The 70,000-nt window shown below is 47.2% G+C and overlaps 2 protein-coding genes across 2 annotated transcripts in view; both read left to right on the forward strand.

Annotated features, from left to right (window-relative positions):
• Positions 1-2,912: 2,912 nt before the first annotated feature.
• Positions 2,913-40,366, forward strand: LOC109886095 (insulin-like growth factor 1 receptor). The gene is made up of 14 exons (XM_031821763.1): positions 2,913-2,966; positions 3,658-3,825; positions 4,933-5,140; positions 9,314-9,603; positions 15,056-15,189; positions 17,225-17,390; positions 18,945-19,041; positions 19,378-19,448; positions 19,840-20,069; positions 25,920-26,027; positions 29,684-29,849; positions 29,984-30,113; positions 36,822-36,956; positions 39,349-40,366. Exons 2-14 carry the CDS (start codon positions 3,666-3,668, stop codon positions 39,968-39,970), a joined length of 2,517 nt encoding a protein of 838 aa, XP_031677623.1. The 5' UTR covers positions 2,913-2,966; positions 3,658-3,665; the 3' UTR covers positions 39,971-40,366.
• Positions 40,367-54,554: 14,188 nt separating this feature from the next.
• Positions 54,555-70,000, forward strand: part of LOC109887106 (leucine-rich repeat-containing protein 28) — a 28,430-nt gene continuing 12,984 nt past the window's right edge. Inside the window, exons 1-8 of the mRNA XM_031821761.1 lie at positions 54,555-54,939; positions 55,112-55,294; positions 55,378-55,471; positions 56,084-56,124; positions 56,947-56,984; positions 60,465-60,602; positions 65,859-65,860; positions 68,034-68,238. Of these exons, the coding sequence (XP_031677621.1) occupies positions 55,221-55,294; positions 55,378-55,471; positions 56,084-56,124; positions 56,947-56,984; positions 60,465-60,602; positions 65,859-65,860; positions 68,034-68,238 (592 nt within the window). The 5' untranslated portion in view covers positions 54,555-54,939; positions 55,112-55,220. The remainder of the gene's footprint in view (positions 54,940-55,111; positions 55,295-55,377; positions 55,472-56,083; positions 56,125-56,946; positions 56,985-60,464; positions 60,603-65,858; positions 65,861-68,033; positions 68,239-70,000) is intronic.

Consider the following 70,000-nt stretch of genomic DNA (forward strand, 5'->3'; position numbering starts at 1 on the left):
ACTATAGAGACCTCATCTCATTCATACTATACTACAAGGAGGCGTAAGTTACTCTACAGTCAGTCTGTCTGTACTTCCTCTATATCCTAGAACATCATCTAACCCATCAGTTTCTCTACTTCCTCTATATCCTCTAACCCATCAGTCTCTCTACTTCCTCTATATCCTCTAACCTATCAGTCTCTCTACTTCCTCTATATCCTCTAACCCATCAGTCTCTACTTCCTCTATATCCTCTAACCCATCAGTCTCTCTACTTCCTCTATATCCTCTAACCCATCAGTCTCTCTACTTCCTCTATATCCTCTAACCCATCAGTCTCTCTACTCCTCTATATCCTCTAACCCATCAGTCTCTACTTCCTCTACATCCTCTAACCCATCAGTCTCTACTTCCTCTACATCCTCTAACCCATCAGTCTCTCTACTTCCTCTATATCCTCTAACCCATCAGTCTCTCCACTTCCTCTATATCCTCTAACCATCAGTCTCTACTTCCTCTATATCCTCTAACCCATCAGTCTCTCTACTTCCTCTATATCCTCTAACCCATCAGTCTGTCTGTACTTCCTCTATATCCTCTACCCATCAGTCTACCTACTTCCTCTATATCCTAGAACATTCTCTAACCCATCAGTCTGTCTGTACTTCCTCTATATCCGAGAACATCCTCTAACCCATCACTCTACTTCATCTATATCTAACCCTTACCCATCAGTCTGGCTCTACTTCCTCTATATCCTAGAACATCCCCTAACCCATCAGTCTCTCTTTACTTCCTCTATATCCTAGAACATCCTCTAACCCATCAGTCTGGCTCTACTTCCTCTATATCCTAGAACATCCTCTAACCCATCAGTCTGGCTCTACTTCCTCTATATCCTAGAACATCCCCTAACCCATCAGTCTCTCTTTACTTCCTCTATATCCTAGAACATCCTCTAACCCATCAGTCTGGCTCTACTTCCTCTATATCCCCTAACCCATCAGTCTGTCTGTACTTCCTCTATATCCTAGAACATCCTCTAACCCATCAGTCTGGCTCTACTTCCTCTATATCCCCTAACCATCAGTCTGTCTTTACTTCCTCTATATCCTAGAACATCCCCTAACCCATCAGTCTCTCTTTACTTCCTCTATATCCTAGAACATCCTCTAACCCATCAGTCTGGCTCTACTTCCTCTATATCCCCCTAACCCATCAGTCTGTCTTTACTTCCTCTATATCCTAGAACATCCTCTAACCATCAGTCTGGCTCTACTTCCTCTATATCCCCTAACCCATCAGTCTGTCTGTACTTCTGCTATATCCTCTAACCCATCAGTCTCTCTACTTCCTCTATATCCCCTAACCCATCAGTCTCTCTACTTCCTCTATATCCCCTAACCCATCAGTCTGTCTCTACTTCCTCTATATCCCCTAACCCATCAGTCTCTACTTCCTCTATATCCCCTAACCCATCAGTCTGTCTCTACTTCCGCTATATCCTCTAACACATCAGTGTGTCTCTACTTCCTCTATATCCTCTCACCCATCAGTCTGTCTCTACTTCCTCTATATCACCTAACCCATCAGTCTGTCTGTACTCCTCTATATCCTAGAAACATCCTCTAACCCATCACTTTACTTCCTCTATATCCCCTAACCCATCAGTCTGCCTCTACTTCCTCTATATCCTCTAACCCATCAGTCTGTCTCTACTTCCTCTATATCCCCTAACCCATCAGTCTGTCTTTACTTCCTCTATATCCCCTAACCCATCAGTCTGTCTTTACTTCCTCTATATCCCCTAACCATCAGTCTCTCTCTACTTCCTCTATATCCTCTAACCCTAACCCATCAGTCTCTCTCTACTTCCTCTATATCCTCTAACCCATCAGTCTGCAATCTGCTTCCTCTATATCCTCTATCCTCTAACCCATCAGTCTGCCTCTACTTCCTCTATATCCTCTAACCCATCAGTCTCTCTACTTCCTCTATATCCTCTAACCCATCAGTCTGTCTCTACTTCCTCTATATCCTCTAACCCATCAGTCTCTCTACTTCCTCTATATCCTCTAACCCATCAGTCTGTCTCTACTTCCTCTATATCCTCTAACCCATCAGTCTCTCTACTTCCTCTATATCCTCTAACCCATCAGTCTGTCTCTACTTCCTCTATATCCTAGAACATCCTCTAACCCATCAGTCTGCCTCTACTTCCTCTATATCCCCTAACCCATCAGTCTGTCTTTACTTCCTCTATATCCCCTAACCCATCAGTCTGTCTCTACTTCCTCTATATCCTCTAACCCATCAGTCTGTCTCTACTTCCTCTATATCCCCTAACCCATCACTCTACTTCCTCTATATCCTCTAACCCATCAGTCTGTCTCTACTTCCTCTATATCCCCTAACCCATCAGTCTCTCTACTTCCTCTATATCCTCTAACCCATCAGTCTGTCTCTACTTCCTCTACATCCTCTAACCCATCAGTCTGCCTCTACTTCCTCTATATCCCCTAACCCATCAGTCTCTCTACTTCCTCTATATCCTCTAACCCATCAGTGTCTCTCTACTTCCTCTATATCCTCTAACCCATCAGTCTGTCTGTACTTCCTCTATATCCTCTAACCCATGCGTCTCCCTCTCCTCCAGTGCGTACCAGAACATCACAGAGTTTTGACGGCCAGGACGGTTGTGGCTCCAACAGTTGGAACATGGTGGACGTGGACCTTCCCCAGGAGAAGAATTCTGACCCAGGGGTTCTACTGTCGCCTCTTAAGCCCTGGACCCAGTACGCCATCTACGTCAAGGCCATCACTCTGGTGGCAGAGGATAGACACATCCTGGGAGCCAAGAGTGAAGTAGTCTACATCAGAACCAGCCCCTCAGGTAAAGGACAGGGGTGTAGGGGTTAGGGTGGAGGGGTTAGACATCCTGGGAGCCAAGAGTGAAGTAGTCTACATCAGAACCAGCCCCTCAGGTAAAGGACAGGGGGTTAGGGTGTAGGTGGAGGGGTTAGGGTGGAGGGGTTGGGTGTAGGGGTTAGGGTTTATTGATTAAGAACAGACCTGATGTATAATATGGGGGGTTAGGGTGTAGGGTATAGGGGTTTGGGTGTAGGGGTTAGGGTTTATTGATTAAGAACAGACCTGATGTAGAATATGGGGGGGTTAGGGTGTAGGGGTTAGGGTGTAGGGGTTAGGGGGTAGGGGTTTGGGTGTAGGGGTTAGGGTTTATTGATTAAGAACAGACCTGATGTATAATATGGTGGTGTAGGAGTTAGGGTATAGGGGTTTGGGTATAGGGGTTTGGGTATAGGGGTTTGGGTATAGGGGTTTGGGTGTAGGGGTTTGGGTGTAGGGGTTAGGGTGTAGGGGTTAGGGGTTTGGGTGTAGGGGTTAGGGTTTATTGATTAAGAACAGACCTGATGTATAATATGGGGGGTTAGGGTGTAGGGTATAGGGTTTGGGTGTAGGGGTTAGGGTTTTTTGATTAAGAACAGACCTGATGTATAATATGGGGGGTTAGGGTGTAGGGGTTAGGGTGTAGGGGTTTGGGTGTAGGGGTTTGGGTGTAGGGGTTTGGGTGTAGGGGTTTGGGGTTATAATCTGTTTCCTGTAGAGCCGTCCATGTCCCTGGATGTGAGAACTGTTATAATCTGTTTCCTGTAGAGCCGTCCATGCCCCTGGATGTGAGAACATACTCTAACTCCTCTACCAACCTGGTGGTCCGCTGGTCTCCCCCTGCCTCCCCCAACGGGAACCACACCTATTACCTGGTCCGCTGGCAGCAACAGGCTGAAGACAGAGAGCTATACCAACACAACTACTGCTCTAAAGGTCACTACCCTGACCCCTACACCCTGACCCCTCCACCCTGACCCCTCCACCCTGACCCCTCCACCCTGACCCCTCCACCCTAACCCCTACACCCTGACCTCTCTACCCTGACCCCTCCACCCTGACCCCTCCACCCTGACCCCTCCACCCTGACCCCTCCACCTGACCCCTCCACCCTAACCCCTCCACCCTGACCCATACACCCTAACCCCTCCACCCTGACCCCTACACCCTGACCCTTACACCATAACCCCTCCACCCTGACCCCTCCACCCTGACCCATACACCCTAACCCCTCCACCCTGACCCCTACACCCCTGACCCATACACCCTAACCCCTCCACCCTGACCCCTACACCCTGACCCATACACCATAACCCCTCCACCCTAACCCCTACACCCTGACCCCTCCACCTGACCCATACACCATAACCCCTCCACCCTAACCCCTACACCCTGACCCCTCCACCCTGACCCATACACCCTGACCCCTCCACCCTGACCCCTCCACCCTGACCCCTCCACCCTGACCCCTCCACCCTGACCCATACACCCCTCCACCCTAACCCCTCCACCCTAACCCCTCCACCCTGACCCATACCCCTAACCCCTCCACCCTGACCCCTACACCCTGACCCATACACCATAACCCCTCCACCCTGACCCCTCCACCCTGACCCATACACCCTAACCCCTCCACCCTGACCCATACACCCTAACCCCTCCACCCTGACCCCTACACCCTGACCCATACACCATAACCCCTCCACCCTAACCCCTACACCCTGACCCCTACACCCTGACCCATACACCCTAACCCCTCCACCCTGACCCCTCCACCCTGACCCCTCCACCCTGACCCATATACTCTGACCCATATACTCTGACCCCTCCACCCTAACCCCTCCACCCTGACCCCTCCACCCTGACCCCTCCACCCTGACCCCTCCACCCTGACCCCTCCACCCTGACCCCTCCACCCTGACCCCTCCACCCTGACCCCTCCACCCTGACCCATACACCCTGACCCATATACTCTGACCCCTCCACCCTAACCCCTACACCCTAACCCCTCCACCCTAACCCCTCCTCTCTCTGTCTCCTCAGAACTGAAGATCCCGGTCCGTATAGCTGCTACCGGGTTGACTGACATGGAGGAGGACCTGAAGCCTACTAAACCAGACGTTGGTGGGGGGGACAAGGGGCCGTGCTGTCCCTGTCCTAAATCTGTAGGAGACCTGGAGGCAGAAGCAGCTGACGCTTCATACAGAAAAGTCTTTGAGAACTTCTTACACAACTCTATCTTTACCCCCAGGTAAGCAGATCACAGGCCTTAACACACACACACACCTGGGAGAACGTCTTACACAACTCTATCTTTACCCCCAGGTAAGCAGATCACAGGCCTTAACACACACACACACCTGGGGAGAACGTCTTACACAACTCTATCTTTACCCCCAGGTAACACACACACACACCTGGGGAGAACGTCTTACACAACTCTATCTTTACCCCCAGGTAACACACACACACACCTGGGGAGAACGTCTTACACAACTCTATCTTTACCCCCAGGTAAGCAGATCACAGGCCTTAACACACACACACACCTGGGGAGAACGTCTTACACAACTCTATCTTTACCCCCAGGTAACACACACACACACCTGGGGAGAACGTCTTACACAACTCTATCTTTACCCCCAGGTAAGCAGATCACAGGCCTTAACACACACACACACCTGGGGAGAACGTCTACACAACTCTATCTTTACCCCCAGGTAACACACACACACACCTGGGGAGAACGTCTTACACAACTCTATCTTTACCCCCAGGTAACACACACACACACCTGGGGAGAACGTCTTACACAACTCTATCTTTACCCCCAGGTAACACACACACACACCTGGGGAGAACGTCTTACACAACTCTATCTTTACCCCCAGGTAACACACACACACACACACCTGGGGAGAACGTCTTACCCAACTCTATCTTTACCCCCAGGTAACACACACACACACCTGGGGAGAACGTCTTACACAACTCTATCTTTACCCCAGGTAACACACACACACACCTGGGGAGAACGTCTTACACAACTCTATCTTTACCCCCAGGTAACACACACACACACCTGGGGAGAACGTCTTACCCAACTCTATCTTTACCCCCAGGTAACACACACACACACCTGGGGAGAACGTCTTACACAACTCTATCTTTACCCCCAGGTAACACACACACACACCTGGGGAGAACGTCTTACACAACTCTATCTTTACCCCCAGGTAACACACACACACACCTGGGGAGAACGTCTTACACAACTCTATCTTTACCCCCAGGTAACACACACACACACCTGGGGAGAACGTCTTACACAACTCTATCTTTACCCCCAGGTAACACACACACACACTGGGGAGAACGTCTACACAACTCTATCTTTACCCCCAGGTAACACACACACACACCTGGGGAGAACGTCTTACACAACTCTATCTTTACCCCAGGTAACACACACACACACCTGGGGAGAACGTCTTACACAACTCTATCTTTACCCCCAGGTAACACACACACACACCTGGGGAGAACGTCTTACACAACTCTATCTTTACCCCCAGGTAACACACACACACACCTGGGGAGAACGTCTTACACAACTCTATCTTTACCCCCAGGTAAGCAGATCACAGGCCGTAACACACACACACACCTGGGGAGAACGTCTTACACAACTCTATCTTTACCCCCAGGTAAGCAGATCACAGGCCGTAACACACACCTGGGTAGGATCCAGTAGGACACAACCTAAATCTTCTGAAATGGAAAACAAATATGAGCAGTCTTGTTGAACAAATGGCCATTTATACAGAACAAAAATATAAACGCGACATGTAAAGTGTTGGTCCCAAGTTTCATGAAATAAAAGATCCCAGAAATGCTCCATACGCACAAAAAGCTGATTCTATGCACAAATCTGTTTAAATCCCTGTTAGTGAGTATTTCTCCTTTGCCAAGATAATCCATCTACCTGACAGGTGTGGCATATCAAGAAGCTGATTAAATATCATGATCATTAGGCAGTACGGTTGACTGGCGTGAACCCGGTTACTGAGATTTAACGGGATTATTTTTCCTTGCATAAATAACTCAGAAACCGGTTAATTCTAATAAATTATTGAAATGAACAGCATGGCGTGAAAATTAACTGTTAAATTATATGTGATGACTAAATCTGGTTTCTCTACAGCCTCTGATGATGAATCAATGCTCAGGGTGGGGGACGGACGGCCCGTCTCAGGGTGGGGGACGGACGGCCCGTCTCAGGGTGGGGGACTGACGGCCCGTCTCAGGGTGTTACCATCTGGGTGGTCTGTTGCCATCTGGTACCATCTGGTTGGTCTGTTACCATCTGTTACCATCTGGTTGGTCTGTTACCATCTGGTTGGTCTATTACCATCTGGTACCATCTGGTTGGTCTGTTACCATCTGGTTGGTCTGTTACCATCTGGTTGGTCTGTTACCATCTGGTTGATCTATGATACAGTAATATAAAGACTGAATGCATGTCTAATTTACCATCTGGTTAGTCTAATTTACCCATCTGGTTAGTCTAATTTACCATCTGGTTAGTCTATGATACAGTAATATAAAGACTGAATTCATGTCTAATTTACCATCTGGTTAGTCTAATTTACCCATCTGGTTAGTCTAATTTACCCATCTGGTTAGTCTAATTTACCCATCTGGTTAGTCTAATTAACCCATCTGGTTAGTCTAATTAACCCATCTGGTTAGTCTAATTTACCCATCTGGTTAGTCTAATTTACCCATCTGGTTAGTCTAATTTACCCACCTGGTTAGTCTAATTTACCCATCTGGTTAGTCTAATTTACCCATCTGGTTAGTCTTATTTACCCATCTGGTTAGTCTAATTTACCCATCTGGTTAGTCTAATTTACCCATCTGGTTAGTCTAATTTACCCACCTGGTTAGTCTAATTTACCCATCTGGTTAGTCTAATTTACCCATCTGGTTAGTCTTATTTACCCATCTGGTTAGTCTAATTTACCCATCTGGTTAGTCTAATTTACCCATCTGGTTAGTCTAATTTACCCATCTGGGTAGTCTAATTTACCCATCTGGGTAGTCTAATTTACCCATCTGGGTAGTCTAATTTACCCATCTGGGTAGTCTAATTTACCCATCTGGGTAGTCTAATTTACCAATCTGGGTAGTCTAATTCACCCATCTGGTTAGTCTAATTTACCCATCTGGTTAGTCTAATTTACCCATCTGGTTAGTCTAATTTACCCATCTGGTTAGTCTAATTTACCCATCTCCATCTGGTGAAGTTGCATTTCAATCAAATCATTTCAAAGTTTATTTGTCACGTGTTCCAAATACAAAAGGTGTAGACCTTCCAGTGAAATGCTGACCTTACAGTGATGAGCCGTACACTCTACCCTCTGTAGTGCCTTGCTGTCGGAGGCCGAGCAGTTGCCGTACCAGGCAGTGATGCAACCCGTCAGGATGCTCTCGATGGTGCAGCTGTAAAACCTTTTGAGGATCTGAGGACCCATGCCAAATCTTTTCAGTCTCCTGAGGGGGAATAGGTTTTGTCGTGACCTCTTCACGAATGTTTTGGTGTGTTTGGACCATTCTAGTTTGTTCATGGTCTGACTCTCTCATCGAAATACTGTCCAGGAGATCCGGCCAGCCAGAGTTCTGTCAGGCTGCTCAGAGGATAGGTTTGTCTGTGTCTGTCAGTCTGTTCCCCAGCCAGAGTTCTGTCAGGCTGCTCAGAGGATAGGTTTGTCTGTGTCCGTCTGTCTGTTCCCCAGCCAGAGTTCTGTCAGACTGCTCAGAGGATAGGTTTGTCTGTGTCCGTCTGTCTGTTCCCCAGCCAGAGTTCTGTCAGACTGCTCAGAGGATAGGTTTGTCTGTCCGTCTGTCTGTTCCCCAGCCAGTCAAACAGCCCTGGTCAGCTCTACTGGAACATGTCTATAGGGAAGCACCCTAGTGAGAGAAACGTCAGGATTTACAGAGAGAGCAATGGAAAAAAAGGGAGGGGAGGAAGAGAAGGGATTGAAAATCCCAGTCTGCCACGGCAGCTCCCCGCCAGACACCCTGGATCTGGTGTCGTCTGACTGGATCTGGTGTCGTCTGACTGGATCTGGTGTCGTCTGACTGGATCTGGTGTCGTCTGACTGGAAATGTAGAGGAGTCCATCTGGAATAGTCATGGAACACATGAACAGAGGAGATCCCCTGAAGCAACGACTGGATCAGTGTAATAGAGGGAGGGAGATTCTAACTGAACAATCCTCTCTACTGCTGAAAATCCAAGCCGTGTTTGCCATTGAAAGGATTCCACCACACAGGTTATTTGTTGACTAGTGTATTGTTAGTGTTTGGACGACTGTGATTGTCACTCCCACATCCCTCTGCTCTCTCTCCCTCTCCTCCAGACCTCCAGACCGGCGCCGTCGGGATCTATTTGGCGTGGCTAACCGTACCATCCACCGTGGTGTGACCGCCTACCCTAACGCCACGTCACCTGACCTTTGGGCCAACGCTACAGAGGCAGAGTTAGCGGACAGGGAGTATGACTTCGTAGAGTGGGCAGTCAGCGAGCGGGAGCTGCAGATATCCGGTCTGCAGCCGTTCACGGTTTACCGGATCGACATCCACGCCTGTAACCAACAGGTGAAACGCTGCAGCGCGGCAGAGTTCGTCTTCTCCAGGACCAAACCTGCAGGTTCGTACTGCTCCCTCGTCTCTCTTTCGTTATACAGTAGAGCTTTGGTTGAAACTAAACATTCCCATAGTATGAGTTACTCAGTACTAGTACGAGTTACTCAGCACTGCAGATTTCATCTTGATGCCTGACACTTTTCTTGTTTGCGTGAGGTGAATTCATGTGTGTTATCATGTCATATATTGTCATATATATATATATATCACTACTAGAAGATTTTATGACTGACGCTGATTTAACATATGTTCATTGGAACTGAGGGGTATCCTATGAAGCAGGTTTGAGGGGTATCCTATGAAGCAGGTTTGAGGGGTATCCTATGAAGCAGGTTTGAGGGGTATCCTATGAAGCAGGTTTGAGGGGTATCCTATGAAGCAGGTTTGAGGGGTATCCTATGAAGCAGGTTTGAGGGGTATCCTATGAAGCAGGTTTGAGGGGTATCCTACGAAGCAGGTTTGAGGGGTATCCTACGAAGCAGGTTTGAGGGGTATCCTACGAAGCAGGTTTGAGGGGTATCCTACGAAGCAGGTTTGAGGGGTATCCTACGAAGCAGGTTTGAGGGGTATCCTACGAAGCAGGTTTGAGGGGTATCCTACGAAGCAGGTTTGAGGGGTATCCCACGAAGCAGGTTTGAGGGGTATTTCTATGACAACCAATCATTCAGACCTAACCTGCTCCAGGGCTGGCTAACTCAGGGCTAACTCCACTATCCTGCATTCAGAACTAACCTGCTCCGGGGAAGGCTAACGCAGGGCTAACTCCACTATCCTGCATTCAGAACTAACCTGCTCCAGGGCTGGCTAACTCAGGGCTAACTCCACTATCCTGCATTCAGAACTAACCTGCTCCAGGGCTGGCTAACTCCACTATCCTGCATTCAGAACTAACCTGCTCCAGGGAAGGCTAACTCAGGGCTAACTCCACTATCCTGCATTCAGAACTAACCTGCTCCAGGGAAGGCTAACTCTTGGCAGGAACTAATGGGGATCCATAATAAACCCAGGAAGAGTACCTGCTGCCTTGGCAGGAACTAATGGGGATCCATAATAAACCCCAGGAAGAGTAGCTGCTGCCTTGGCAGGAACTAATGGGGATCCATAATAAACCCCAGGAAGAGTAGCTGCTGCCTTGGCAGGAACTAATGGGGATCCATAATAAATAAACCCCCGGAAGAGTAGCTGCTGCCTTGGCAGGAACTAATGGGGATCCATAATAAACCCCAGGAAGAGTAGCTGTTGCCTTGGCATGAACTAATGGGGATCCATAATAATAAATACAAGACATCATTCTAAGCATGTTCAGAGAGAGAAAGATCCTAGTCTGAAAGACCATGCCCCAAAAGTCCATGGGGTGGAGAGAAAGACCCTCCCATTTAACATTGATACTCTAATTTTCCCTGTACCCATCAGGAGGTTGCTACAACCTGGCCTGTGAATGTAAGTTTACAACGTAGGTACCCAGGTCAAGAGATAAATGAAAGGGATCACGGTGAAAGACTGTGACTAGGTCAAACCAGCCATAGCAGTCATAGCAGCCACACACAAACAGCATGATCACTGTCATAGCAGCCACATACGAACAGCATGATCACTGTCATAGCAGCCACATACAAACAGCATGATCACGGTCATAGCAGCCACACACAAACAGCATGATCACTGTCATAGCAGACACACACAAACAGCATGATCACTGTCATAGCAGCCACGTACAAACAGCATGATCACTGTCACGTAGAGTAGGCCAGATGGCTAAACTGGATAACCTAACCTCTATAAAAATAAAAAAGATGGCGGAACCGCAAAAGTTCTTCTGTGCAAAGGTGTTTATTTACAAGTGATTCCGGAACCGAAAACAACAGTACTGCCATCAACGTCTACCTTATGGGACAGTTTAAAAACAATGCTGCCCCATCCACAGCTCAATCCCAAAAATCCCCCTCTAGAGACTGGAGAGAGGCTCCTTTTGTAGGGCTAGCCCCTCCCCTCAGAACAATTAACCCTAATTAATTAATCAATTAACAATACAAACCTACATTTTCCATGAACTAAACATACTAAAGGATATACATTGCAACACGGTTTTAAACAATATCACAACATAACATTTACAACATTACATCACTACTGACAATATCTTTCAATATGCCCATATGCATTAATTAGCCATTTGGGACAGGCACTATAAAGCCAACCCAATTCCCTTAGCTCGGGTCCTTTTCCAGCATACCCGGAAGCTACAGAGATGGAGAGAGAGGAACAGAACAAACAAACAATGCGCTCATCCACAACATTGATAAGTATAATAATTATTGTATCTCTCAAATATGAACATTGACAAGTGTGAAATGCATGCACCAAGACAGAAGTTAAATTGTGTGTCGACCCACATTGTTAACTTATGGTATAATGGCGCAGGGAGGAGTGATGAATATGTGTGTGCGTTAAAGAACCAAATGCTGCCCGCGGCCAGTGACGGACTTCTACGTCACAATCACTGTCATAGCAGCCACGTACAAACAGCATGATCACTGTCATAGCAGTCACTCTTATAGCAGCCACATACAAACAGCATGACCACTGTCATAGCAGCCACATACAAACAGCATGACCACTGTCATAGCAGCCACATACAAACAGCATGACCACTGTCATAGCAGCCACATACAAACAGCATGACCACTGTCATAGCAGCCACATACAAACAGCATGACCACTGTCATAGCAGCCACATACAAACAGCATGACCACTGTCATAGCAGCCACATACAAACAGCATGACCACTGTCATAGCAGCCACACACAAACAGCATGATCACTTTGTTGTAGAACGAGTGATCACTTTCACTCGTTGTAGAATTCCTTCTCGCATCTACGCGCTCTCCTCTTCAACTTTTCCATTCGCTTGCAGACTTTAGTGCACCACATCAGCTGTCTGTGATCAGGCGAGAAAAAACTTCCAAGCCAAACCTTCATATCATAACCGCTACACACCGCCTACATTGTTGTCACCATATTAGCTACGCCATAGCTAGTCAACATAGCTACGAGAGCTAATGCATTCGTAAAACCGCTACAATCATGCAGTAGTCAGCAAGCAGTTTAGCAGTTACCCCGGCAGGCCCCAGTGGCAATAAATTAATAGAACCAAAAGCAATACCTTGACTTGAAAGAGTTCCACTATTGGAAAACATAGCCAGCTAGCAGGCTAGCCAACAGCGCTGTTGAGGCTACTGTAGACCTTCATTGCAAAACAGTGTTTTTATCAGTTATTTGATGACTTGAATATATTTAGTATAGTTTTATCTAAAAAGGTCAACTTAATTTTTTAAATGTTTCACTATTTCTATTTTCTGACATTCACTGAGGAGGATGGAGTCCGCTTCCTCCTCTGAGGAGCCTCCACTGTTGTGGCGGTCATTGAGTCTGTTGTGGCGGTCATCGAGTCTTGTGGCGGTCATCGAGTCTTGTGGCGGTCATCGAATCTGTCGTGGCGGTCATCGAGTCTTACATGCTGCTGTTCCTCCTCTGTTCTACCCCCCTCTGTTCACAGAGCAGAGGGGGGTAGAACAGAGGAGGAACAGCAGCATGTAAGACTCGATGACCGCCACGACAGATTCGATGACCGCCACAAGACTCGATGACCGCCACAAGACTCGATGACCGCCACAAGACTCGGTGACCGCCACAACAGACTCGGTGACCGCCACAACAGACTCGGTGACCGCCACAACAGACTCGGTGACCGCCACAACAGACTCGGTGACCGCCACAACAGACTCGGTGACCGCCACAACAGACTCGGTGACCGCCACAACAGACTCGGTGACCGCCACATGCTGCTGTTCCTCCTCTGTTCTTCCCCCCTCTGCTCTGTGAACACATGCTGCTGTTCCTCCTCTGTTCTTCCCCCCTCTGCTCTGTGAACACATGCTGCTGTTCCTCCTCTGTTCTTCCCCCCTCTGCTCTGTGAACACATGCTGTTTCCTCCTCTGTTCTTCCCCCCTCTGCTCTGTGAACACATGCTGCTGTTCCTCCTCTGTTCTTCCCCCCTCTGCTCTGTGAACACATGCTGCTGTTCCTCCTCTGTTCTTCCCCCCTCTGCTCTGTGTACACATGCTGCTGTTCCTCCTCTGTTCTTCCCCCCTCTGCTCTGTGAACACATGCTGCTGTTCCTTCTCTGTTCTTCCCCCCTCTGCTCTGTGAACCCATGCTGCTGTTCCTCCTCTGTTCTTCCCCCCTCTGCTCTGTGAACCCATGCTGCTGTTCCTCCTCTGTTCTTCCCCCCTCTGTCTGTGAACACATGCTGCTGTTCCTCCTCTGTTCTTCCCCCCTCTGTCTGTGAACCCATGCTGCTGTTCCTCCTCTGTTCTTCCCCCCTCTGCTCTGTGAACACATGCTGCTGTTCCTCCTCTTTTCTTCCCCCCTCTGCGCTCTGGAAATGTCCCCACATTTGAAACTTACTACACAGTGGAACTTCAGTATGATTTAATACAGTCATGTTATGGATAGGAGTGGGGAAAGAGCTAGGTGATCGTGCAAGACTGCATTAATATGTAATCACAGCAATAGCAGCCTATTTCACACCATAGCTCGCTGAATTTGCAAGGTTACTTTTTACCCATTATTTTATTTTAAATGAAAATGTGGCACTGACTCGCCCGCACATGGATTGGTGTTTCAGCATTGTCTCAATGAAGAGTTGGGCGTTCGACTGGAGCTATCCGGTAGGGGGACGAGCAATATCCACCATCGTAGTACGGATGAAGCCTGAGATGGAATGTGAAGCGAACTGAAGCTGGTAACTTTATTAAAGCCTGAGGAGATTTAGCTTGCTTCATAGTAAACCCCTCAGGAATGTGAAGCGAACTGAAGCTGGTAACTTTATTAAAGCCTGAGGAGATTTAGCTTGCTTCATAGTAAACCCCTCAGGAATGTGAAGCGAACTGAAGCTGGTGAACTGAAGCTGGTAACTTTATTAAAGCCTGAGGAGATTTAGCTTGCTTCATAGTAAACCCCTCATGAATGTGAAGCGAACTGAAGCTGGTAACTTTATTAAAGCCTGAGGAGATTTAGCTTGCTTCATAGTAAACCCCTCAGGAATGTGAAGCGAACTGAAGCTGGTAACTTTCTTAAAGCCTGAGGAGATTTAGCTTGCTTCATAGTAAACCCCTCAGGAATGTGAAGCGAACTGAAGCTGGTAACTTTATTAAAGCCTGAGGAGATTTAGCTTGCTTCATAGTAAACCCCTCAGGAATGTGAAGCGAACTGAAGCTGGTAACTTTATTAAAGCCTGAGGAGATTTAGCTTGCTTCATAGTAAACCCCTCAGGAATGTGAAGTGAACTGAAGCTGGTAACTTTATTAAAGCCTGAGGAGATTTAGCTTGCTTCATAGTAAACCCCTCTGGTGTGGTCCATATGTAACATGTTGTGTCATGTCTCGTACCAACAGAGAAGGCGGATGACATTCCAGGCCCAGTGATCTGGACTGGAGAGGATGATTCTGTGTTCCTCCGCTGGCCTGAACCCTCGTCCCCCAACGCACTCATCCTCATGTATGAGATCAAGTTCAGACTGGGCACTGAGGTAAGACACACACCGCTCCACTGCTCCCTTCCTCAATGGTGGTGAGGATGATGACTGATCGTTGACATTGTAATGGGGGGGTAACCCAGTAATGTTGGTGGCGAGGATGATGACTGATCGTTGACATTGTAATGGGGGGGTAACCCAGTAATGTTGGTGGCGAGGATGATGACTGATCGTTGACATTGTAATGGGGGGGTAACCCAGTAATGTTGGTGGTGAGGATGATGACTGATCGTTGGCATTGTAATGGGGGGGGTAACCCATTAATGTTGGTAGTGAGGATGATGACTGATCGTTGACATTGTATGGGGGGGGGGTAGCCCAGTAATGTTGGTGGTGAGGATGATGACTGATCGTTGGCATTGTAATGGGGGGGGGGTAACCCATTAATGTTGGTGGTGAGGATGATGACTGATCGTTGACATTAATGGGGGGGGGGGGTAACCCAGTAATGTTGGTGGTGAGGATGATGACTGATCGTTGACATTGTAATGGGGGGGGGGGGTAACCCAGTAATGTTGGTGGTGAGGATGATGACTGATCGTTGACATTGTAATGGGGGGGGGGTAACCCAGTAATGTTGGTGGTGAGGATGATGACTGATCGTTGACATTGTAATGGGGGGGGGGTAACCCAGTAATGTTGGTGGTGAGGATGATGACTGATCGTTGACATTGTAATGGGGGGGGGGGGGGTAACCCAGTAATGTTGGTGGTGAGGATGATGACTGATCATTGTATGGGGGGGGGGGGTAGCCCAGTAATGTTGGTGGTGAGGATGATGACTGATCGTTGACATTGTAATGGGGGGGGGGGGTAACCCAGTAATGTTGGTGGTGAGGATGATGACTGATCATTGTATGGGGGGGGGGGGGTAGCCCAGTAATGTTGGTGGTGAGGATGATGACTGATCGTTGACATTGTAATGGGGGGTAACCCAGTAATGTTGGTGGTGAGGATGATGACTGATCGTTGACATTGTAATGGGGGGGGGGGGTAACCCAGTAATGTTGGTGGTGAGGATGATGACTGATCGTTGACATTGTAATGGGGGGGGGTAACCCAGTAATGTTGGTGGTGAGGATAATGACTGATCGTTGACATTGTAATGGGGGGGGGGGGTAGCCCAGTAATGTTGGTGGTGAGGATGATGACTGATCGTTGACATTGTAATGGGGGGGGGGGTAACCCAGTAATGTTGGTGGTGAGGATGATGACTGATCATTGTATGGGGGGGGGGGGTAGCCCAGTAATGTTGGTGGTGAGGATGATGACTGATTGTTGACATTGTAATGGGGGTGGGGGGGTAACCCAGTAATGTTGGTGGTGAGGATGATGACTGATCGTTGACATTGTAATGGGGGGGGGGGGGTAACCCAGTAATGTTGGTGGTGAGGATGATGACTGATCATTGTATGGGGGGGGTAGCCCAGTAATGTTGGTGGTGAGGATGATGACTGATCGTTGACATTGTAATGGGGGGGGGGGGGTAACCCAGTAATGTTGGTGGTGAGGATGATGACTGATCATTGTATGGGGGGGGTAGCCCAGTAATGATGGTGGTGAGGATGATGACTGATCGTTGACATTGTAATGGGGGGGGGGGGGGTAACCCAGTAATGTTGGTGGTGAGGATGATGACTGATCGTTGACATTGTAATGGGGGGGGGGGGGGTAACCCAGTAATGCTGGTGGTGAGGATGATGACTGATCGTTGACATTGTAATGGGGGGGGGGGGTAACCCAGTGATGTTGGTGGTGAGGATGATGACTGATCGTTGACATTGTAATGGAGGGGTAACCCAGTAATGTTGGTGGTGAGGATGATGACTGATCGTTGACATTGTAATGGGGGGGTAACCCAGTAATGTTGGTGGTGAGGATGATGACTGATCGTTGACATTGTAATGGGGGGGGGTAACCCAGTAATGTTGGTGTGATGCAGGACAGCTGCTCAGTGGAGAGTTAGCTAACTACCTGCAGCCGTGTGGTTGAAACAGGAGTCTTAACAGCGTGTTTCTCTGTCTGTCCAGTCAGAGAAGCATGAGTGTGTGTCTCGCCAGCTGTATCGAGAGCAGCATGGTGCCAGGCTCAGTAACCTTGGATCTGGTAACTACTCTGCCCGGGTCAGAGCCACCTCCCTGGCTGGCAACGGATCCTGGACTGAACCCATCTCCTTCTATGTAGTACAGGCCCAACGTAAGATCTCATCATCATCCACTATTCAACATAACTACGTCTCTCATGGGGGAATTCACTGTCATACAACAGTAATACCTTATCACGTTAGTTAATACCAGTGTGTATATAATACCTTATCACGTTAGTTAATACCAGTGTGTATATAATACCTTATCACATGTTAGTTAGTTAATACCAGTGTGTATATAATACCTTATCACGTTAGTTAATATCAGTGTGTATATAATACCTTATCACGTTAGTTAATACCAGTGTGTATATAATACCTTATCACATGTTAGTTAGTTAATACCAGTGTGTATATAATACCTTATCACGTTAGTTAATACCAGTGTGTATATAATACCTTATCACATGTTAGTTAGTTAATACCAGTGTGTATATAATACCTTATCACATGTTAGTTAGTTAACACCAGTGTGTATATGATACCTTATCACGTTAGTTAATATCAGTGTGTATATAATACCTTACCACGTGTTAGTTAACACCAGTGTGTATATAATACCTTATCACATGTTAGTTAGTTAATACCAGTGTGTATATAATACCTTATCACATGTTAGTTAGTTAATACCAGTGTGTATATAATACCTTATCACATGTTAGTTAGTTAATACCAGTGTGTATATAATACCTTATCACATGTTAGTTAGTTAATACCAGTGTGTATATAATACCTTATCACATGTTAGTTAGTTAATACCAGTGTGTATATAATACCTTATCACATGTTAGTTAGTTAATACCAGTGTGTATATAATACCTTATCACATGTTAGTTAACACCAGTGTGTATGTAATACCTTATCACATGTTAGTTAATACCAGTGTGTATATAATACCTTATCACATGTTAGTTAGTTAACACCAGTGTGTATATGATACCTTATCACATGTTAGTTAACACCAGTGTGTATATAATACCTTATCACATGTTAGTTAACACCAGTGTGTATATGATACCTTATCACATGTTAGTTAATACCAGTGTGTATATAATACCTTATCACGTTAGTTAATATCAGTGTGTATATAATACCTTATCACATGTTAGTTAACACCAGTGTGTATATACTACCTTATCACATGTTAGTTAATACCAGTGTGTATATAATACCTTATCGCATGTTAGTTAGTTAATACCAGTGTGTATATAATACCTTATCACATGTTAGTTAGTTAATACCAGTGTGTATATAATACCTTATCACATGTTAGTTAACACCAGTGTGTATATAATACCTTATCATGTTAGTTAACACCAGTGTGTATATACTACCTTATCACATGTTAGTTAGTTAATACCAGTGTGTATATAATACCTTATCACATGATAGTTAACACCAGTGTGTATGTAATACCTTATCACATGTTAGTTAACACCAGTGTGTATTTAATCTGTCCACCAGGTTAGTTAGTTAGTTAACACCAGTGTGTATTTAATGTGTCCACCAGGTTAGTTAGTTAACACCAGTGTGTATTTAATGTGTCCACCAGGTTAGTTAGTTAACACCAGTGTGTGTTTAATGGGTCTCTCCTGGTCCAACAGGTTATGAGAACTCTCTCTACATCATGATCTTTGTTCCCATGGTAGCAGTCCTGATCATCTGTCTCCTAGCCACGTTCACCATCATCAACAGGAAGAAGTAAGTCTGAGTGTCTGTCTGTAAGGTTATTTAGTAAATGACAGGCTGTCTCTAGGTAGTGAGAGGTGAGCTGTCATTATATAGTGCACTACTTAAGAACAGAGACTTCTGGCACCCTATTCCCTATATAGTGCACTACTTTAGACCAGAGCCCTATGGCACCCTATTCCCTATATAGTGCACTACTTTAGACCAGAGCCCTATGGCACCCTATTCCCTATATAGTGCACTACTTTAGACCAGAGCCCACAGAGCAGTGCGTATGGGGAATAGGGTGCCGTTTGGGATGCTGTTTAACTCTGCTAACCCTGTGTGTGTGTGTGTGTGTGTCTACAGGAACAGTGACAGACTGGGGAATGGAGTTCTGTACGCATCAGTCAACCCTGAATACTTCAGCGCTGCAGAGAGTAAGTACCTGTAGTGACCATATAACCTGATAGAGACAGAGAGGAAGTACCTGTAGTGACCACATCACCTGATAGAGACAGAGAGGAAGTACCTGTAGTGACCATATCACCTGATAGAGACAGAGGGGAAGTACCTGTAGTGACCATATCACCTGATAGAGACAGAGAGGAAGTACCTGTAGTGACCATATCACCTGATAGAGACAGAGAGGAAGTACCTGTAGTGACCATATCACCTGATAGAGACAGAGAGGAAGTACCTGTAGTGACATATCACCTGATAGAGACAGACAGGAAGTACCTGTAGTGACCATATCACCTGATAGGTCGTCAGGGTCAGGCTGTGTGGTACTGTGATATAGTTGTCCGTTAACCCTCTCCTCTCCTCCAGTGTATATACCAGATGAATGGGAGGTGTTGAGGGAGAAGATCACGATGAACAGAGAGCTTGGTCAGGGGTCGTTTGGCATGGTGTACGAGGGCGTTGCTAAGGGAGTAGTCAAGGACGAGCCAGAGACGTGTGTGGCCATTAAGACGGTGAACGAGTCTGCCAGCATGAGAGAGAGAATAGAGTTCCTCAATGAAGCCTCTGTCATGAAGGAGTTCAACTGTCATCACGTGGTAAGACACACACACACACACACACACACACACACACACACACACACACACACACACACACACACACACACACAGTGTGGTAAGACACACACACACACACACACACACACACACACACACAGTGTGGTAAGACACACACACACACACACAGTGTGGTACGACACAGGACACACACACACACACAGTTTGGTACGACACAGGACACACACACACACACACACACACACAGTGTGGTACGACACAGGACACACACACACACACACACACAGTGTGGTACGACACACACACACACACACACACAGTGTGGTACGACACACACACACACACACACACACACACACACACACACACACACACACACACACACACACACACAGTGTGGTAAGACACACACACACACACACACACAGTGTGGTAAGACACACACACACACACACACACACACACAGTGTGGTAAGACACACACACACACACACACACACACAGTGTGGTAAGACACACACACACACACACACACACACACACACACAGTGTGGTACGACACACACACACACACACACACACACACACACACACACACACAGTGTGGTAAGACACACACACACACACACAGTGTGGTAAGACACACACACACACACACACACACACACACACACACACACACACACAGTGTGGTACGACACACACACACACACACACACACACTGTGGTACGACACACACACACACAGTGTGGTACGGCACAGGACACACACACACACACAGTGTGGTACGGCACAGGACACACACACACACACACACACACACAGTGTGGTACGACACAGGACACACACACACACACACCACACACACACACACACACAGTGTGGTACGACACAGGACACACACACACACAGTGTGGTACGACACAGGACACACACACACACAGTGTGGTACGACACAGGACACACACACACACAGTGTGGTACGACACAGGACACACACACACACAGTGTGGTACGACACAGGACACACACACACACAGTGTGGTACGACACAGGACACACACACACACAGTGTGGTACGACACAGGACACACACACACACAGTGTGGTACGACACAGGACACACACACACACAGTGTGGTACGACACAGGACACACACACACACAGTGTGGTACGACACAGGACACACACACACACAGTGTGGTACGACACAGGACACACACACACACAGTGTGGTACGACACAGGACACACACACACACAGTGTGGTACGACACAGGACACACACACACACAGTGTGGTACGACACAGGACACACACACACACAGTGTGGTTCGACACAGGACACACACACACACACAGTGTGGTACGACACATGACACACACACACACACAGTGTGGTACGACACAGGACACACACACACACAGTGTGGTACGACACAGGACACACACACACACAGTGTGGTACGACACAGGACACACACACACACAGTGTGGTACGACACAGGACACACACACACACAGTGTGGTACGACACAGGACACACACACACACAGTGTGGTACGACACAGGACACACACACACACAGTGTGGTACGACACAGGACACACACACACACACAGTGTGGTACAACACAGGACACACACACACACAGTGTGGTACGACACAGGACACACACACACACAGTGTGGTACGACACAGGACACACACACACACACAGTGTGGTACGACACAGGACACACACACACACACAGTGTGGTACGACACAGGACACACGCACACACACAGTGTGGTACGACACAGGACACACGCACACACACAGTGTGGTACGACACAGGACACACACACACACACAGTGTGGTACGACACAGGACACACACACACACACAGTGTGGTACGACAACGGACACACACACACACACAGTGTGGTACGACACAGGACACACACACACACACAGTGTGGTACGACACAGGACACACACACACACACAGTGTGGTACGACACAGGACACACACACACACGCACACACAGTGTGGTATGACACAGGACACACACACACACACACACACAGTGTGGTACGACACAGGACACACGCACACACACAGTGTGGTACGACACAGGACACACACACACACACAGTGTGGTACGACACAGGACACACACACACACACAGTGTGGTACGACAACGGACACACACACACACACAGTGTGGTACGACACAGGACACACACACACACACAGTGTGGTACGACACAGGACACACACACACACACAGTGTGGTACGACACAGGACACACACACACACGCACACACAGTGTGGTACGACACAGGACACACACACACACACACACACACACAGTGTGGTACTACATGAAAACACAGCGGACAGATACATTGAGACATAAGGCAATAATACCTGATACTCCACACCCCCTGTCCTGTCTAAATGTTGACCTGATACTCTACCCCCCCCTGACCTGTCCTGTCCACCCCCCCTGTCCTGTCTAAATGTTGACCTGATACTCCACCCCCCCCCCTGTCCTGTCCTGTCCACCCCCCCTGTCCTGTCTAAATGTTGACCTGATACTCCACCCCCCCCCCCTGTCCTGTCCTGTCCCACCCCCCCCTGTCCTGTCTAAATGTTGAACTGATACTCCACACCCCCTGTCCTGTCTAAATGTTGAACTGATACTCCACCCCCCCCCTGTCCTGTCCACACCCCCTGTCCTGTCCACCCCCCCTGTCCTGTCTAAATGTTAACCTGATACTCCACACCCCCCCTGTCCTGTCCAAATGTGGACCTGATACTCCATCCCCCTGTCCTGTCCAAATGTGGACCTGATACTCCACACCTGTCCTGTCCTGTCTAAATGTTGCCCTGATACTCCACACCCCCCCTGTCCTGTCTAAACGTTGCCCTGATACTCCACACACACCCTGTCCTGTCTAAACGTTGCCCTGATACTCCACACCCCCCCTGTCCTGTCTAAACGTTGCCCTGATACTCCACACCCCCCCTGTCCTGTCTAAACGTTGCCCTGATACTCCACACCCCCCCTGTCCTGTCTAAATGTTGACCTGATACACCACACCCCCTGTCCTGTCTAAATATTGACCTGAAACTCCACGCCCCCTGTCCTGTCTAAATGTTGACCTCATACTCCACACCCCCTGTCCTGTCTAAATGTTGACCTGATACTCCACACCCCCTGTCCTGTCTAAATGTTGACCTCATACTCCACACCCCCCTGTCCTGTCTAAATGTTGACCTGATACTCCACACCCCCTGTCCTGTCTAAATGTTGACCTCATACTCCACACCCCCCCTGTCCTGTCTAAATGTTGACCTCATACTCCACACACCCCCTGTCCTGTCTAAATGTTGACCTGATACTCCACACCCCCTGTCCTGTCTAAATGTTGACCTGATACTCCATGCCCCCTGTCTAAATATTGACCTGAAACTCCACGCCCCCTGTCCTGTCTAAATGTTGACCTGATACTCCACACCCCCTGTCCTGTCTAAATGTTGACCTCATACTCCACACCCCCTGTCCTGTCTAAATGTTGACCTGATACTCCACACCCTCTGTCCTGTCTAAATGTTGACCTTGATACTCCACACCCCCTGTACTGTCTAAATGTTGACCTGATACTCCACACCCTCTGTCCTGTCTAAATGTTGACCTGATACTCCACACCCCCTGTCCTGTCTAAATGTTGACCTTGATACTCCACACCCCCTGTCCTGTCTAAATGTTGACCTTGATACTCCACACCCCCTGTACTGTCTAAATGTTGACCTGATACTCCACATCCCCTGTCCGGTCTAAATGTTGACCTCATACTCCACACCCCCTGTCCTGTCTAAATGTTGACCTTGATACTCCACACCCCCTGTACTGTCTAAATGTGGACCTGATACTCCACGCCCCCTGTACTGTCTAAATGTTGACCTGATACTCCATGCCCCCTGTCTAAATGTTGACCTGATACTCCACACCCCCTGTCCTGTCTAAATGTTGATCTCATACTCCACACCCCCCCTGTCCTGTCTAAATGTTGACCTGATACTCCACACCCCCTGTCCTGTCTAAATGTTGACCTCATACTCCACACCCCCCCTGTCCTGTCTAAATGTTGACCTGATACTCCACACCCCCTGTCCTGTCTAAATGTTGACCTGATTCTCCATGCCCCCTGTCTAAATATTGACCTGAAACTCCACGCCCCCTGTCCTGTCTAAATGTTGACCTTGATACTCCACACCCCATGTACTGTCTAAATGTTGACCTCATACTCCACACCCCCTGTCCTGTCTAAATGTTGACCTCATACTCCACACCCCCCCTGTCCTGTCTAAATGTTTACCTGATACTCCACACCCCCTGTCCTGTCTAAATGTTGACCTCATACTCCACACCCCCCCTGTCCTGTCTAAATGTTGACCTGATACTCCACACCCCCTGTCCTGTCTAAATGTTGACCTGATACTCCACACCCCCTGTACCTTCTAAATGTGGACCTCATACTCCACACCCCCTGTCCTGTCTAAATGTTGACCTTGATACTCCACACCCCCTGTCCTGTCTAAATGTTGACCTCATACTCCACACCCCCCCTGTCCTGTCTAAATGTTGACCTGATACTCCACACCCCCTGTACTGTCTAAATGTTGACCTGATACTCCACACCCCCTGTACCTTCTAAATGTGGACCTCATACTCCACACCCCCTGTCCTGTCTAAATGTTGACCTTGATACTCCACACCCCCTGTCCTGTCTAAATGTTGACCTGATACTCCACACCCCCTGTCATGTCTAAATGTTGACCTGATACTCCACACCCCCTGTCCTGTCTAAATGTTGACCTGATTCTCCATGCCCCCTGTCTAAATGTTGACCTGATACTCCACACCCCCTGTCCTGTCTAAATGTTGACCTGATACTCCACACCCCCTGTCCTGTCTAAATGTTGACCTGATACTCCACACCCCCTGTCATGTCTAAATGTTGACCTGATACTCCACACCCCCTGTCCTGTCTAAATGTTGACCTTGATACTCCACACCCCCTGTCATGTCTAAATGTTGACCTGATACTCCACACCCCCTGTACTGTCTAAATGTTGACCTGATACTCCATGCCCCCTGTCTAAATGTTGACCTGATACTCCACGCCCCCTGTCCTGTCTAAATGTTGACCTCATACTCCACACCCCCCCCTGTCCTGTCTAAATGTTGACCTGATACTCCACACCCCCTGTCCTGTCTAAATGTTGACCTCATACTCCACACCCCCCCTGTCCTGTCTAAATGTTGACCTGATACTCCACACCCCCTGTCCTGTCTAAATGTTGACCTGATACTCCACACCCCCTGTACTGTCTAAATGTTGACCTGATACTCCACACCCCCTGTACCTTCTAAATGTGGACCTCATACTCCACACCCCCTGTCCTGTCTAAATGTTGACCTTGATACTCCACACCCCCTGTCCTGTCTAAATGTTGACCTGATACTCCACACCCCCTGTCATGTCTAAATGTTGACCTGATACTCCACACCCCCTGTCCTGTCTAAATGTTGACCTTGATACTCCACACCCCCTGTCATGTCTAAATGTTGACCTGATACTCCACACCCCCTGTCATGTCTAAATGTTGACCTTGATACTCCACACCCCCTGTCATGTCTAAATGTTGACCTGATACTCCACACCCCCTGTCATGTCTAAATGTTGACCTGATACTCCACACCCCCTGTCATGTCTTATGTTCCTGTGAACAAATAAGGAGCCCACTGATTGTCAGTTCAGGATGTGGGCTCTGACCACTGATGTCATTTGTGTGCTGTGATTCGTGCAGGTGCGTCTGCTGGGTGTGGTTTCCCAGGGCCAGCCCACCTTGGTCATCATGGAGCTGATGACTAAAGGAGATCTGAAGAGCCACCTGAGGTCACTACGGGCTAAAGATGTAAGTTACCTATCTGTCATCCTGACCCCTAACCTCTCATCCTGACCCCTACCACCTAGTCACCTGAGGTAACTTTGGGCTAAAGACTTAAGTTACTTACCCCTCATCCTGTTCCCTCATCCTGACCCCTAACCCCTCATCCTAACCGCTCTTGCTGCTGGTGAGTCTCTGATCCAACTCTACGCAGACGACACCATTCTGTATACTTCTGGCCCTTCTTTGGACACTGTGTTAACAACCCTCCAGACGAGCTTCAATGCCATACAACTCTCCTTCCGTGGCCTCCAATTGCTCTTAAATACAAGTAAAACTAAATGCATGCTCTTCAACCGATCGCTACCTGCACCTACCCGCCTGTCCAACATCACTACTCTGGACGGCTCTGACTTAGAATACGTGGACAACTACAAATACTTAGGTGTCTGGTTAGACTGTAAACTCTCCTTCCAGACCCATATCAAACATCTCCAATCCAAAGTTAAATCTAGAATTGGCTTCCTATTTCACAACAAAGCATCCTTCACTCATGCTGCCAAACATACCCTTGTAAAACTGACCATCCTACCAATCCTCGACTTTGGCGATGTCATTTACAAAATAGCTTCCAATACCCTACTCAACAAATTGGATGCAGTCTATCACAGTGCAATCCGTTTTGTCACCAAAGCCCCATATACTACCCACCATTGCGACCTGTACGCTCTCGTTGGCTGGCCCTCGCTTCATACTCGTCGCCAAACCCACTGGCTCCATGTCATCTACAAGACCCTGCTAGGTAAAGTCCCCCCTTATCTCAGCTCGCTGGTCACCATAGCATCTCCCACCTGTAGCACACGCTCCAGCAGGTATATCTCTCTAGTCACCCCCAAAACCAATTCTTTCTTTGGCCGCCTCTCCTTCCAGTTCTCTGCTGCCAATGACTGGAATGAACTACAAACTCTGACACCGCGTAGTATAGAGGTCCTGGGTGGCAGAGAGCCTGGTATAGAGGTCCTGGGTGGCAGGGAGCTTGGTATAGAGGTCCTGGGTGGCAGGGAGCCTGGCGTCGAGGTCCTGGGTGGCAGGGAGCCTGGCGTCGAGGTCCTGGGTGGCAGGGAGCCTGGCGTCGAGGTCCTGGGTGGCAGGGAGCCTGGCGTCGAGGTCCTGGGTGGCCGGGAGCCTGGCCCCAGGGATGTACTGGGCCATACGCACTACCCTCTAGCGTCTTGCGGTCGGACGCTGAGCAGTTGCAATACCAGGCAGTGATGCAACCGGTCTGGATGCTCTCGATGGTGCAGCTGTAGTTTTTGAGGATGTTGTCGTGCCCTCTTCATGACTGTCTTGGAGAGCAAGGAATTTGAACGTCTTGACTCGCTCCACTACCGCCCTGTTCATGTGAATGGGGGCATGTTCTGCCCTCCTTTTCCTGTAGTCCATGATCATCTCTTTAGCCTTTGTCTGGCTCACGTTGAGGGAGAGGTTGTTATCCTGGCACCACACTGCCAGGTCTCTGACCTCCTCCCTATAGGCTGTCTCATCGTTGTCTGTAATCAGGCCTACCACCGTTGTCGTCAGCAAACTTAATGATGGCGTTCGAGTCGTGGGGGACTAAACACGAGGTGCTAAGCACGCACCCCTGTGGGGCGCCCATGTTGAGGATCAGCGTGGCAGATGTTGTTTCCTACCCTTACCACCTGGGGGCAGCCCAGGATCCAGTTGCAGAGGGAGGTGTTTAGTCCCACGGTCCTTAGCTTAGTGTTGAGCTTTGTGGGAACTATGGTGTTGAATTCTCACATAAGTGTTCCTTTTGTCCACGTGAGAGAGTGCAGTGTGGAGTGAAATTGAGATTGTGTCATCTGTGGATCTGTTAGGGAGGTATGCAAATTGGAGTGGGATGATGGTGTTGACGTGAGCCATGACCAGCCTTTCAATACACTTCATGGCTGCCGATGTGAGTGCTACGGGGCGGTAGTCTTCTAGGCAGGCAGAATAATGTCAGTGAAGACACTTGCCAGTTGGTCCATGTATGCTCTGAGTACACATCCGAGTAATCTGTCTGGCCCCGCGGACTTGTGAATGTTGACCTGTTTAAAGGTTATGCATGTAATCCATGGCTTCTGGTTGGGATATGTACGTACGGTCACTGGGGACGACGTCGTCGATGCTCTTATTGATGAAGCCGGTGACTGCGTTGGTATACTCCTCAATGCCATTGGATGAATCCCAGAACATTCCAGTCTGTGGTAGCAAAACAGTCCTGTAGCTCAGCATCTGGGTCATCTGACCACTTCCGTATTGAGTGAGTCACTGGTACTTCCTGCTTTAGATTTAGCTTGTAAGCAGGAATTATGGTCAGATTTGCCAAATGGAGGGCGAGGGAGAGCTTTGTATGTGTCTCGGTGTGGGGTACAGATGGTCTAGAGTTTTTCCCTCTCTTTACACATTTAACATGCTGGTAGAAATGAGGTTTCTGGATGAGCATTTTCTTGTTTGCTTATGGCCTTATACAGCTGGTTGAGTGGCCTTATACAGCTGGTTGAGTGGCCTTATACAGCTGGTTGAGTGGCCTTATACAGCTGGTTGAGTGGCCTTATACAGCTGGTTGAGTGGCCTTATACAGCTGGTTGAGTGGCCTTATCCAGCTGGTTGAGTGGCCTTATCCAGCTGGTTGAGTGGCCTTATCCAGCTGGTTGAGTGGCCTTATCCAGCTGGTTGAGTGGCCTTATCCAGCTGGTTGAGTGGCCTTATCCAGCTGGTTGAGTGGCCTTATCCAGCTGGTTGAGTGGCCTTATCCAGCTGGTTGAGTGGCCTTATACAGCTGGTTGAGTGGCCTTATACAGCTGGTTGAGTGGCCTTATCCAGCTGGTTGAGTGGCCTTATCCAGCTGGTTGAGTGGCCTTATCCAGCTGGTTGAGTGGCCTTATCCAGCTGGTTGAGTGGCCTTATCCAGCTGGTTGAGTGGCCTTATCCAGCTGGTTGAGTGGCCTTATCCAGCTGGTTGAGTGGCCTTATCCAGCTGGTTGAGTGGCCTTATACAGCTGGTTGAGTGGCCTTATACAGCTGGTTGAGTGGCCTTATACAGCTGGTTGAGTGGCCTTATACAGCTGGTTGAGTGGCCTTATACAGCTGGTTGAGTGGCCTTATAGACGGTAGCATCAACATTATTCTCAAAATAAGTTACAAACAATGCGAAAAAACACACAATGTGTTAGGAGCCTGTAAACCGGCAGCCATCCCCTCCGACGCCATTGCGTGACAGGCCCTTACGTTACCTAGCCCTACTCTACACCCTAACCCTTCAATACCTCATCTGATCTCCCGACCTGAACCTTCCTACTCTGTCCTCTACCGTACCCACCTCAGCTCCCACATGGACTCTAACCTCCTCTCTCTCCTCTCCTCTCTCCTCCCCTACAGCCGTCCCAGTCCTACAGTCTCAGCCTCCCTCCCCTAAAGGAGATTATTCAGATGGACTCTAACCTCCTCTCTCCTCTCTCTCCTCCTGACAGCCGTCCCAGTCCTACAGTCTCAACCTCCCTCCTCTAAAGGAGAATATTCAGATGGACTCTAACCTCCTCTCTCTCCTCCCCTACAGCCGTCCCAGTCCTACAGTCTCAGCCTCCCTCCCCTAAAGGAGATTATTCAGATGGACTCTAACCTCCTCTCCTCCCCTACAGCCGTCCCAGTCCTACAGTCTCAACCTCCCTCCTCTGAAGAAGATTATTCAGATGGCTGGGGAGATAGCTGACGGGATGTCTTATCTCAACGCTAACAAGTTTGTCCACAGAGACCTGGCCGCCAGGAACTGTATGGTGGCAGACGACTACACCGTCAAGATAGGTGGTAAGAACAGACAGACTTCCTACTAAAGAATTACAATTCAATTAGACTTGTAATTTAGCCTCGTATATTGATGTGAACAGTGTTTTTCTACATGCATGTTAAGTCATTCCCCCGTCTTCCCTGTGTGTGAGTAGATTTTGGTATGACCAGAGACATCTATGAGACAGACTACTACCGTAAAGGAGGAAAGGGGTTGCTGCCGGTCCGATGGATGTCCCCCGAGTCCCTTAAAGATGGAGTGTTCACCACCACCTCTGATGTCTGGTAACTGCACCATTCAACCATTCACCTTCTCATTTCAATGAGGATGGAGCAATTTATTTCACTTCCAGGAGGGACTACATTTAAAAGGAATGGAGCCAACCTTGTAGAAGAGCCTGAACCCCTCTCTCCATTTGTCCCCTCTTGGGAAGCCATTTAGCCTGATGTTTTGAGAGGGAGTGGAACACAAGTCCCATTCCAGCTTCTGTCTGTCTGTTTAAAGCAGAGCTGGCCAGTAGGTCTCACTACCGTTTATATAAACAGTACACTACTACAGCACACTACAGTAAATATCTCCTCTACATTACTCCTCTCCTCCAGTAACTCCTCTCCTCCAGTAACTCCTCTGCCTTACTCCTCTCCTCCAGTAACTCCTCTACCTTACTCCTCTCCTCCAGTAACTCCTCTACATTACTCCTCTCCTCCAGTAAATCCTCTACATTACTCCTCTCCTCCAGTAACTCCTCTACATTACTCCTCTCCTCCAGTAACTCCTCTACATTACTCCTCTACATTACTCCTCTCCTCCAGTAACTCCTCTACCTTACTCCTCTCCTCCAGTAACTCCTCTACATTACTCCTCTCCTCCAGTAACTCCTCTACCTTACTCCTCTCCTCCAGTAACTCCTCTACATTACTCCTCTCCTCCAGTAACTCCTCTACCTTACTCCTCTCCTCCAGTAACTTCTCTACATTACTCCTCTACATTACTCCTCTCCTCCAGTAACTCCTCTATATTACTCCTCTCCTCCAGTAACTCCTCTACCTTACTCCTCTCCTCCAGTAACTTCTCTACATTACTCCTCTACATTACTCCTCTCCTCCAGTAACTCCTCTATATTACTCCTCTCCTCCAGTAACTCCTCTACCTTACTCCTCTCCTCCAGTAACTCCTCTATATTACTCCTCTACATTACTCCTCTCCTCCAGTAACTCCTCTATATTACTCCTCTCCTCCAGTAACTCCTCTACATTACTCCTCTCCTCCAGTAACGCCTCTACATTACTCCTCTCCTCCAGTAACTCCTCTACATTACTCCTCTCCTCCAGTAACTCCTCTACATTACTCCTCTCCTCCAGCAACTCCTCTACATTACTCCTCTCCTCCAGCATCTCCTCTACATTACTCCTCTCCTCCAGCAACTCCTCTACATTACTCCTCTCCTCCAGCAACTTCTCTACATTACTCCTCTCCTACAGTAACTTCTCTACATTACTCCTCTCCTCCAGCAACTCCTCTACATTACTCCTCTCCTCCAGCAACTCCTCTACATTACTCCTCTCCTCCAGCAACTCCTCTACATTACTCCTCTCCTCCAGCATCTCCTCTACATTACTCCTCTCCTCCAGCATCTCCTCTACATTACTCCTCTCCTCCAGCATCTCCTCTACATTACTCCTCTCCTCCAGCAACTCTTCTACATTACTCCTCTCCTCCAGTAACTCCTCTACATTACTCCTCTCCTCCAGCAACTCCTCTACATTACTCCTCTCCTCCAGCAACTCCTCTACATTACTCCTCTCCTCCAGCAACTCCTCTACATTACTCCTCTCCTCCAGCAACTCCTCTACATTACTCCTCTCCTCCAGCAACTTCTCTACATTACTCCTCTCCTCCAGTAACTTCTCTACATTACTCCTCTCCTCCAGCAACTCCTCTACATTACTCCTCTCCTCCAGCAACTCCTCTACATTACTCCTCTCCTCCAGCAACTCCTCTACATTACTCCACTCCTCCAGCATCTCCTCTACATTACTCCTCTCCTCTAGCATCTCCTCTACATTACTCCTCTCCTCCAGCATCTCCTCTACATTACTCCTCTCCTCCAGCAACTCCTCTACATTACTCCTCTCCTCCAGCAACTCCTCTACATTACTCCTCTCCTCCAGTAACTCCTCTACATTACTCCTCTCCTCCAGCATCTCCTCTACATTACTCCTCTCCTCCAGCATCTCCTCTACATTACTCCTCTCCTCCAGCATCTCCTCTACATTACTCCTCTCCTCCAGCATCTCCTCTACATTACTCCTCTCCTCCAGCAACTCCTCTACATTACTCCTCTCCTCCAGTAACTCCTCTACATTACTCCTCTCCTCCAGTAACTCCTCTACCTCTCCTCCAGTAACTCCTCTACATTACTCCTCTCCTCCAGTAACTCCTCTCCTCCAGCAACTCCTCTACATTACTCCTCTCCTCCAGAAACTCCTCTACATTACTCCTCTCCTCCAGAAACTCCTCTACATTACTCCTCTCCTCCAGCAACTCCTCTACATTACTCCTCTCCTCCAGCAACTCCTCTACATTACTCCTCTCCTCCAGTAACTCCTCTACATTACTCCTCTCCTCCAGTAACTCCTCTACATTACTCCTCTCCTCCAGCAACTCCTCTACATTACTCCTCTCCTCCAGCAACTCCTCTACATTACTCCTCTCCTCCAGCAACTCCTCTACATTACTCCACTCCTCCAGCATCTCCTCTACATTACTCCTCTCCTCCAGCATCTCCTCTACATTACTCCTCTCCTCCAGCATCTCCTCTACATTACTCCTCTCCTCCAGCAACTCCTCTACATTACTCCTCTCCTCCAGCAACTCCTCTACATACTCCTCTCCTCCAGTAACTCCTCTACATTACTCCTCTCCTCCAGCATCTCCTCTACATTACTCCTCTCCTCCAGCATCTCCTCTACATTACTCCTCTCCTCCAGCATCTCCTCTACATTACTCCTCTCCTCCAGCATCTCCTCTACATTACTCCTCTCCTCCAGCAACTCCTCTACATTACTCCTCTCCTCCAGTAACTCCTCTACATTACTCCTCTCCTCCAGTAACTCCTCTACCTCTCCTCCAGTAACTCCTCTACATTACTCCTCTCCTCCAGTAACTCCTCTCCTCCAGCAACTCCTCTACATTACTCCTCTCCTCCAGCAACTCCTCTACATTACTCCTCTCCTCCAGCAACTCCTCTACATTACTCCTCTCCTCCAGCATCTCCTCTACATTACTCCTCTCCTCCAGCAACTCCTCTACATTACTCCTCTCCTCCAGAAACTCCTCTACATTACTCCTCTCCTCCAGAAACTCCTCTACATTACTCCTCTCCTCCAGAAACTCCTCTACATTACTCCTCTCCTCCAGCAACTCCTCTACATTACTCCTCTCCTCCAGCATCTCCTCTACATTACTCCTCTCCTCCAGCAACTCCTCTACATTACTCCTCTCCTCCAGCAACTCCTCTACATTACTCCTCTCCTCCAGCAACTCCTCTACATTACTCCTCTCCTGATCACACACACTTCCTCTCTCACACACACACACAAACACACACATAGGGTCTTGGTGTGTAGGGGCCTGGTGTGTAGGGTCATGGTGTATAGTGTCATGGTGTGTAGGGTGTATAGGGTCATGATGTGTAGGGTCATTGTGTATAGGGTCATGGTGTGTAGGGTCATGGTGTGTAGGGTCATGGTGTGTAGGGTCATGGTGTGTAGGGTCATGGTGTGTAGGGTCATGGTGTGTAGGGTCATGGTGTGTAGGGTCATGGTGTGTAGGGTCATGGTGTGTAGGGTCATGGTGTGTAGTGACATGGTGTGTAGTGACATGGTGTGTAGTGACATGGTGTGTAGTGACATGGTGTGTAGTGACATGGTGTGTAGTGACATGGTGTGTAGTGACATGGTGTGTAGGGTCATGGTGTGTAGTGACATGGTGTGTAGTGACATGGTGTGTAGTGACATGGTGTGTAGTGACATGGTGTGTAGTGACATGGTGTGTAGTGACATGGTGTGTAGTGACATGGTGTGTAGTGACATGGTGTGTAGTGACATGGTGTGTAGGGTCATGGTGTGTAGTGACATGGTGTGTAGTGACATGGTGTGTAGTGACATGGTGTGTAGTGACATGGTGTGTAGTGACATGGTGTGTAGTGACATGGTGTGTAGTGACATGGTGTGTAGTGACATGGTGTGTAGTGACATGGTGTGTAGTGACATGGTGTGTAGTGACATGGTGTGTAGTGACATGGTGTGTAGTGACATGGTGTGTAGTGACATGGTGTGTAGTGACATGGTGTGTAGTGACATGGTGTGTAGTGACATGGTGTGTAGTGACATGGTGTGTAGTGACATGGTGTGTAGTGACATGGTGTGGTAGTGACATGGTGTGTAGTGACATGGTGTGTAGTGACATGGTGTGTAGTGACATGGTGTGTAGTGACATGGTGTGTAGTGACATGGTGTGTAGTGACATGGTGTGTAGTGACATGGTGTGTAGTGACATGGTGTGTAGTGACATGGTGTGTAGTGACATGGTGTGTAGTGACATGGTGTGTAGTGACATGGTGTGTAGTGACATGGTGTGTAGGGTCATGGTGTGTAGTGACATGGTGTGTAGTGACATGGTGTGTAGTGACATGGTGTGTAGGGTCATGGTGTGTAGTGACATGGTGTGTAGTGACATGGTGTGTAGGGTCATGGTGTGTAGTGACATGGTGTGTAGTGACATGGTGTGTAGTGACATGGTGTGTAGTGACATGGTGTGTAGTGACATGGTGTGTAGTGACATGGTGTGTAGGGTCATGGTGTATTTTTATTTTATTTTATTTCAGGGGGGGGAGGGGCTCAACCTTCGCCAGGGGGGGAGGGGCTCCACCTGCACCAGGGTTGGGGGGGCTCAACCTACACCAGGGGGGGGGGGGGGGGGGGGCTCAACCTGCACCAGGGGGGGGGCTCAACCTGCACCAGGGCGGGGGGGGGGCACAACCTGCACAACAACCCCCTGGCGAAGGTTGAGCACCTTTATTTAACCAGGTAGGCTAGTTGAGAACACCTTTATTTAACCAGGTAGGCTAGTTGAGAACACCTTTATTTAACCAGGTAGGCTAGTTGAGAACACCTTTATTTAACCAGGTAGGCTAGTTGAGAACACCTTTATTTAACCAGGTAGGCTAGTTGAGAACACCTTTATTTAACCAGGTAGGCTAGTTGAGAACACCTTTATTTAACCAGGTAGGCTAGTTGAGAACACCTTTATTTAACCAGGTAGGCTAGTTGAGAACACCTTTATTTAACCAGGTAGGCTAGTTGAGAACACCTTTATTTAACCAGGTAGGCTAGTTGAGAACACCTTTATTTAACCAGGTAGGCTAGTTGAGAACACCTTTATTTAACCAGGTAGGCTAGTTGAGAACACCTTTATTTAACCAGGTAGGCTAGTTGAGAACACCTTTATTTAACCAGGTAGGCTAGTTGAGAACACCTTTATTTAACCAGGTAGGCTAGTTGAGAACACCTTTATTTAACCAGGTAGGCTAGTTGAGAACACCTTTATTTAACCAGGTAGGCTAGTTGAGAACACCTTTATTTAACCAGGTAGGCTAGTTGAGAACACCTTTATTTAACCAGGTAGGCTAGTTGAGAACACCTTTATTTAACCAGGTAGGCTAGTTGAGAACACCTTTATTTAACCAGGTAGACTAGTTGAGAACACCTTTATTTAACCAGGTAAGCTAGTTGAGAACACCTTTATTTAACCAGGTAGGCTAGTTGAGAACACCTTTATTTAACCAGGTAGGCTAGTTGAGAACACCTTTATTTAACCAGGTAGGCTAGTTGAGAACACCTTTATTTAACCAGGTAGGCTAGTTGAGAACACCTTTATTTAACCAGGTAGGCTAGTTGAGAACACCTTTATTTAACCAGGTAGGCTAGTTGAGAACACCTTTATTTAACCAGGTAGGCTAGTTGAGAACACCTTTATTTAACCAGGTAGGCTAGTTGAGAACACCTTTATTTAACCAGGTAGGCAAGTTGAGAACAAGTTCTCATTTACAATTGCGACCTGGCCAAGATAAAGCAAAGCAGTTCGACAGATAAAACGACACAGAGTTACACATGGAGTAAAAACAAACATACAGTCAATAATGCAGTATAAACAAGTCTATATACAATGTGAGCAAATGAGGTGAGAAGGGAGGTAAAGGCAAAAAAGGCCATGATGGCAAAGTAAATACAATATAGCAAGTAAAATACTGGAATGGTAGTTTTGCAATGGAAGAATGTGCAAAGTAGAAATAAAAATAATGGGGTGCAAAGGAGCAAAATAAATTAATTAATTAAAATTAAATACAGTTGGGAAAGAGGTAGTTGTTTGGGCTAAATTATAGGTGGGCTATGTACAGGTGCAGTAATCTGTGAGCTGCTCTGACAGTTGGTGCTTAAAGCTAGTGAGGGAGATAAGTGTTTCCAGTTTCAGAGATTTTTGTAGTTCGTTCCAGTCATTGGCAGCAGAGAACTGGAAGGAGAGGCGGCCAAAGAAAGAATTGGTTTTGGGGGTGACTAGAGAGATATACCTGCTGGAGCGTGTGCTACAGGTGGGAGATGCTATGGTGACCAGCGAGCTGAGATAAGGGGGGACTTTACCTAGCAGGGTCTTGTAGATGACATGGAGCCTAGCCATGGAGTATAGGGTCATGGTGTGTAGCGTGTATAGGGTCAGGGAGTATGGTGTGTAGGGTGTATAGTGTCATGGTGTGTAGGGTCAGGGTGTGTAGGTTGTAGGGTGTATTATCCTGTCTCCTCTCTCTCTGCAGGTCTTTTGGGGTGGTGTTATGGGAGATAGCCACACTAGCAGAGCAGCCCTACCAGGTCATGGTGTGTAGGGTCATGGTGTGTAGGTTGTAGGGTGTATAATCCTGTCTCCTCTCTCTGCAGGTCTTTTGGGGTGGTGTTATGGGAGATAGCCACACTAGCAGAGCAGCCCTACCAGGGGATGTCCAATGAGCAGGTGCTGCGCTTCGTTATGGACGGAGGACTGCTAGACAAACCAGACAACTGCCCAGACATGCTGTGAGTTACACACACACACCTGGGTGTCCGTTAGCCCGGTATATCTGGATTTTTGCCCCCAAAAATGGAAAAGCCGATAAATAAAATTGGTGCCAATTGTCCGGGGGAAGAAAAATCCTGTTGTGAAATAATGCTTTAGTCTATTGATGGAAATACCATGGGAATATATTTGACCGGTCAGGCTTATCGGTATGTAGGTTACTTTGCATCATTTTGTGGAATTAGATTGGTGCGTGTGTACAGTATATTCCCTGGACCACCTCCTCCTCCTCTCCCTGGACCACCACCTCCTCCTCTCCCTGGACTACCTCCTCCTCCTGTTAGGTTTCAGCAGCTTGGGGCTCTGCCAGTCCGGTAGCCTGTTAGGTTTCAGCAGCTTGGGGCTCTGCCAGTCCGGTAGCCTGTTAGGTTTCAGCAGCTTGGGGCTCTGCCAGTCTGGTAGCCTGTTCAGCCTGTTAGGTTTCAGCAGCTTGGGGCTCTGCCAGTCCGGTAGCCTGTTAGGTTTCAGCAGCTTGGGGCTCTGCGAGTCCGGTAGCCTGTTAGGTTTCAGCAGCTTGGGGCTCTGCCAGTCCGGTAGCCTGTTAGGTTTCAGCAGCTTGGGGCTCTGCCAGTCTGGTAGCCTGTTCAGCCTGTTAGGTTTCAGCAGCTTGGGGCTCTGCCAGTCTGGTAGCCTGTTCAGCCTGTTAGGTTTCAGCAGCTTGGGGCTCTGCCAGTCCGGTAGCCTGTTAGGTTTCAGCAGCTTGGGGCTCTGCCAGTCCGGTAGCCTGTTAGGTTTCAGCAGCTTGGGGCTCTGCCAGTCCGGTAGCCTGTTAGGTTTCAGCAGATTGGGGCTCTGCCAGTCCGGTAGCCTGTTAGGTTTCAGCAGATTGGGGCTCTGCTCTATTGACTGGAGGCTGTAATGTCTAGTATACTGCCATCTATTGACTGGAGGATGTAATGTCTAGTATACTGCCATCTATTGACTGGAGGATGTAATGTCTAGTATACTGCCATCTATTGACTGGAGGATGTAATGTCTAGTATACTGCCATCTATTGACTGGAGGATGTAATGTCTAGTATACTGCCATCTATTGACTGGAGGATGTAATGTCTAGTATACTGCCATCTATTGACTGGAGGATGTAATGTCTAGTATACTGCCATCTATTGACTGGAGGATGTAATGTCTAGTATACTGCCATCTATTGACTGGAGGATGTAATGTCTAGTATACTGCCATCTATTGACCGGAGGATGTAATGTCTAGTATACTGCCATCTATTGACCGGAGGATGTAATGTCTAGTATACTGCCATCTATTGACTGGAGGATGTAATGTCTAGTATACTGCCATCTATTGACCGGAGGATGTAATGTCTAGTATACTGCCATCTATTGACCGGAGGATGTAATGTCTAGTATACTGCCATCTATTGACTGGAGGATGTAATGTCTAGTATACTGCCATCTATTGACTGGAGGCTGTAATGTCTAGTATACTGCCATCTATTGACTGGAGGATGTAATGTCTAGTATACTGCCTTCTATTGACTGGAGGATGTAATGTCTAGTATACTGCCATCTATTGACTGGAGGATATAATGTCTAGTATACTGCCATCTATTGACTGGACGATATAATGTCTAGTATACTGCCATCTATTGACTGGAGGATGTAATGTCTAGTATACTGCCATCTATTGACTGGAGGATGTAATGTCTAGTATACTGCCATCTATTGACCGGAGGATGTAATGTCTAGTATACTGCCATCTATTGACTGGAGGCTGTAATGTCTAGTATACTGCCATCTATTGACTGGAGGATGTAATGTCTAGTATACTGCCATCTATTGACTGGAGGATGTAATGTCTAGTATACTGCCATCTATTGACTGGAGGATGTAATGTCTAGTATACTGCCATCTATTGACTGGAGGATGTAATGTCTAGTATACTGCCATCTATTGACTGGAGGATGTAATGTCTAGTATACTGCCATCTATTGACTGGAGGATGTAATGTCTAGTATACTGCCATCTATTGACTGGAGGATGTAATGTCTAGTATACTGCCATCTATTGACTGGAGGATGTAATGTCTAGTATACTGCCATCTATTGACTGGAGGATGTAATGTCTAGTATACTGCCATCTATTGACCGGAGGGTGAAATATAACATCATTTTAATGCTTCACAAACAACCCTATCTGGATAACAAGTGTTACTGTACACACACACACACGCGCACACACACACACACACACACACACACACACACACACACACACACACACACACACTGGTGTGGACATGTATAGATATGGAACGTGAACTGTTTTGGTGCTTGAATTGAAAGAACTACTGCCTGCACCCATTAGATAACATCTAACTTCTCTCTCTCTCCTACCAGGTTTGAGTTAATGCGTATGTGTTGGCAGTACAACCCTAAGATGCGTCCGTCGTTTCTGGAGATCATTAACAGCATCAAGGAGGAGCTGGACCCACCGTTCAGAGAGATGAGTTTCTTTTACAGCGAAGAGAACAAGCTTCCAGACACAGAGGAGTTAGACATGGAGGTAGAGAACATGAAGAATGTTCCTTTAGGCCCAGCTGCCTCTTCACGGCCCCCCATCCCCTGCCCCCCCACCAGCTCCGGGTCCGCCCTGCCCAACCAGCCCCCTCCTCCCCCCTCCCAACAGACATCAGCCTCCACGGCCCCCGACGATCCATTAACGCTGGGCTCCACCCCCCCTTCAGCCCAGTCCTCTGGGCAGGTTCAGCCCCAGGCTCCCTCGTCCCCCTGCTCCCCAGCCCTCGGGGCCACCAGCCAGGCCTGCTGCTCCCGAGTGGCCCCTGGCCCCTCCTCAGCCCAGAGCTCAGGGGCTTCAGGACAGGTGGAGTCCAACGGCCCGGAGGCGGTCGCCCAGGTCCTGCTGCGACCAGCCTTCAATGGCTCACCGCCCTACGCACACATGAACGGAGTGAGGAAGAAGGAACGTGCCATGCCCCTCCCACAGTCCTCGGCCTGCTGATCCTAGTGGACCTCTCTCCATCCCTCATCCCTCTTTTCTAAAGAGCTTGGTGGACTCCTCTGTGGTGGGACTCCTCTGTGGTGGGACTCCTCTGTGGTGGGACTCCTACTTTTTCATTCTGTTATTGTATTGACATTTCTATCAACTGCCTGATATAAAGCACCTCCTGCTGAGGCCTGCTGGGAGGACCCTGAACCACAACCTGAACAACTGTGTTTTTTACATATATTCCTTTAGGCCCAGCTACCTTTATATATAAAACGCAAGTCTGTTGTTCAGGAAGGTTTCTGGTTACCGCTACCAGTCAAAAGTTTGGACACACCTACTCATTCAAGGGTTTTTCTTAATGTTTACTATTTTCTACATTGTAGAATAATAGTGAAGACATCAAAACCAAAAAAAAGCCAAAAAAGTGTTAAGCAAATCAAAATATATTTGAGATTCTTCAAAGCCACCCTTTGCCTTGATGACAGCTTTGCACTCTTGGCATTCTCTCAACCAGCTTCATGAGGAATGCTTTTCCAACAGTCTTGAAGGAGTTCCCACATATGCTGAGCACTTGTTGGCTGCTTTTCCTTCACTCTGTGTTCCAACTCATCCCAAACCATCTCAATTGGGTTGAGGTCGGGTGATTGTGGAGGCCAGGTCATCTGATGCAGCACTCCATCACTCTCCTTCTTGGTCAAATAGCCCTTACACAGCCTGGAGGTGTGTTGGGTCATTGTCCTGTTGAACAACAAATTATAATCCCACTAAGCACAAACCAGATGGGATGGTGTATCGCTGCAGAATACATCACACCACCTCCTCCATGCTTCACGGTGGGAACCACACATGCGGAGATCATCCGTTCATCTACTCTGCATCGCACAAAGACACGGCTGTTGGAACCAAAAATCTCAAATTTGGACTCATCAGACCAAAGGACAGATTTCCACCGGTCTAATGTCCATTGGTCGTGTTTCTTGGCCCAAGCAAGTCTCTTCTTCCTATTGGTGTCCTTTAGTAGTGGTTTCAGCAATTCGACCATGAAGTCCTGATTCACAGTCTCCTCTAAACAGTTGATGTTGAGATGTGTCTGTTAGTGAGGCTGGTAACTCTAGTGAACTTATCCTCTGCAGCTGAGGTAACTCTGGGTCTTCCTTTCCTGTGGCAGTCCTCATGATAACCAAATTCATCATAGCGCTTGATGGTTTTTGTGACTGCACTTGAAGAAACTTTCAAAGTTCTTGAAATGTTCCATATTGACTGTCATGCCTTAAATTAATGATGGACTGTCGTTTCTCTTTGCTTATTTGAGCTGTTCTTGCCATAATATGGACTTGGTCTTTTACCAAATAGGGCTATCTTCTGTATACCAACCCTACCTTGTCACAACACAACTGATTGGCTCAAACACACAACTGATTGGCTCAAACACACAACTGATTGGCTCAAACGCATTAAGAAGGAAAGAAATTCCACAAAAATAACTTTTAACAAGGCACACCTGTTAATTGAAATGCATTCCAGGTGATTACCTCATAAAGCTGGTTGAGAGAATGCAAAGCTGTCATCAAGGCAAAAGGGTGGCTATTTGAAGAATCTCAAAATGAAAATATATTTTGAACTCTTTCTCTTTTTTGGGTTACAACATGATTCCATAGTTTAGATTTCGTCACTATTATTCTACAATGTAGAAAATAGTAAAAATAAAGAAAAACCCTGGAATGAGTAGGTGTTCTAAACTTTATACAGGTACTGAGATGGTACACTATATATATATACAGTGTGTTTTCTATTAGTTTTTCTAAATATCCCCAAATGGAGACAGCCTTTCAGAGTGATGGTTGGTTGGTTGGCTCACTGTGTAATATTGGGGGGCATTATTATTATTGTGAGGTAAATGTTAAATCTTCTGTCTGGAAGCCACGTCAACGGTCAAGCGCTGTCTGTCTCTGTGTCTGTATATCAGTGGATGGACAGACATGATCCTCTCTGTTGAACTGGGATAAGATGGTCACCACTGATGATGATTAGTTGTCTGGTGTGAACTACGTCTTCTCCCTTTGTCTTGTCTGTGATTGACAGGAATCATTCTGACACTAGTGTGAACTACGTCTTCTCCCTTTGTCTTGTCTGTGATTGACAGGAATCATTCTGACATTTGCGTAAACTACTTGTCGTCTCCTAGGCCTACAAGACATGACTAAATTATTTAGTATCTTAAAGGATTGTGATCAATGGGAGGTTGTTTTATCCAGTCCTTCAGTTCCCTTCTTAGTTCCTCTGCCCGGATGTATGGCTCCATATGCTTAGCTCCTCTGACCGGATGTATGGCTCCATATGCTTAGTTCATCTGACCGGATGTATGGCTCCATATGCTTAGTTCATCTGACCGGATGTATGGCTCCATATGCTTAGTTCCTCTGACCGGATGTATGGCTCCATATGCTTAGTTCTTCTGACCGGATGTATGGCTCCATATGCTTAGCTCCTCTGACCGGATGTATGGCTCCATATGCTTAGTTCCTCTGGCCGGATGTATGGCTCCATATGCTTAGTTCATCTGGCCGGATGTATGGCTCCATATGCTTAGTTCCTCTGACCGGATGTATGGCTCCATATGCTTAGTTCCTCTGACCGGATGTATGGCTCCATATGCTTAGCTCCTCTGACCGGATGTATGGCTACATATGCTTAGTTCCTCTGATCGGATGTATGGCTCCAAATGCTTAGTTCCTCTGACCGGATGTATGGCTCCATATGCTTAGCTCCTCTGACCGGATGTATGGCTCCATATGCTTAGTTCCTCTGACCGGATGTATGGCTCAATATGCTTAGTTTCTCTTGCCGGATGTATGGCTCCATATGCTTAGTTCCTCTGACCGGATGTATGGCTCCATATGCTTAGTTCCTCTGACCGGATGTATGGCTCCAGTCCAGTAGTATGGAGGGAGTAGGGACAGACAGGAGTTGTCTCCAGTCCAGTAGTATGGAGGGAGGGAGACATTGCTGTACACAGCAGGTATATATTTACACTGTAGTCTCTGCTCTAAGATTCAGAACATTTCTCCATTGCTCTTTCAGTTGTTCACTACATCACCAACAGTATGTGGACACCTACTCGTCAAACATCTCATTTCAAAATGATGGGCATTAATATGGAGTTGGTCCCCCTTCTGCTGCTATAACAGCCTCTACTCTTCTTGGAAGGCTTTCCACTAGATGTTGGAACATTGCTGCTATAACAGCCTCCACTCTTCTGGGAAGGCTTTCCACTAGATGTAGGAACATTGCTGCTATAACAGCCTCCACTCTTCTGGGAAGGCTTTCCACTAGATGTTGGAACATTGCTGCTATAACAGCCTCTACTCTTCTGGGAAGGCTTTCCACTAGATGTTGGTACATTGCTGCTGGGACTTGCTTCAATTCAGCCACAAGAGCATTAGTGAGGTCGGCACTGATGTTGGGCGATTAGGCCTGGCTAGCAGTCAGCATCCCAATGGGATTGAGGTCAGGGCTCTGCGCAGGCCGGTCAAGTTCTTCCACATCGATCTCAACAAACCATTTCTGTATGGACCTCACTTTGTGCACGGGGGCATTGTCATGCTGAAACAGGAAAGGGCCTTCCCCCAAACTTTTACCATAAAGTTGGAAGCACATAATCATCTAGAATGTCATTGTATGCTGTAGCATTAAGATTTCTGTTCACTGGAACTAAGGGCCCTACCCCGAACCATGAAAAACAGCCCCAGACTGTTATTCCTCCTCCACCAAACTTTACAGTTGGCACTATGCATTCGAGCAGGTAGCGTTACCTGGCATCGGCTAAACCCAGATTTGTCTGTCGAACTGCCAGATGATGAATCGCGATTCATCACTCCAGAGAAAGCGTTTCCACTGCTCCAGAGTCCAATAGAGGTGAGCTTTACACCACTCCAGCCGACACTTGGCATTGTGCATGGTGATCTTAGGCTTGTGTGCTGCTGCTCAGCCATGGAAACCCATTTCATGATGCTCCGACGAACAGTTCTTGTGCTGACGTTGCTTCCAGAGGCAGTTTGGAACTCGGTACTGAGTGTTTTTAAACGCGCTACCTGCTTCAGCACTCGGCGGTCCCGTTCTGTGAGCCGGTGTGGCCTACCACTTCGTGGCTGAGCTGTTGTTGCTCCTTGACGTTTCCACTTCACAATAACAGCACTTACTGTTGACCGGGGCAGCTCCATCAGGGAAGATATTTGACTAACTGACTTGTTGGAAAGGTGGCATCCTATGACGGTGCCACGTTGAAAGTCACTGAGCTCTTCAGTAAGGGCCATGCTACTGCCAATGTTGTGCTATGGAGATTGCATGGCTGTGTGGTGAATTTTATACATGTCAGCAATGGGTGTGGCAGAAATGAGCTGAATCCACTCATTTGAAGGGGTGTCCACATACTTTTGTATATTTGGTGTAGTTAGACCTCAGAACATGTTCATACACATCACTGTTTATGTTCTTCTAAGTAATTGTCTGAACAGAAGCTGCTATTTAATTCTTTGTTTTCTTGTGGTTATAATATATCTATATAAAATGAATCGTTCAGGTTGATTGTTTTACTCTCGTTCCCATTACAGTCCATTTGTTCTTTTGCTTGTTGTGTTTCTCAAACGATGTTTCATATGAATGAATTATTGTTTCTCTTTAACTCATAAAGATATGATGTTTTGCCACATATTGTCCAAAGCCTTACATTTGTTTTCACCAATACATTGTTGTTTTTGCCGGAAAGATGGCTTTTCATTTTAGTTTCTTAGAGGTTTAGTGACGGTATTCCTAACTGTTGTCTTTCCTGAATGAAGGACCAAGAAAGACCCCCCCCCCCCCCCCCCAGTCCTTAATGAAGGAAAGAGATACTGACATATCCCCCCCATTACTGATCAAATAATGAGCTGCCACATCTACCCCCCATTACTAGATCAAATAATGAGCTGCCACATCTCCCCCCATTACTAGATCAAATAATGAGCTGCCACATCTACCCCCATTACTAGATCAAATAATGAGCTTCTACTGCCACATCTACCCCCATTACTAGATCAAATAATGAGCTGCCACATCTACAACTCCATTACTAGATCAAATAATGAGCTGCCACATCTACACCCCCATTACTAGATCAAATAATGAGCTGCCACATCTACTACCCCCCCATAACTAGATCAAATAATGAGCTGCCACATCTACTACCCCCCCATAACTAGATCAAATAATGAGCTGCTACTGCCACATCTACCCCCATTACTAGATCAAATATTGAGCTGCTACTGCCACATCTACCCCCATTACTAGATCAAATAATGAGCTGCCACATCTACTACCCCCCATAACTAGATCAAATAATGAGCTGCCTCTGCCACATCTACCCCCCATTACTAGATCAAATATTGAGCTGCTACTGCCATATCTACCCCATTACTAGATCAAATATTGAGCTGCCACATCTACCCCCCATACTAGATTAAATCATGAGCTGCCACATCTACCCCCCATTACTAGATCAAATAATGAGCTGCCACATCTACCCCCCATTACTAGATCAAATAATGAGCTGCCACATCTACCCCCCATACTAGATCAAATAATGAGCTGCTACTGCCACATCTACTAGATCAAATAATGAGCTGCCACATCTACCCCCCATTACTAGATCAAATAATGAGCTGCCACACTACCCCCATTACTAGATCAAATAATGAGCTGCCACATCTACCCCCCATTACTAGATCAAATAATGAGCTGCTACTGCCACATCTACCCCCCATACTAGATCAAATAATGAGCTGCCACATCTACCCCCCATTACTAGATCAAATAATGAGCTGCCACACTACCCCCCCATTACTAGATCAAATAATGAGCTGCTACTGCCACATCTACCCCCATTACTAGATCAAATAATGAGCTGCTACTGCCACATCTACCCCCATTACTAGATCAAATAATGAGCTGCTACTGCCACATCTACCCCCATTACTGATCAAATAATGAGCTGCTACTGCCATATCTACCCCCATTACTGATCAAATAATGAGCTGCTACTGCTACATCTACCCCCATTACTAGATCAAATAATGAGCTGCTACATCGACCCCTTTACTAGATCAAATAATGAGCTGCTACTGCCACATCTACCCCCATTACTCTACCCCCATCTACCACCACAAACCGATGCTGGCACTAAGTCCACACTCAATGAGCTGTATACGGCCATAAGCAAACAAGAAAATGCTCATCCAGAAGCAGCACTCCTAGTGGCCAGGGACTTTAATGCAGGGAAACTTAAATCAGTTTGACCTCATTTCTACCAGCATGTCAAATGTGCAACCAGAGGGAAAAACTCTAGACCATCTTTACCCCACACACAGAGACACATACAAAGCTCTCCCTCCAGTTGGCAAATCTGATCATAACTCTATATCCTCCTGATTCCTGCAAGCAAAAACTAAAGCAGGAAGTACCAGTGACTCGCTCAATACGGAAGTGGTCAGATGATGCGTATGCAACGTTAAGGGACTGGAATATGATCTGGGGTTCATCCAATGGCATTGAGGAGTATACCACATCTGTCACCGGCTTCATCAACAAGTGCATCGACAACATCGTCCCCAAAGTGATAGTAGGTACATATCCCAACCAGAAACCATGGATTACAGGCCACATCCGCACCGAGCTAAAGGCTAGAGCTGCCGCTTTCAAGGAGCAGGACACTAATCCTGTTGCTCATAAGAAATCCCGCTCTGCCCTCAGACGAACCATCAAACAGGCAAAGCATCAATACAGGACTATGATTGAATCCTACTCCACCGGCTCTGTCGTTCCTCAGGATGTGGCATGTCTTGAAAACTATTACAGACTACAAAGGGAAACCCAGCCACGAGCTGCCCAGTGACACGAGCCTACCAGACAAGCTAAATGCCTTTTATGCTCTCTTCGAGGCAAGCAACACTGAAGCATGCATGAGACCACCGGCTGTTCCGGACAACTGTGTGATCATGCTCTCCGTAGCAGATGTGAGCAAGACATTTTAAACAGGTCACCATTCACAAGTCAGCGGGGCCAGACAGATTACCAGGACGTGTACTCCGAGCATGTGCTGACCAACTGGCAAGTGTCTTCACTGACATTTTCAACCTCTCCCTGACCGAGTCTGTAATACCTACATGTTTCAAACAGACCACCATAGTCCCTGTGCCCAAAAAGCGAAGGTAACCTGCCTAAATGACTACAGCCCCATAGTACTTACGTCGGTAGCCATGAAGTGCTTTGAAAGGCTGGTCATGGCTCACATCAACACCATCATCCCAGAAACCTTAGACCCACTCCAATTCACATACCGCCCCAACAAATCTCAATCGCATTCCACATTGCCCTTTCCCACCTGGACAAAAGGAACATCTACGGTGTCAAGAATAAGTATGGGAACCCTTTGGAATTACCTGGATATCTGCTTAAATTGGTCATAAAATTTGATCTGATCTTCATCTAAGTCACAACAATAGACAGTCTGCTTAAACTAATAACACAATTATACGTTTTCATGTCTATTGATTACACAGCATGTAAACATTCACAGTGCAGGGTGGGAAAGTATGTGAACCCTTGGATTTAATAACTGGTTGCAATAACCTCAACCAAATGTTTTTTTGTAGTTGCGGATCAGACCTGCACAATGGTCCGGAGGAATTTTGGACCATTCCTCTTTACAAAACAGTTTCAGTTCAGCAATATTCTTGGGATGTCTGGTGTGAACTGCTCTCTTGAGGTCATGCCACAGCATCTCAATCGGGTTGAGGTCAGGACTGGGTCACTCCAGAAGGTGTATTTTCTTCTGTTGAAGCCATCCTGTTGTTGATTTACTTCTGTGTTTTGGGTCGTTGTCCTGTTGCATCACCCAACTTCTGTTGCGCTTCAATTGGCAGACGGATAGCCTTACATTCTCCTGCAAGCTGTAGCAAGCTGTCCAGACCCTGAGGCAGCAAAGCAGCCCCAAACCATGATGCTCCCTCCACCATACTTTACAGTTGGGATGAGGTTTTGATGTTGGTGTGCTGTGCCTTTTTTTCTCCACACATAGTGTTGTTTGTTCCTTCCAAACAACTCAACCTTAGTTTCATCTGTCCACAGAATATTTGCCAGTAGAGCTGTGGAACATCCAGGTGCTCTTTTGCAAACTTTTTTTTTGGACAGCAGTGGCTTCTTCCGTGGTGTCCTCCCATGAACACCATTCTTGTTTAGTGTTTTACGTATCGTAGACTAGTCAACAGAGATGATGGCATGTTCCAGAGATGTCTACATTTTCAGCTGACACTAGGATTCTTCTTAACCTCATTGGGCATTCTGCGCTGTGCTCTTGCAGTCATCTTTGCAGGACGGCCACTCCTAGGAAGAGTAGCAACAGTGCTGAACTTTCTCCATTTATAGACCATTTGTCTTACCGTGGACTGATGAACATCAAGGCTTTTAGAGATACTTTTGTAACCCTTTCCAGCTCTATGCAAGTCAACAATTCTTCATCTTGGGTCTTCTGAGATATCTTTTGTTTGAGGCATGGTTCACATCAGGCAATTCTTTTATTTATTTATTTAAAAACCTTTATTTAACTAGGCAAGTCAGTTAAGAACACATTCTTATTTTCAATGACGGCCTAGGAACAGTGGGTTTAACTGCCTGTTCAGGGGCAGAACGACAGATTTGTACCTTGTCAGCTCGGGGGTTTGAACTCGCAACCTTCCGGTTACTAGTCCAACGCTCCAACCACTAGGCTACCCTGCCGCCCCAATGCTTCTTATGAATAGCAAACTCAAATTTTGTGAGGGTTTTGTATAGGGCAGGGTAACTCTAACCAACATCTCGTCTCATTGATTGGACTCCAGGTTAGCTGACCCATGACTTCAAGTAGCTTTTGGGGAAGTCATTAGCCTAAGGGTTCACATACTTTTTCCAACCTACACTGTGAATGTTTAAACAATGTATTCAATATAGACAAGAAAAATACAAGAATTTGTGTGTTATTAGTTTAAAAGCACACTGTGTGTCTGTTCTGACGTAGATGGTCAGATCAAATTTTTACCAATTTATGCAGAAATCCAGGTAATTCCAAAGGGTTCACATACTTTTTCTTGCCACTGTATGTGAGAATGCTATTAATTGACTACAGCTCAGCGATCAACACCATAGTGCCCACACTACTCATCACTAAGCTAAGGACCCTGGGACTAAACACCTCCCTCTGCAACTGGATCAAGGACTTCCTGACGGGCCGCCTCCCATGTGGTAAGGGTAGGCAACAACATATCTGCCACATCAATACAGACAACAACATCCCCTGCCACGCTGATCCTCAACCCGGGGGCCCCTCAGGGTTCGTGCTTAGTCCCCTCCTGTATTCCCTGTTCACCCACGACTGTGTGGAAAGCACGACTCCAACACCATTAAGTTTGCTTACGACACAAGTGGTAGGCCTGATCATCGACAACGATGAAACAGCCTATAGGGAGGAGGTCAGAGAACTGGCAGTGTGGTGCCAGGACAACAACCTCTCCCTCAATGTGAGCAAGACAAAGGAGATGATCGTGGACTATAGGAAAAGGAGGGCCGAACACGCCCCTTTCACATCGACTGCGCTGAAGTGTAGCAGGTTGAGATCTTTAAGTTCCTTGGTGTCCACATCACCAACAAATGGTGGTCCAAACCACCATTTTGTGGTTGGTCCAAACACACTAAGGCAGTCGCGAAGAGGGCACAACAACACCTTTCCCCCTCAGGAGACTGAAAAGATTTGGCATGGTTCCCCAGATCCTCAAACTTCTACAGCTGCACCATCGAGAGCATCCTGACCGATTGCATCATCGCCTGGTATGGCAACTGCTTGGCATCCGATTGTTTGGCGCTACAGAGGGTAGTGTGTATGGCCCAGTACATCACTGGGTCAAAGCTTCCTGTCATCCAGGACCTACAGTGCATTCGGAACGTATTCAGACCCCTTGACTTTTTCCACATTTTGTTAAATTACAGCCTTTTTCTAAAATGGATTAAATTAAACAATTTCCTCAGCAATCTACACATAACTCTCCATAATGACAAAGCTAAAAAAGTTTTTTAGACATGTTTGCTAATTTATTAAAAACTAGAAATACCTTATTTACGTACGTATTCATACCTTTGCTATGAGACTCTAAATTGATCTCAGGTGCATCCTGTTTCCATTGATCATCCTTCAGATGTTTCTACAACTTGATTGGAGATCACCTGAGGTAAATTCAATTGATTGGACATGATTTAGAAAGGCACACACCTGTCTATATAAGGTCCCACAGTTAACAGTGAATTTCAGAGCAAAAACCAAGCCATGAGGTCAAAGGAATTGTCCTCCAAGACAGGATTGTGTTGAGGCACAGATCTGGGGAAGGGTACCGAAACAATTATGCAGCATTGAAGGTCCCCAAGAAATCAGTGGCCTCCATTATTTAAAAAAAAAAAAAATTCTCCCCAATTTCGTGGTTTCCAATTGATAGTTAGTCTTGTCTCATCACTGCAACTCCCGTACGGACTCAGGAGAGGCGAAGGTCGAGAGCCATGCGTGATCAGATCAGCGTGCACTGCGCCCGGCCCGCCACAGGAGTCGCTAGTGCGCGATGAGACAAGGATATCCCTTCCGGCCAAACCCTCCCTAACCCGGATGACGCTGGGCCAATTGCGCGTCGCCCCATGGACCTCCCGGTCGCGGCCGGCTGCAACAGAGACTGGGCTCAAACCCAGAATCTCTGGTGGCACAGCTAAGCTTAGTGCCATAGACCACTGCACCACCTGGGAGGCCTGCCTCCATCATGCTTAAATGGACGAAGTTGAAACCACCAAGACTCTTCCTAGAGCTGGCCGCCCAGCCAAATTCAGAATTGGGAGAACGGCCTTGGTCAGGGAGGTGACCAAGAACCAAATGGTCACTCTGACAGAGCTCTAGAGTTCTTCTGTGTGGAGATGGTAGAATCTTCCAGAAGGACAACCATCTCTGCAGCACTTCACCAATCAGGCCTTTATGGTAGAGTGGCTAGATGGAAGCCACTCCTCAGTAAAAGGCACATGGCTTTCATCAAGCTGCCCACTCAAGAAAAAGCTTAAAACGGTAACCAGTGCCTGCAGCCTGGTTCAGGTTAGCAACCCTTTGCCTTGATGACAGCTTTGCACACTCTTGGCATTCTCTCATCCAGCTTCACCTGTAATTGATTTACAACAGTCTTGAAGGAGTTCCCACATATACTGAGCACTTGTTGGCTGCTTTTCCTTCACTCTGCGGTCCGACTCATCCCAAACCATCTCAATGTGTTTGAGGTCGGGGGGTTATGGAGGCCAGGTCATCTGATGCAGCACTCCATCACTCTCCTTTTTGGTAAAATAGCCCTTACACAACCTGGAGGTGTTGGGTCATTGTCCTGTTGAAAAACAAATTATAGTCCCACTACGCCATGCCATCTGTTTGGGCTTATCACTGCAGAATGCTGTTGTAGCCATGTTGGTTATGTGCCTTTAATTCTAAATAAATCAGTGTCACCAGCAAAGCACCCCCACACCATCACACCACCTCCATGCTTTACGGTGGGAACTACACATGCGGAGATCATCCGTTCACCCACACCGCGTCTCACAAAAACACGGCGGTTGGAACCAAAAATCTCCAATTTGGACTCCAGACCAAAGGACACATTTCAACCGGTCTAATGTCCATTGCTCGTGTTTCTTGGCCCAAGTGACACTTCTTCTTATTGGTGTTCTTTAGTAGTGGTTTCTTTGCAGCAATTCAACCATGAAGGCCTGATTCACACAGTCTCCTCTGAACAGTTGATGTTGATGTGTCTGTTACTTGAATCAGTGAAGCATTTATTGGGCTGCCATTTCTGAGGCTGGTAACTAATGAATGTATCCTCTGGAGCAGAGGTAACTCTAATGAATGTATCCTCTGGAGCAGAGGTAACTCTAATGAATGTATCCTCTGGAGCAGAGGTAACTCTAATGAATGTATCCTCTGGAGCAGAGGTAACTCTAATGAATGTATCCTCTGCAGCAGAGGTAACTCTAATGAACGTATCCTCTGCAGTAGAGGGAACTCTAATGAATGTATCCTCAGGAGCAGAGGTAACTCTAATGAACGTATCCTCTACAGCAGAGGTAACTCTAATGAACGTATCCTCTGCAGCAGAGGTAACTCTAATGAATGTATCCTCTGCAGCAGAGGTAACTCTAATGAATGTATCCTCTACAGCAGAGGATACTCTAATGAATGTATCCTCTACAGCAGAGGTAACTCTAATGAATGTATCCTCTGCAGCAGAGGTAACTCTAATGAATGTATCCTCTGCAGCAGAGGTAACTCTAATGAATGTATCCTCTGCAGCAGAGGTAACTCTAATGAATGTATCCTCTGCAGCAGAGGTAACTCTAATGAACGTATCCTCTGCAGCAGAGGTAACTCTAATGAATGTATCCTCTGCAGCAGAGGTAACTCTAATGAATGTATCCTCTGCAGCAGAGGTAACTCTAATGAACGTATCCTCTGCAGCAGAGGTAACTCTAATGAACGTATCCTCTGCAGCAGAGGTAACTCTAATGAACGTATCCTCTGCAGCAGAGGTAACTCTAATGAACGTATCCTCTGCAGCAGAGGTAACTCTAATGAACGTATCCTCTGCAGCAGAGGTAACTCTAATGAACGTATCCTCTGCAGCAGAGGTAACTCTAATGAACGTATCCTCTGCAGCAGAGGTAACTCTAATGAACGTATCCTCTGCAGCAGAGGTAACTCTAATGAACGTATCCTCTGCAGCAGAGGTAACTCTAATGAACGTATCCTCTGCAGCAGAGGTAACTCTAATGAACGTATCCTCTGCAGCAGAGGTAACTCTAATGAACGTATCCTCTGCAGCAGAGGTAACTCTAATGAACGTATCCTCTGCAGCAGAGGTAACTCTAATGAACGTATCCTCTGCAGCAGAGGTAACTCTAATGAACGTATCCTCTGCAGCAGAGGTAACTCTAATGAACGTATCCTCTGCAGCAGAGGTAACTCTAATGAACGTATCCTCTGCAGCAGAGGTAACTCTAATGAACGTATCCTCTGCAGCAGAGGTAACTCTAATGAACGTATCCTCTGCAGCAGAGGTAACTCTAATGAACGTATCCTCTGCAGCAGAGGTAACTCTAATGAACGTATCCTCTGCAGCAGAGGTAACTCTAATGAACGTATCCTCTGCAGCAGAGGTAACTCTAATGAACGTATCCTCTGCAGCAGAGGTAACTCTAATGAACGTATCCTCTGCAGCAGAGGTAACTCTAATGAACGTATCCTCTGCAGCAGAGGTAACTCTAATGAACGTATCCTCTGCAGCAGAGGTAACTCTAATGAACGTATCCTCTGCAGCAGAGGTAACTCTAATGAACGTATCCTCTGCAGCAGAGGTAACTCTAATGAACGTATCCTCTGCAGCAGAGGTAACTCTAATGAACGTATCCTCTGCAGCAGAGGTAACTCTAATGAACGTATCCTCTGCAGCAGAGGTAACTCTAATGAACGTATCCTCTGCAGCAGAGGTAACTCTAATGAACGTATCCTCTGCAGCAGAGGTAACTCTGTCCATTCCTGTGGCGGTCCTCATGAGAGCCCGTTTCATCATATTGAATAATGGTTTTTGTGACTGCACTTGAAGAAACTTTCAAAGTTCTTGAAATGTTCTGTATTGACTGACCTTCATGTCTTAATGTAATGATGGACTGTCGTTTCTCTTTGCTTATTTGAGGTGTTATTGCCATAATATGGACTTGGTCTTTTACCAAATAGGGCTATCTTCTGTATACCAACCCTACCTTGTCACAACACAACTGATTGGCTCAAACACACAACTGATTGGCTCAAACACATTAAGGAAAACAATTACAAAAATAACTGAAAGGCACAGCTGTTAATTTAAATGCATTCCAGGTGACTACCTTATGAAGCTGGTTGAGAGAATGCCAAGAGTGGGCAAAGCTGTCATCCAGGCAAAGGTTTGCTATTTGAAGAAACTAAAATATAAAATACTTTTTGACTTGTGTCAAACTTTTTTTTACTACATGATTCCTTGTGTTATTTCATAGTTTTGATGTATTCACTATTATTCTACAATTTAGAAAATAGTTTAAAAAAAAATTGTTTAAATAAAGTACAAATAAGAAAAACCCTTGAATGAAGAGGTGTTTTAAAACTTTTGACCGGTAGTGTATATTATAAGCAAAAGGATGTTCCCCGATGCTGGAAGGGGAGCCTGAGTGAAAAAGTTTGGGAACTCTTGCTGTACCTGATATGCTTAATTCAGTATGCCACTGTATACATGTTCTGAGACGATCCAGACATTGTCTCAAAGATACTGATGTATGTTGCATTTGGTTCTGGGGGAAGAGCGCCCCCGTGTCGCTAAAGCTAGAATCGTTACGATGCCTCAAAAACTACAACAACCGGCAAACAACTCACATCCGGGCTCCAGTCAATGACGTCGCCGTTGACTTTTACGTCTGTTGATAAAATATCAAGACGTGCCCACAGGGACGTGATGAGGCTTTACAAACATTGCTTCTGCAAGAAGGTAAAGGAAGTAGCTAAGCTAACAGTTTGACATGAATAAGCAGTTCACTTGGAGATGTGCTTTCAAAGAAGCCAGCTACTGTTTTGAAACGTTTGATAATGTTGGTTTTAATTGTCCATACATGGCTGGCTAGCTAGTTACATAAGTTAACTGTTTGTTTTGCACACATTGCCAAGGAAGACCCAAGTGCTCGCAGCTAACGTTAGCTTGCTCTGCATGGCATATAACAACGTTATTGTTATGCTAACGTTAGCTCGCAAGTTGCAGTACAGTAGGACCGAAGATACTGCTGGTAGAACTAGCTAACGTTACTAGCTAGCTAGCATCTTTCCTAAGGTATGTTTTGGACATTCAACCAAGCTGTATGTCTGATTTATGAATAAAACATTGTGTTTTATTGTATCTAACTATTGCACACGTAGGCGTTATACTTTGCCAATGCATCGTGGTCCCAGTTTGATTATGGGAACATCTCTGTGTTGTTTTCCTATTTATTTTCCTCTTTAAGGTGTAGCGGTGATTCAGATAGAAGACCAGGGAAGGTACAGGAAGTGACAGCCGTGGTTCAGAAAGAAGACCCGGAAAGGTGCAGGAAGTGACAGTGCTTCCTTGTTGCCATGGCGTCTGAGCTGCAGGAGGCGATCTGCATGGCCAAGCAGGAGCGTCACAAGAACCTGTTCCTCAACTACAGGTGTGTTTTATTAAGGCATGTTACTATGTGTTAAATGTAAGTTATATGTTCTAGCCTTTATTCAACCTGTTCCTCAACTACAGGAACCTGAACAACTTTCCGGTCGAGCTGCTGAAAGATGAAGGACTACAGTTTCTACAGAGGCTTTATATGAAGAGGAACTCTCTCACCACGCTGGTACGGACTGGTGGGGTCTCTGGTCCAGAACTCTCTCACCACGCTGGTACGGCCTGGTGGGGTCTCTGGTCCAGAACTCTCTTACCACGCTGGTACGGACTGGTGGGGTCTCTGGTCCAGAACTCTCTCACCACGCTGGTACGGCCTGGTGGGGTCTCTGGTCCAGAACTCTCTCACCACACTGGTACGGCCTGGCGGGGTCTCTGGTCCAGAACTCTCTCACCAAGCTGGTACGGCCTGGTGGGGTCTCTGGTCCAGAACTCTCTCACCACGCTGGTACGGCCTGGTGGGGTCTCTGGTCCAGAACTCTCTCACCACGCTGGTACGGACTGGTGGTGTCTCTGGTCCAGAACTCTCTCACCACGCTGGTACGGACTGGTGGTGTCTCTGGTCCAGAACTCTCTCACCACGCTGGTACGGACTGGTGGGGTCTCTGGTCCAGGCTGTTACGTAACACCTTGGACCAGAGCTAGGTGTCTGTCCGGCATAGTTTAGATCCAGTATTTATCTGTGGTAACTCTCATTCTGTAGCCTGGCTCTTAGTGATGTCAGTTTTCTATCATTTGCATTGTGGTCTGTGTTCTAAAAAGATGCTTTCTCTCCTTTCTGCAGCCGGATAATCTAGCACAGAAGCTCCCCAACTTAATAGAGCTGTAAGTATAGAAGCTCCCCAACTTAATAGATCTGTAAGTATAGAAGCTCCCCAATTTAATAGAGCTGTAAGTATAGAAGCTCCCCAACTTAATAGAGCTGTAAGTATAGAAGCTCCCCAACTTAATAGAGCTGTAAGTATAGAAGCTCCCCAACTTAATAGAGCTGTAAGTATAGAAGCTCCCAAACTTAATAGAGCTGTAAGTATAGAAGCTCCCCAACTTAATAGAGCTGTAAGTATAGAAGCTCCCCTATTTAATAGAGCTGTAAGTATAGAAGCTCCCCAACTTAATAGAGCTGTAAGTATAGAAGCTCCCCAACTTAATAGAGCTGTAAGTATAGAAGCTCCCCAACTTAATAGAGCTGTAAGTATAGAAGCTCCCCAACTTAATAGAGCTGTAAGTATAGAAGCTCCCCAACTTAATAGAGCTGTAAGTATAGAAGCTCCCCAACTTAATAGAGCTGTAAGTATAGAAGCTCCCCAACTTAATAGAGCTGTAAGTATAGAAGCTCCCCAACTTAATAGAGCTGTAAGTATAGAAGCTCCCCAATTTAATAGATCTGTAAGTATAGAAGCTCCCCAACTTAATAGAGCTGTAAGTGTATAAAAGCCAATTTTCTTACTGTAGGAAAGACATCGGGCAGGAATGCATAGGAACTGTTGGACCAGCAGTTTGCATGCGTCCACTAGATGGCACTACAGTTACAGATGCATTATATTCTGGGACAGTAATCAACCATTGTGGTCTTTCACATGTTTGGTACTTTTTACTTGTTGACACTTGTCAATCTTTTAAAGTGTCATTGCTCTTTGTCTCTTCAAGGTATCTGCATTCCAACAATATAACCTGTGTTCCTGAAGGTGATTTCTCAATGATCTTCAGTCATTTAGTAGAGGCTGATACTATTATACTGAGTTACTTAAATTCAACACCATGTCAGTACTACATAGAGCCATGAGTACATGGAACTCTATTCCACAGTACTACATAGAGCCATGACTACATGGAACTCTATTCCACAGTACTACATAGAGCCATGACTACATGGAACTCTATTCCACAGTACTACATAGAGCCATGACTACATGGAACTCTATTCCACAGTACTACATAGAGCCATGACTACATGGAACTCTATTCCACAGTACTACATAGAGCCATGACTACATGGAACTCTATTCCACAGTACCACATAGAGCCATGACTACATGGACCTCTATTCCACAGTACTACATAGAGCCATGACTACATGGAACTCTATTCCACAGTACTACATAGAGCCATGACTACATGGACCTCTATTCCACAGTACTACATAGAGCCATGACTACATGGACCTCTATTCCACAGTACTACATAGAGCCATGACTACATGGACCTCTATTCCACAGTACTACATAGAGCCATGACTACATGGACCTCTATTCCACAGTACTACATAGAGCCATGACTACATGGACCTCTATTCCACAGTACTACATAGAGCCATGACTAAATGGACCTCTATTCCACAGTACTACATAGAGCCATGACTACATGGACCTCTATTCCACAGTACTACATAGAGCCATGACTACATGGAACTCTATTCCACAGTACTACATAGAGCCATGACTACATGGAACTCTATTCCACAGTACTACATAGAGCCATGACTACATGGACCTCTATTCCACAGTACTACATAGAGCCATGACTACATGGAACTCTATTCCACAGTACTACATAGAGCCATGACTACATGGACCTCTATTCCACATCAAGTAACTGATGCAGCAGTAGAATCATATAAAACAATGCACCTTATTGAACAGCAGGGACTGTGAAGCAACACAAACACAGGCACAGACATAGAGCCATGACTACATGGACCTCTATTCCACAGTACTACATAGAGCCATGACTACATGGACCTCTATTCCACAGTACTACATAGAGCCATGACTACATGGACCTCTATTCCACAGTACTACATAGAGCCATGACTACATGGACCTCTATTCCACAGTACTACATAGAGCCATGACTACATGGAACTCTATTCCACAGTACTACATAGAGCCATGACTACATGGAACTCTATTCCACAGTACTACATAGAGCCATGACTACATGGACCTCTATTCCACAGTACTACATAGAGCCATGACTACATGGAACTCTATTCCACAGTACTACATAGAGCCATGACTACATGGACCTCTATTCCACATCAAGTAACTGATGCAGCAGTAGAATCATATAAAACAATGCACCTTATTGAACAGCAGGGACTGTGAAGCAACACAAACACAGGCACAGACATGTGCATACAAACACACCAAAACACTACACACACGTACACACATTTTGTATTTTAGATATGTGGTAGTAGAGGAGTGGTCCAAGGGAACACACTTAATGTGTTGTGAAATGTAGCTGCTGCCTTGGCAGGAACTAATGGGGATCCATAATAAACCCCAGGAAGAGTAGCTGCTGCCTTGGCAACAGGAACTAATGGGGATCCATAATAAACCCCAGGAAGAGTAGCTGCTGCCTTGGCAGGAACTAATGGGAATCCATAATAAACCCCAGGAAGAGTAGTTGCTGCCTTGGCAGCAGGAACTAATGGGGATCCATAATAAACCCCAGGAAGAGTAGCTGCTGCCTTGGCAACAGGAACTAATGGGGATCCATAATAAACCCCAGGAAGAGTAGCTGCTGCCTTGGCAACAGGAACTAATGGGGATCCATAATAAACCCCAGGAAGAGTAGCTGCTGCCTTGGCAACAGGAACTAATGGGGATCCATAACAAACCCCAGGAAGAGTAGCTGCTGCCTTGGCAGGAACTAATGGGGGTCCATAATAAACCCCAGGAAGAGTAGCTGCTGCCTTGGCATGAACTAATGGGGATCCATAATAAACCCCAGGAAGAGTAGCTGCTGCCTTGGCAGGAACTAATGGGGAACCATAATAAACCCCAGGAAGAGTATCTGCTGCCTTGACAGGAACTAATGGGGATCCATAATAAACCCCAGGAAGAGTAGCTGCTGCCTTGGCAACAGGAACTAATGGGGATCCATAATAAACCCCAGGAAGAGTAGCTGCTGCCTTGGCAGGAACTAATGGGGATCCATAATAAACCCCAGGGAGAGTAGCTGCTGCCTTGGCAACAGGAACTAATGGGGATCCATAATAAACCCCAGGGAGAGTAGCTGCTGCCTTGGCAGGAACTAATGGGGATCCATAATAAACCCCAGGGAGAGTAGCTGCTGCCTTGGCAGGAACTAATGGGGATCCATAATAAACCCCAGGGAGAGTAGCTGCTGCCTTGGCAACAGGAACTAATGGGGATCCATAATAAATACACATACAGGTATTCCAACCAGTGTTGTCATTTGAAGGTTTACACAGTAAACAGTTGTATTGAAGCCAAATATCTGACTGTATAATGTTTACTGAGTTACTGATAACCGGTTACCATTGAGGAGGTTCTATCTTATATAGTATGGTAGTGTAAACATCACCTTTTAAGATACCTGTCCTCAGCTATAGGTAACCTGTCCTCAGCTATAGGTAACCTGTCCTCAGCTATCCTCAGCTATAGGTAACCTGTCCTCAGCTATAGGTAACCTGTCCTCAGCTATAGGTAACCTGTCCTCAGCTATAGGTAACCTGTCCTCAGCTATTAGGTAACATGTCTTGTCCTCAGCTATAGGTAACCTGTCTTGTCCTCAGCTATAGGTAACCTGTCTTGTCCTCAGCTATAGGTAACCTGTCCTCAGCTATAGGTAACCTGTCCTCAGCTATAGGTAACCTGTCCTCAGCTATAGGTAACCTGTCCTCAGCTATAGGTAACCTGTCCTCAGCAATAGGTAACCTGTCCTCAGCAATAGGTAACCTGTCTTGTCCTCAGCTATTGGTAACCTGTCCTGTCCTCAGCTATAGGGAACCTGTCCTGTCCTAAGCTATAGATAACCTGTCCTCAGCTATAGGTAACCTGTCCTCAGCTATAGGTAACCTGTCCTGTCCTAAGCTATAGGTGTCCTGACTTCAGCTATAGGTAACCTGTCCTGTCCTCAGCTATAGTTAACCTGTCCTCAGCTATAGGTAACCTGTCCTCAGCTATAGGTAACCTGTCCTCAGCTATAGGTAACCTGTCCTCAGCTATAGGTAACCTGTCTTGTCCTCAGCTATAGGTAACCTGTCCTGTCCTCAGCTATAGGTGTCCTGACTTCAGCTATAGGTAACCTGTCCTGTCCTCAGCTATAGTTAACCTGTCCTCAGCTATAGGTAACCTGTCCTCAGCTATAGGTAACCTGTCCTGTCCTCAGCTATGGGTAACCTGTCCTGTCCTCAGCTATAGGTAACCTGTCCAGGCTGCAGTGTTTAGACCTGAGTGACAACGCTCTGCAAGTCATCTGTCCAGAGATCGGCAGGCTGAGGTCCTTACGACACCTGAGACTGGCCAACAACCAGCTGAAATGCCTGCCTCCAGGTAAGACTGACCAACAACCAGCTGAAATACCTGCCTCCAGGTAAGACTGACCAACAACCAGTTGAAATACCTGCCTCCAGGTAAGACTGACCAACAACCAGTTGAAATACCTGCCTCCAGGTAAGACTGACCACAACCAGCTGAAATACCTGCCTCCAGGTAAGACTGGCCAACAACCAGCTGAAATACCTGCCTCCAGGTAAAACTGACCAACAACCAGCTGAAATACCTGCCTCCAGGTAAGACTGACCAACAACCAGCTGAAATACCTGCCTCCAGGTAAGACAGACCACAACCAGCTGAAATACCTGCCTCTAGGTAAGACTGACCAATAACCAGCTGAAATACCTGCCTCCAGGTAAGACTGGCCAACAACCAGCTGAAATACCTGCCTCCAGGTAAGACTGGCTCACAACCAGCTGAAATACCTGCCTCCAGGTAAGACTGACCAACAACCAGCTGATATACCTGCCTCCAGGTAAGACTGACCAACAACCAGCTGAAATACCTGCCTCCAGGTAAGACTGACCAACAACCAGCTGAAATACCTGCCTCCAGGTAAGACAGACCACAACCAGCTGAAATACCTGCCTCCAGGTAAGACTGACCAATAACCAGCTGAAATACCTGCCTCCAGGTAAGACTGGCCAACAACCTGCTGAAATACCTGCCTCCAAGTACGACTGGCCAACAACCTGCTGAAATACCTGCCTCCAGGTAAGACTGACCAACAACCAGCTGAAATACCTGCCTCTAGGTAAGACTGACCAAAAACCAGCTGAAATACCTGCCTCCAGGTAAGACTGGCCAACAACCAGCTGAAATACCTGCCTCTAGGTAAGACTGACCAACAACCTGCTGAAATACCTGCCTCCAGGTAAGACTGACCAACAACCAGCTGAAATACCTGCCTCTAGGTAAGACTGACCAATAACCAGCTGAAATACCTGCCTCCAGGTAAGACTGGCCAACAACCAGCTGAAATACCTGCCTCTAGGTAAGACTGACCAACAACCAGCTGAAATACCTGCCTCTAGGTAAGACTGACCAACAACCAGCTGAAATACCTGCCTCCAGGTAAGACTGGCCAACAACCAGCTGAAATAGCTGCCTCTAGGTAAGACTGGCCAACAACCAGCTGAAATACCTGCCTCCAGGTAAGACTGACCAACAACCAGCTGAAATACCAGCCTCCAGGTAAGACTGGCCAACAACCAGCTGAAATACCTGCCTCCAGGTAAGACTGGCCAACAACCAGCTGAAATACCTGCCTCCAGGTAAGACTGGCCAACAACCAGCTGAAATACCTGCCTCCAGGTAAGACTGACCAACAACCAGCTGAAATACCTGCCTCCAGGTAAGACTGACCAACAACCAGCTGAAATACCTGCCTCCAGGTAAGACTGGCTCACAACCAGCTGAAATACCTGCCTCCAGGTAAGACTGGCTCACAACCAGCTGAAATACCTGCCTCCAGGTAAGACTGGCCAACAACCAGCTGAAATACCTGCCTCCAGGTAAGACTGGCCAACAACCAGCTGAAATACCTGCCTCCAGGTAAGACTGACCAACAACCAGCTGAAATACCTGCCTCCAGGTAAGACTGACCAACAACCAGCTGAAATACCTGCCTCCAGGTAAGACTGACCAATAACCAGCTGAAATACCTGCCTCCAGGTAAGACTGACAAATAACCAGCTGAAATACCTGCCTCCAGGTAAGACTGACCAACAACCAGTTGAAATACCTGCCTCCAGGTAAGACTGACCAACAACCAGTTGAAATACCTGCCTCCAGGTAAGACTGGCCAACAACCTGCTGAAATACCTGCCTCCAGGTAAGACTGACCAACAACCAGCTGAAATACCTGCCTCTAGGTAAGACTGACCAATAACCAGCTGAAATACCTGCCTCCAGGTAAGACTGGCCAACAACCAGCTGAAATACCTGCCTCCAGGTAAGACTGGCTCACAACCAGCTGAAATACCTGCCTCCAGGTAAGACTGACCAACAACCAGCTGATATACCTGCCTCCAGGTAAGACTGACCAACAACCAGCTGAAATACCTGCCTCTAGGTAAGACTGACCAACAACCAGCTGAAATACCTGCCTCCAGGTAAGACTGGCCAACAACCAGCTGAAATACCTGCCTCTAGGTAAGACTGGCCAACAACCAGCTGAAATACCTGCCTCCAGGTAAGACTGACCAACAACCAGCTGAAATACCAGCCTCCAGGTAAGACTGGCCAACAACCAGCTGAAATACCTGCCTCCAGGTAAGACTGGCCAACAACCAGCTGAAATACCTGCCTCCAGGTAAGACTGGCCAACAACCAGCTGAAATACCTGCCTCCAGGTAAGACTGGCCAACAACCAGCTGAAATACCTGCCTCCAGGTAAGACTGACCAACAACCAGCTGAAATACCTGCCTCCAGGTAAGACTGGCTCACAACCAGCTGAAATACCTGCCTCCAGGTAAGACTGGCTCACAACCAGCTGAAATATCTGCCTCCAGGTAAGACTGGCCAACAACCAGCTGAAATACCTGCCTCCAGGTAAGACTGACCAACAACCAGCTGAAATACCTGCCTCCAGGTAAGACTGACCAACAACCAGCTGAAATACCTGCCTCCAGGTAAGACTGACCAATAACCAGCTGAAATACCTGCCTCCAGGTAAGACTGACAAATAACCAGCTGAAATACCTGCCTCCAGGTAAGACTGACCAACAACCAGTTGAAATACCTGCCTCCAGGTAAGACTGACCAACAACCTGCTGAAATACCTGCCTCCAAGTACGACTGGCCAACAACCTGCTGAAATACCTGCCTCCAGGTAAGACTGACCAACAACCAGCTGAAATACCTGCCTCTAGGTAAGACTGACCAACAACCTGCTGAAATACCTGCCTCCAGGTAAGACTGACCAACAACCAGCTGAAATACCTGCCTCTAGGTAAGACTGACCAATAACCAGCTGAAATGCCTGCCTCCAGGTAAGACTGGCCAACAACCAGCTGAAATACCTGCCTCTAGGTAAGACTGACCAACAACCAGCTGAAATACCTGCCTCCAGGTAAGACTGACCAACAACCAGCTGAAATACCTGCCTCTAGGTAAGACTGACCAACAACCTGCTGAAATACCTGCCTCCAGGTAAGACTGACCAACAACCAGCTGAAATACCTGCCTCTAGGTAAGACTGACCAATAACCAGCTGAAATACCTGCCTCCAGGTAAGACTGGCCAACAACCAGCTGAAATACCTGCCTCTAGGTAAGACTGACCAACAACCTGCTGAAATACCTGCCTCCAGGTAAGACCGACCAACAACCTGCTGAAATACCTGCCTCCAGGTAAGACTGACCAACAACCAGCTGAAATACCTGCCTCTAGGTAAGACTGACCATTAACCAGCTGAAATACCTGCCTCCAGGTAAGACTGGCCAACAACCAGCTGAAATACCTGCCTCTAGGTAAGACTGACCAACAACCAGCTGAAATACCTGCCTCCAGGTAAGACTGGCCAACAACCAGCTGAAATACCTGCCTCCAGGTAAGACTGACCACAACCAGCTGAAATACCTGCCTCTAGGTAAGACTGACCAACAACCAGCTGAAATACCTGCCTCCAGGTAAGACTGACCAACAACCAGCTGAAATACCTGCCTCCAGGTAAGACTGACCAACAACCAGCAGAAATACCTGCCTCCAGGTAAGACTGGCCAACAACCAGCTGAAATACCTGCCTCCAGGTACGACTAACAGTTATTCCTCTTAGCTACTAGTATGTGACAAAAAAAATGTTTTGTTACATACACCTGAAACAGTCAGTGAAGTGGTGTTTTACAGGGTCAGCCATACTAATCAAGTTGTATTTGTTACATACACCTGAAACAGTCAGTGAAGTGGTGTTTTACAGGGTCAGCCATACTAATCAAGTTGTATTTGTTACATACACCTGAAACAGTCAGTGAAGTGGTGTTTTACAGGGTCAGCCATACTAATCAAGTTGTATTTGTTACATACACCTGAAACAGTCAGTGAAGTGGTGTTTTACAGGGTCAGCCATACTAATCAAGTTGTATATGTTACATACACCTGAAACAGTCAGTGAAGTGGTGTTTTACAGGGTCAGCCATACTAATCAAGTTGTATTTGTCACATGCGCTGAATACGACAGGTGTTGTATCACACAAGCCCTTAACCAACAATGCAGTTTTCAAAAAATACAAGTTAAGAAAATATTTACTAAATAAACAAACGTTAAAAAAAATAGAATGAGTAACAATAAAATAACAAGGCTATACACAGAGTGTACCGGTACCGAGTCAATGTGGAGGCTATACACAGAGTGTACCGGTACCGAGTCAATGTGGAGGCTATACACAGAGTGTACCGGTACAGAGTCAATGTGGAGGCTATACACAGAGTGTACCGGTACAGAGTCAATGTGGAGGCTATACACAGAGTGTACCGGTACAGAGTCAATGTGGAGGCTATATACAGGGGATACCGGTACAGAGTCAATGTGGAGGCTATATACAGGGGGTACCGGTACAGAGTCAATGTGGAGGCTATACACAGAGTGTACCGGTACCGAGTCAATGTGGAGGCTATACACAGAGTGTACCGGTACAGAGTCAATGTGGAGGCTATACACAGAGTGTACCGGTACAGAGTCAATGTGGAGGCTATACACAGAGTGTACCGGTACAGAGTCAATGTGGAGGCTATACACAGAGTGTACCGGTACCGAGTCAATGTGGAGGCCATATACAGGGGGTACCGGTACAGAGTCAATGTGGAGGCTATACACAGAGTGTACCGGTACCGAGTCAATGTGGAGGCTATACACAGAGTGTACCGGTACCGAGTCAATGTGGAGGCTATACACAGAGTGTACCGGTACCGAGTCAATGTGGAGGCTATACACAGAGTGTACCGGTACCGAGTCAATGTGGAGGCTATACACAGAGTGTACCGGTACCGAGTCAATGTGGAGGCTATACACAGAGTGTACCGGTACCGAGTCAATGTGGAGGCTATACACAGAGTGTACCGGTACCGAGTCAATGTGGAGGCTATACACAGAGTGTACCGGTACCGAGTCAATGTGGAGGCTATACACAGAGTGTACCGGTACAGAGTCAATGTGGAGGCTATATACAGGGGGTACCGGTACAGAGTCAATGTGGAGGCTATATACAGGGGGGTACCGGTACAGAGTCAATGTACAGGGGGTACCGGTACAGAGGTCAATGTGGAGGCTATATACAGGGGTACCCGTACCGAGTCAATGTGGAGGCCATATACAGGGGGTACCGGTACAGAGTCAATGTACAGGGGGTACCGGTACAGAGTCAATGTGGAGGCTATATACAGGGGGTACCGGTACAGAGTCAATGTGGAGGCCATATACAGAGTGTACCGGTACCGAGTCAATGTGGAGGCTATATACAGGGGGTACCGGTACAGAGTCAATGTGGAGGCTATATACAGGGGGTACCGGTACAGAGTCAATGTGGAGGCTATATACAGGGGGTACCGGTACAGAGTCAATGTGGAGGCTATACACAGAGTGTACCGGTACCGAGTCAATGTGGAGGCTATATACAGGGGGTACCGGTACAGAGTCAATGTGGAGGCTATATACAGGGGGTACCGGTACAGAGTCAATGTGGAGGCTATACACAGAGTGTACCGGTACCGAGTCAATGTGGAGGCTATATACAGGGGGTACCGGTACAGAGTCAATGTGGAGGCTATATACAGGGGATACCGGTACAGAGTCAATTTGGAGGCTATATACAGGGGGTACCGGTACAGAGTCAATGTGGAGGCCATATACAGGGGGTACCGGTACAGAGTCAATGTGGAGGCTATATACAGGGGATACCGGTACAGAGTCAATGTGGAGGCTATATACAGGGGGTACCGGTACAGAGTCAATGTGGAGGCTATATACAGAGTGTACCGGTACCGAGTCAATGTGGAGGCCATATACAGGGGGTACCGGTACAGAGTCAATGTGGAGGCTATATACAGGGGATACCGGTACAGAGTCAATGTGGAGGCTATACACAGAGTGTACCGGTACCGAGTCAATGTGGAGGCTATATACAGGGGGTACCGGTACAGAGTCAATGTGGAGGCTATACACAGAGTGTACCGGTACCGAGTCAATGTGGAGGCCATATACAGGGGGTACCGGTACAGAGTCAATATACAGGGGGTACCGGTACAGAGTCAATGTGGAGGCTATATACAGGGGGTACCGGTACCGAGTCAATGTGGAGGCTATACACAGAGTGTACCGGTACCGAGTCAATGTGGAGGCTATACACAGAGTGTACCGGTACCGAGTCAATGTGGAGGCTATACACAGAGTGTACCGGTACCGAGTCAATGTGGAGGCTATACACAGAGTGTACCGGTACCGAGTCAATGTGGAGGCTATACACAGAGTGTACCGGTACCGAGTCAATGTGGAGGCTATACACAGATTGTACCGGTACCGAGTCAATGTGGAGGCTATACACAGAGTGTACCGGTACCGAGTCAATGTGGAGGCTATACACAGAGTGTACCGGTACCGAGTCAATGTGGAGGCTATACACAGAGTGTACCGGTACCGAGTCAATGTGGAGGCTATATACAGGGGGTACCGGTACAGAGTCAATGTGGAGGCTATATACAGGGGGTACCGGTACAGAGTCAATGTGGAGGCTATATACAGGGGGTACCGGTACAGAGTCAATATACAGGGGGTACCGGTACAGAGTCAATGTGGAGGCTATATACAGGGGGTACCGGTACAGAGTCAATGTGGAGGCTATATACAGGGGGTACCGGTACCGAGTCAATGTGGAGGCCATATACAGGGGGTACCGGTACAGAGTCAATGTGGAGGCTATATACAGGGGGTACCGGTACAGAGTCAATATACAGGGGGTACCGGTACAGAGTCAATGTGGAGGCTATATACAGGGGGTACCGGTACAGAGTCAATGTGGAGGCTATATACAGGGGGTACCGGTACAGAGTCAATATACAGGGGGTACCGGTACAGAGTCAATGTGGAGGCTATATACAGGGGTTACCGGTACAGAGTCAATGTGGAGGCTATATACAGGGGGTACCGGTACAGAGTCAATATACAGGGGGTACCGGTACAGAGTCAATGTGGAGGCTATATACAGGGGGTACTGGTACTGAGTCAATGTGGAGGCTATATACAGGGGGTACCGGTACCGAGTCAATGTGCGGGGGTACAGTTTGAGGTCATTTGCACATGTAGGTAGGGGTAAATTGACTATGCATAGATAATAAACATCTCTGTGTGTCTCTCTCTCTCTCTGTGTCTCTGTCTCTCTTTCTGTCTCTCTCTCTGTCTCTCTCGCTCTCTCTATGTCTGTGTCCTAACTGAGATTGGAGCCCTATGTGACCTAGAGACCCTGGATGTCAGTAGGAATGTGTTGGTGTGTCTCCCAGAGCGGCTGCACCAGTGTCTGTCTCTCCAGTGTCTCACTGCTGACAGGAACAACCTGACCAGCTTCCCCAGACAGCTCTGCCAACTCCACAGCCTCAACGAGCTCAGTATGGCTGCTAACCAACTCACCTCTCTACCCCTAGGTTAGTAGGCCTCAACCAGCTCAGTATGGCTGCTAACCAACTCACCTCTCTACCCCCAAGTTAGAATGGGGTCAGAGTTCACCACAGCCTCAACCAGCTCAGTATGGCTGCTAACCAACTCGCCTCTCTACCCCTAGGTTAGTATGGGGTCAGAGTTCACCACAGCCTCAACCAGCTAAGTATGGCTGCTAACCAACTCACCTCTCTACCCCTAGGTTAGTAGGCCTCAACCAGCTCAGTATGGCTGCTAACCAACTCACCTCTCTACCCCTAAGTTAGAATGGGGTCAGAGTTCACCACAGCCTCAACCAGCTCAGTATGGCTGCTAACCAACTCGCCTCTCTACCCCTAGGTTAGTATGGGGTCAGAGTTCACCACAGCCTCAACCAGCTCAGTATGGCTGTTAACCAACGCACCTTTCTACCTGTATCACCTCTATCAGAATCCTATTGGACCCTTTATGATTCTCACATTCCTATTGGATGTTGTATCACCTCATCAGAATCCTATTGGACACTATATGATTCTCACATTCCTATTGTATGTTGTATCACCTCATCAGAATCCTATTGGACCCTATATGATTCTCACATTCCTATTGGATGTTGTATCACCTCATCAGAATCATATTGGACCCAAATGATTCTCACATTCCTATTGTATGTTGTATCACCTCATCAGAATCCTATTGGACCCAAATGATTCTCACATTCCTATTGGATGTTGTATCACCTCATCAGAATCCTATTGGACCCAAATGATTCTCACATTCCTATTGGATGTTGTATCACCTCATCAGAATCCTATTGGACCCAAATGATTCTCACATTCCTATTGGATGTTGTATCACCTCATCAGAATCCTATTGGACCCAAATGATTCTCACATTCCTATTGGATGTTGTATCACCTCATCAGAATCCTATTGGACCCAAATGATTCTCACATTCCTATTGTATGTTGTATCACCTCATCAGAATCATATTGGACACTATATGATTCTACATTCCTATTGGATGTTGTATCATCTCATCAGAATCCGACTGTTTTCCCTTTTGGAAATCAAAAGTGACCGATTATATAGTATCCAGTTTTAACAATACAAAACATCCACATACAAACAACAACATACAGACACAGACAAACATCCACAACATCACCCCTGTCCAGACCCACCTGCCCACAGCCCTATCTCCAGACAAACATCCACAACATCACCCCTGTCCAGACCCACCTGCCCACAGCCCTATCTCCAGACAAACATCCACAACATCACCCCTGTCCAGACCCACCTGCCCACAGCCCTATCTCCAGACAAACATCCACAACATCACCCCTGTCCAGACCCACCTGCCCACAGCCCTATCTCCAGACAAACATCCACAACATCACCCCTGTCCAGACCCACCTGCCCACAGCCCTATCTCCAGACAAACATCCACAACATCACCCCTGTCCAGACCCACCTGCCCACAGCCCTATCTCCAGACAAACATCCACAACATCACCCCTGTCCAGACCCACCTGCCCACAGCCCTATCTCCAGACAAACATCCACAACATCACCCCTGTCCAGACCCACCTGCCCACAGCCCTATCTCCAGACAAACATCCACAACATCACCCCTGTCCAGACCCACCTGCCCACAGCCCTATCTCCAGACAAACATCCACAACATCACCCCTGTCCAGACCCACCTGCCCACAGCCCTATCTCCAGACAAACATCCACAACATCACCCCTGTCCAGACCCACCTGCCCA

This window comes from Oncorhynchus kisutch, unplaced genomic scaffold (genome assembly GCF_002021735.2).
Source record: "Oncorhynchus kisutch isolate 150728-3 unplaced genomic scaffold, Okis_V2 scaffold4014, whole genome shotgun sequence".
NCBI classification, from domain to species: Eukaryota; Metazoa; Chordata; class Actinopteri; order Salmoniformes; family Salmonidae; genus Oncorhynchus; species Oncorhynchus kisutch.

Excerpts from the sequence above, each read along its gene's own strand:
- LOC109886095 (XM_031821763.1), top strand. The coding sequence starts at position 3,666 with ATGCCCCTGGATGTGAGAACATACTCTAACTCCTCTACCAACCTGGTG. Across the intron at positions 15,190-17,224 it reads AGTTCAGACTGGGCACTGAG|TCAGAGAAGCATGAGTGTGT; the intron begins GTAAGACACACA and ends CTGTCTGTCCAG. Across the intron at positions 19,449-19,839 it reads ATACTTCAGCGCTGCAGAGA|TGTATATACCAGATGAATGG; the intron begins GTAAGTACCTGT and ends CCTCTCCTCCAG.